We start from the raw sequence: 72,089 nt of genomic DNA, 5'->3' as shown, positions 1-72,089 counted from the left end.
TGATGCATGTTTTACAATTTACATACCCTGTTTTACTGCAAAATTTGTTTTGAGAGATAAAAAAGCACCAGTGGCACACAGCATGTAATGTCATATGTCCAGGACCTGATTCTTTGGAGTTTGAGGTCTTCCTGGCTTACAGTAGTAGTTCAATTAACTGTCTGTGGCTGTGCCGTGGTCCTGCACATATTGTGAATTCACCCCATCCCCACATCAACAGCACATCCCACTTTAAAGGAGAAGGTAAGGATACAGCCATAGATACATGACTCCAAATCCCCCCTTCGAGATCTCCTAGAGACAACATACTAACACAGACGCACTCTAAAATCTCTACCCCTATCCCCCAATGATCCCACCAACCAATCACCAGACCAAGTTTTTTTATTTTGAGGGCTTGTTTTCTGCATAACAAATTGTACACCGTAGTGGTGTTATAGAATATTCCATACCATGTACTGGGAAGTGGGAAAAATCCAAATGCAGTGAAATTGACAAAAAAATCATTAGCTATTATGTCACAGGGAGGGACAATCCCACCAAAATGGTGGCACAGATCACAGGCGTTTGCTACATAATGCAGCAAACACCCAATATGTTTGAAGAGGGCTCTGTCCCTCTTCAAACATCCTCAATGGCCCGTGACAAGTGCTTCACATGCCGTCAAGGTATATTTAAAAAAAAATAGAAGAAGAAAAGTCTGATCCCATAATAGGGAAAAATGTCTTCCCCACTCCAATATGGAAGTCAGAATAACTTCCTGGATCATTCATAACATATGGTATTCTTCATTTCTGGAAAGGCACCCATTCCACTCTTGAACTTGTCAAGTGGATCAACCACCACAACATCCTGTGACAGAGTTCCATATTTTTACTGCCCTTAAAGTAAAGAACCTGATGGTAGAACATCCTCTACTCTAGGTGTAAAGGATGCCCCCTTGTCTTGACCACAGGCCTAGATATTAAAGCATAAAAAGACAAGCACTACCCAAAGTACAAAATAATGTGAAATCCCTATATCCCATAAGACCTAGATATTAAATAAAATTATTAACATGACCTTTTCATTGCATATTCAAGCCTTATCTAAAAAGTAATAAAACAACCAATTTCCGTAAAAAAAACCCCATTTTCCCAATTTCAATGTTAAGTGAAAAGAAGGGACTGAAAAGATTGATAAAGTTTATATTTTGGAGGGGGGGTAACCTATGCAACTTCATTGTACCGGTTTCATTCAGGGTTCAGGATTGCATTTAGATATAGAACTATCAACTAGACTCTTAAAACTCCAGTGAGCTAGAACAGATAAATTAATAATCAACCATTTTATCTTACATCTTATCTCGCAAAATTGTATATACCCATCTGTTCTATAGCATAATGCCTGTAGATGCTAATACAGAAATTAAATCTATAAGGAAGCTCTATTGCTAATATAGTGTACTTATAAAGTTGCATATTAAAATTGCAAGATACATTTTTTTTCTCTTCATCTACTTTGCAATTTTGATCCAGGCATTATCATTTAAATAAAAACCAGCATAAAGAGGTTTGATGAAGTTAGCAGAAAACTTATACAGTAATTGGACTGAACCAGACAAGTCATAAAAGGATATCACTCCACCTTCATAGTCCAGGTATATTCCTATATTTGAACTTGATACAGATGAATCTACATCATATGTCTCATCATCATGATCTGCTGTTAGCTCCTCTTCACTCCAGTTCAAGCACCAGGACTTGGGGTTTGCCCCAATAATAGAACAATCTCCCTTTCTCTTCACATTGTTGTAGGTGACGCCAACAGACCAATCTCCACAATCACTGGTTTGGACTTCCCAATAGTGTTTCCCAGAAGTAAACCTTTTACTAGATAAAACTTGTTGGGTGCTGAATCTTTCAGGGTGATTAGGTCGGAGTTTTTCTTTGTCAGTGTCAGTGGCTTTTTTCAGGTCTTTTGAAAGGGCAATGTAGTTATTTGCCGTATTGACATTAAGGATCATATCAGTGGAGTCTCCTATATTGAAATATTTTTTGTTCACTTCAGGAATAAATTCATAAAGCTTGTATAAAGCCCTCATCAAGGTCACCATTATTAACTCCTCATTCAAAGATTCGGCATTATATGGAGTCACCGGCTCCAAATCAGTACTAATAGAGTCTTGCTTCAGGAACATTAGCGGATCTGTGATTTTGCAGACCTCTTCAATGTGACGCCTTTTTCTATACATTGCTTGGATGTGTTTGTCAAGTTTTTGACTTTGTTTAGAATAGGTGTCAGAAATACTTCTTTCCTGCCTACAGATTTCTTCAAGGACTTTACTTTCAAGATGATTTACTTCAGTTCTGATGTCTTCAAAAAGACTGGTTACACTTTCTTTTAAAGTTACAGATTTCTGCTGAAGGTTGTTCCTGTCTTCTTCTAGGTGCCAGAATATCTTTTCGGCTTCATCTGTTTTTGAAGACAACATATTCATAAACTGTCTCAGTCTTGTTTTCTTTTTCTCACTAGCCTCACTGAGCAGCTCTCTTCCGTGGCCTTTGTGCCTCCAGCTCATAGAACAACTGTTACATAACAATGAAGAATCCCGAACACAAAAATATTCTATGGGTTCATCATGAACCGGACATTTTCGGTTCTCTGGAGAACTCATGGGTTCAATCACAGTGTGGTTTGTAGACTTACTGTGGTTCTTCAGATGTAGTTCACAAAAAGAGGCTTCACAGCGCAAGCAGGTTTTAACAGCAGGAGCTAGTGGCGATATACAATATGTACAGTAGACTTTTCTTTCTTCTGGATTCTCATGAGTGGAGCGATAATGTTCAACGATATTGCACAACTTCAGGTTTTTCTGCAACACAGGACAAGTTTTAAACTCTGCTCTGCATTCAGGACAAGAGTAAAATCTCCTGCGTGTGGCCCATGTTTTTGTAATGCATTCCTCACAGAAGTTGTGACCACAGCTTAGCATTACAGGCTTGGTGTATATGCAGAGGCAAATAGAGCAGCTCAGCTCTCCACTTAGATCAGACGAGGCCATCTTTACCTGCACTGAGAAGAAACGAAACTTACAAACTTTACACAATGTGGGGTGGAGCAATATTCAGAATCAATAGTAAGTTTAACTCTTAGTTAACCTTGAACTAGTTTAATTACTGTAAAACAACATGAAGAACCTGTCAAGTCAAGTACCTATCAAGTGATCTGTCAAGTGTGGACATATTGTCAGAATAATCAGATGTTAGAGGTAATAACTAGAGATGAGCGAGCACTAAAATGCTCGGGTACTCGTTATTCGAGACGAACTTTTCCCGATGCTCGAGTGCTCGTTTCGAGTAACTAGCCCCATTGAAGTCAATGGGAGACTCGAGCATTTTTCAAGGGGACCAAGGCTCTGCACAGGGAAGCTTGGCCAAACACCTGGGAACCTCAGAAAAGGATGGAAACACCACGGAAATGGACAGGAAACAGCAGGGGCAGCATGCATGGATGCCTCTGAGGCTGCTTAAATGCACCATTATGCCAAAATTATGGGCAACAGCATGGCCATGACAGAGTGACAAAATGAAGCTAGATAGCATCTAAAACATCCAATAATTGACCCTGACACTATAGGGGACGGCATGCAGAGGCAGCGGCAGCAGCGGAAGGCTAGAGAGTGGCATGGCGACATACCCTAAATGGACTCAGGCTTCAAACCAATGGGTAGCAGAGAGGAACCAAAGGAGGTGAGCAAGAAGCGCTCAAATAATATTGGTACATGATAAAAGTTTGCCAGTATATTTTGTGGATTACACAGCAGGGTGGCGACAAAGTTAACATGGAAGCCATGAAAACAATCCAAAATTCTGCCTGACACAGCTCGTTTGATAAGGAGACGATGTATGGAGGCAGTGAACTAGTAGTAGATTAAAGGTGCTGCAGTTAAAACTATGTTAGTTGGTTCTTGGCATGGAGCTGGCGCTCCGCTGCCAGGCGAGCTTTCGCCAATCCAAGCCCCTGTCTCTAGGCTACTCCCCAAACAGCACTTCTAAGAACCTTTCGGATAAGATCAAGTGTAGTAGCGTTCTTATAAGTTTGGGATATGGCGGGTGAGGGGAATGTAAACATCTGCGCAAGAAGCGCTGAAATAATATCCGTAAATGAAAAAAGTTTTCCAGTATATTTTGTGGCTTACACAGCAGAGTGGCGACAAAGTTAACAAGTTTGATGTGGAATGCCCTGCAATAGCTCTTGGGCGGTGTGCCTTTTATCACCTAGGCTCAGCAGTTTGAGCACCGCCTGCTGTCGCTTAGCAACGGCACTGCTGCTGTGCCTAGAGCTACCGACTGATGGCGCCATGCCCACGGATGGTAATTCGGAGGAGGAGGAGGTGGAGGAGGGGTGGGAGGATTTGGAGGTATAGTAGGCCTTTGAGACCTGGACCGAGGTAGGCCCCGCAATCCTCTGCGTCGGCAGTATATGACCAGCCCCAGGGTCAGACTCGGTCCCAGCCTGCACCAAGTTAAGTGTAGTAGCGTTCTTATAAGTTTGGGATATGGCGGGTGAGGGGAATGTAAACAGATGCGCAAGAAGCGCATGATGCGCATGGAGCTGGCACTCCGCTGCTAGGCGAGCTTTCGCCAATCCAAGCCCCTGTCTCTAGGCTACTCCCCAAACAGCACTTCTAAGAACCTTTTGTATAAGATCAAGTGTAGTAGCGTTCTTATAAGTTTAGGATATGGCGGGTGAGGGGAATGTAAACAGATGCGCAAGAAGCGCTGAAATAATATCCGTAAATGGTAAAAGTTTGCCAGTGTATTTTGTGGATAACACAGCAGGGTGGCGACAAAGTTAACAACTTTGATGTGGAATCCATGAAAACAACCCAAATTTCGGCCTGACAAACCTTGTTTGATAAAGGGACGATGTATGGAGGCAGCTATATGGACGACTTTTGGAGGTAGCAATGGAGACAACGTGTGGAGGCTGCTATGGAGACAATTCAATTTGGATAGTGCCTGTATGTGGCAGTCCAAAAAAGTTTTCAAACCAGAGGAGCAGGTAGGTGGCCCTCCAGAAAAATGGAATAGATTGAGTGCCTGTATGTGGCAGTCCAAAAAATTTTTCAAACCAGAGGAGCAGGTAGGTGGCCCTCCAGAAAAATGGAATAGATTGAGTGCCTGTATGCGGCAGTCCAAAAAAGTTTTCAAACCAGAGGAGCAGGTAGGTGGCCCTCCAGAAAAATGGAATAGATTGAGTGCCTGTATGTGGCAGTCCAAAAAAGTTTTTAAACCAGAGGAGCAGGTAGGTGGCCCTCCAGAAAAATGGAATAGATTGAGTGCCTGTATGTGGCAGTCCAAAAAAGTTTTTAAACCAGAGGAGCAGGTAGGTGGCCCTCCAGAAAAATGGAATAGATTGAGTGCCTGTATGTGGCAGTCCCAAAAAATTGTTTAAAACAGAGGACCGGAAAGGTGGCCCTCCAGAAAAATTAAATAGATTGAGTGCCTGTATGTGGCACTCCCAAAAATTGTTTAAAACAGAGGACCGTGTCGGTGGCCCTCCAGAAAAATTAAATGCATAAAGTACTATACCTAGAGCCAGTGGGTCCTGTCAAAAAACAGCCAGTTTCCTCTGCTTTACTGTAGAAAGAGGAGGAGAAGGAGGAAAATGAGGAGGAGGAGGAGTGGATAAATTATTCAGGTTGAGCTTCCTTCACCTGCTGGAGATTTGAAATTAGGAGAAATCCATGCTTTATTCATCTTGATAAGCGTCAGCCTGTCAGCGCTGTCAGTCGACAGGCGTGTACGCTTATCGGTGATGATGCCACCAGCTGCACTGAAAACCCGCTCTGACAAGACGCTAGCGGCAGGGCAGGCAAGAACCTCCAAGGCGTAGAGCGCCAGTTCGTGCCACATGTCCAGCTTTGAAACCCAGTAGTTGTAGGGAGCTGTGTGATCATTTAGGACGATGGTATGGTCAGCTACGTACTCCCTCACCATCTTTCTGTAAAGATCAGCCCTACTCTGCCGAGACTGGGGACAGGTGACAGTGTCTTGCTGGGGTGACATAAAGCTGGCAAAAGCCTTGTAAAGCGTACCCTTGCCAGTGCTGGACAAGCTGCCTGCTCGCCTACTCTCCCTCGCTACTTGTCCCGCAGAACTACGCACTCTGCCGCTAGCGCTGTCAGAAGGGAAATACTGTTTCAGCTTGTGCACCAGGGCCTGCTGGTATTCATGCATTCTCACACTCCTTTCCTCTCCAGGGATGAGAGTGGAAAGATTTTGCTTGTACCGTGGGTCCAGGAGAGTGAACACCCAGTAATCGGTGCTGGAATAAATTCTTTGAACGCGAGGGTCACGGGATAGGCAGCCTAGCATGAAATCTGCCATATGCGCCAGAGTACCAACGCGTAAGAATTCACTCCCCTCACTGGCCTGACTGTCCATTTCCTCCTCCTCCAACTCCTCCAACTCCTCTTCTTCTGCCCATACACGCTCAACAGTGTAGGACTCAACAATGGTCCCCTCTTGTGTCTCGCCAACATTCTCCTCCTCTTCCTCCTCATCCTCCTCCACCTCCACCTCCTCCGATATGCGCTGAGAAACAGACCTAAGGGTGCTTTGGCTATCAACAAGGGAATCTTCTTCCCCTGTCTCTTGTGAGGAGCGCAAAGCTTCCGACTTCATGCTGACCAGAGAGTTTTTCAACAGGCCAAGCAGCGGGATGGTGAGGCTGATGATGGCGGCATCGCCACTGACCATCTGTGTTGACTCCTCAAAGTTACTCAGCACCTGACAGATATCAGACATCCACGTCCACTCCTCATTGTAGACTTGAGGAAGCTGACTGACCTGACTACCAGTTCTGGTGGAAGTTGACATCTGGCAGTCTACAATCCCTCGCGCTGCTGGTAAACTCTGGATAACATGGTCAGTGTTGAATTCCACCTCGTGGGCACGTCGCACAACAGTCGGTGAGCGGGCAGTTGGAGGCGGCGCTGCGCTGCCCTGAGAGTGGCAGCATCTGTGCTGGACTTCCTGAAATGCGCACAGATGCGGCGCACCTTCGTGAGCAAATCAGACAGATTGGGGTATGTCTTGAGGAAACGCTGAACTATCAGATTTAACACATGGGCCAGGCATGGCACATGTGTCAGTCTGCCGAGTTGCAGAGCCGCCACCAGGTTACGGCCGTTGTCACACACAACCATGCCTGGCTTCAGGTTCAGCGGTGCCAGCCACAGATCAGTCTGCGCCGTGATGCCCTGTAATAGTTCTTGGGCGGTGTGCCTTTTATCGCCTAGGCTCAGCAGTTTGAGCACCGCCTGCTTTCGCTTAGCGACGGCACTGCTGCTGTGCCTAGAGCTACCGACTGATGGCGCCATGCCCAAGGATGGTCGTTCGGAGGAGGAGGTGGAGGAGGGGTGGGAGGAGGAGGAGGCATAGTAGGCCTCAAACACCTGGACCGAGGTAGGCCCCGCAATCCTCGGCGTCGGCAGTATATGACCAGCCGCAGGGTCACACTCGGTCCCAGCCTCCACCAAGTTAACCCAATGTGCCGTCAGAGATATATAGTGGCCCTGCCCGGCAGCACTCGTCCACGTGTCCGTGGTCAGGTGGACCTTGTCAGAAACGGCGTTGGTCAGGGCACGGATTATGTTGTCTGACACGTGCTGGTGCAGGGCTGGGACGGCACATCGGGAAAAGTAGTGGCGGCTGGGGACCGAATACCGAGGGGCGGCCGCCGCCATGAGGCTGCGAAAGGCCTCGGTCTCTACTAGCCTATAGGGCAGCATCTCCAGGCTTAGCAATCTGGAGATGTGCACATTAAGGACTTGGGCGTGCGGGTGGGTTGCACTATATTTGCGTTTCCGCTCCAGCGTCTGGGGTATGGAGAGTTGAACGCTGGTGGATGCTGTGGAGGATCGTGGAGGTGACGATGGGGTTTTTGTGGCAGGGTCCTGGGCAGGGGGCTGACTATCAGCTGACACAGGGGAAGGAGCAGTGGTGTGCACGGCCGGAGGTGAACGCGCTTGTTGCCACTGAGTGGGGTGTTTAGCATTCATATGCCTGCGCATACTGGTGGTAGTTAAGCTAGTAGTGGTGGAACCCCTGCTGATCCTGGTTTGGCAAATGTGGCACACCACAGTCCGTCGGTCATCCGGTGTTTCCTTAAAGAACCTCCAGACTTCTGAAAATCTAGCCCTCGCCGCAGGAGCCCTCGCCACGGGAGCTTCACTAGTTGACACATTTGGCGCTGATGCACCAGCTCTGGCCCTGCCTCTCCGTCTGGCCCCACCACTGCCTCTTCCAACCTGTTCTGGTCGAGGACTCTCCTCCGTCTCAGAAGCACTGTGTTCACCCGGCCTCTCAACCCAGCTTGGGTCTGTCACCTCATCATCCTCCGATCCCTCAGTCTGCTCCCCCCTCGGACTTCCTGCCCTGACAACAACTTCCCCACTGTCTGACAACCGTGTCTCCTCATCGTCGGACACCTCTTTACACACTTCTTCCACTACGTCAACAAGGTCATCATCACCCACAGACTGCGACTGGTGGAAAACCTGGGCATCGGAAAATTGCTCATCAGCAACCGGACAAGTGGTTTGTGACTGTGGGAAGGGTCCAGAAAACAGTTCCTCAGAGTATGCCGGTTCAAATGGCAAATTTTGCTGGGAGGGGGCAGACTGGGGGGGAGGAGGTGAGGTGCAGGAGCTGGAGGAGTGCCGATTTCGGTGACATGGGTGGACTGCGTGGAAGACTGACTGGTGGACAAATTGCTCGAAGCATTGTCGGCAATCCACGACATCACCTGTTCGCACTGTTCTGGCCTCAACAGTGCTCTACCACGATTCCCAGTAACTTCAGACATGAACCTAGGGAGTGTAGCTCTGCGGCGTTCCCCTGCTCCCTCATAAGCAGGTGGTGTCTCACCCCGCCCAGGACCACGGCCTCTGACCCCTGCAGTAGTTGGACGCCCACGTCCCCGCCCTCGTCCTCTACCCCTAGCCCTCGGGTTAAACATTTTGAAAATGAGAGTTATAACTTGTATTTTTTTTTTAACTTTTTTTTTTTTGTTTGTTTTTTTTTTGTGTTTTTTAGTTTTTAAAACCAAACGATGCTATCCTATTGCTATGGCTATTTTCTAGCCAAGTATTACAGCACACTACTATGCCAGATGAGATGACGCTGAGTTATGAAAAAAATAAACGTAAAATAAAAAAGGAAATGGCAGACTGTGCCTAGTTGAAATACAACCCCGGGCCCTAATAAATTTTCCCACTTCGGTCTTTGCGATGGATATGTGCGTCACTAAAACACAGTGGTCGCAAGTCTGACTCCAAATTGCTCCCAATTTGATAGTAGATGCACTGCAGCAAGTACAGCCACCAGCAGATCAACCAGAAATCAAATATATATAACGCTACTGTAGGCGTAATTAAGACGTTTGTATTCTCCTATGGCTATTTTCTAGCCAAGTATTACAGCACACTACTATGCCAGATGAGATGACGCTGAGTTATGAAAAAAATAAACGTAAAATAAAAAGAAACTGGCAGACTGTGCCTAATTGAAATACAACCCCGGGCCCTAATAAATTTTCCCACTTCGGTCTTTGCGATGGATATGTGCGTCACTAAAACACAGTGGTCGCAAGTCTGACTCCAAATTGGGAGCAATTTGGAGTCAGACTTGCGACCACTGTGTTTTAGTGACGCACATATCCATCGCAAAGACCGAAGTGGGAAACTTCATGACAACGTACAAATACCTGATAGGGCAATATAAGGATCTCTCCAAAGATCTTTTCATGCCTATGCCTAAGCCCATGACCAGGACAAGGGGGCATCCTCTACGCCTAGAGGAGAGGCTATTCTACCATCAACATAGATAAAGGTTCTTTACTGTAAGAGCAGTGAGACTGTGGAACTCTCTGCCGCAGGAGGTTGTTATGGTGGATACTTTGTACACATTCAAGAGAGGTCTGGGTGCCTTTCTAAATATCACAGGAGAAAACATTTTGTTTAAAACTTAAAAATACTCTTTTTTCCAGCCTTGTATACACTATGGTACTATGATCGTTATCCAATCCAAGCACCACTAACAAGAGGTTTGCCTTGCGTTTCTATACACAAGTCAAACGCAGCCTACATAGAAAGTACTCCTCAACGTACTAGTAATACAAACTAACCTTTTGTAAATGCCATAAACAATATTTATAACTAGTATGTTCAGGAGGACTTTCTATGTAGCTCTATAAGGCCTCGTTTGCAGGTGGTGTTTGACTTGGATGAATCCATCCTTTGACCAGTAAGGATCAACTACAAGAACATAGTGAACTGAATGGAATGAATTGAAAGTTAGGTTAACAGTATATGAATAAATTCAGCATTTCATGCAGTAAAAAAAAATAATCTTTATTTTAACCTTAGAATTCTTAAATTTTATTTATCACATTATTTTAACAGCTCAGAAAACCATAGTTTAGTTTCTTTACCAAATTTAACCAGGCATAGAAATACATAATTTATCTACAGATTTTAATTCCAGCACAATCTTCTACAAAAATGGCAGCATAAAGAGGTTCTGTAAAAAAATGGCAGAATGTGTGTAAATGCTGAATTGGATCACATAGCTCATAAAAAGATATGAATCCACCTTTATAATCCAAGTATATACCAATTTCATGTGTCAAATTGTAGTCTAATACTTCTTCCTGTTCATTATCATGTTCTGCATGAAGTGTATCAAATGCATCATACCAACTAATGCACCAGGATTTGTGATTTGTACCAATCTGTGACATATTACCACTTCTCTTAACACTATTATATGTTACACCAACAGACCAGTTCCCACTCTCAAATGCTTTGACTTCCCAATAGTGTTTTCCTGAGCAAAATCTTTTGGTGCTTAATACTTGCTGAGTATAGAATCTCTCTGGAAGATGAGGACGAAATTTTTGCCTGGAGGACTCCATAACCTCTTTGAAGTCATAGGAGATAGCAAGATCATAGTGTGCAGTATTAACATTCAGGATCAAGTCAGTTGAATCCTCTACATCAAAGCCACACGTTTCCTTCATTTGGTAAATAAAATTCAGGAAATTACTTAAAGCATTGAGCAAGGTCACATTGATCATTTCCTCATCCATGTTTTCAGAATATACCGTGGGTCTATAATAAGGTTTAGTATCCCCATCAATATCAGATTGCTTGAGAAAAGTCACAGGGTCAGAGATTTTACATATTTCTTGAATCTGGAGCTTTTTCTTGTGCAGTTCTTTGATTTCTTTGTCCAGTTTCTGGAATTGTTGAGAATGCAAGCTAAAAATGTTCTTTTCCTGCTTGGCAATTTCATCAAGCACATTGTTTTCCAACATGTTCAGTTCTTCACGAAGGCCTCGGAAAAGAGCAGAAACTTTATCTTTTAAGTGAAGTGATCTTTCTTGAACCTTTCTTCTGTGCCCCTCTAGCTTCCAGAATAGATTCTCTCTCTCTTCGGTTTGTAAAGCAAGCTTCTTTGCAGCATCCCATAGGCCTTGTCTCTTTTTCTCACCTGCTTCACAGAGAATGTCTACTTTATGACCTTTGTGTTTATCATCAAGACTACACGAGGAACACAATAAGCATTTATCCTGAATGCAAAAATACTTTACCGGCTCATTGTGATCAGGACATTTTTGGTCCTCCAGAGAAGAAGTTGGATCAATTAGGATGTGGTTGGCAGACTTGCTGTGGTTCTTGAGATGAAGTTGGCAAAGTGCAGCTTCACAGTGTAGACATGTTTTTACAGCAGGTGCTAGAGAAGTCACACAATATGTACAGAAGATCTCTGCTCCTCCTGTATGTTCACAAGTAGAGCGATAATGTTCAACTATATTACTCAGTTTCAGGTTCTTCTGCAGGACAGGTTGGGTTTTAAACTCTGCTCTGCATTCAGGACATGAACAAATCCCAGTTCTCTGTTGTTTTTCCAATAAAACGGTAATGCAGATTTCACAGAAGTTATGGCCACAGCTTAGCATGACTGGATTTGTGTATATGCTAAGGCAAATTGAGCAACTCAACTCACAGCTTAATCCAGAAGCCATGTTCAGGTGCCTGAGGGGAAAAAAAAAATATATAAATTGGTTTGTGTTCAACCCTTTTAATATCACACCACTTTTGGAATTTTGACATGGCCACATATAAAGATACATAACTTTTTTTTCTATTTATCTAAATCACTGCATGATGGATTGTGTTTTGCAGAATTTACCGCTTTCACTAGCATAGAACGACTTGTATGTTAAATAAATTACATTAAAGTCGGTTGATTACTTCACTAGTAAAAACATGGTATTGCTTATCCCTCTTCCGAGGCCCCATAATTAACTTTTTTCCTGACAGCATAACTATGTGGAAAAACCTGTGCTATGTGTGACTAATTTAACTGTGTACAACATTTTTTGAGTGGAATGGGCAAAAGAAAAAAAAAAAAATTACAAGAGCAATTCTGTTTTTTTTTTTCCTACTGTGCAGGGTAAATAACATAACTATGTACTTGACTTTCAGTTTGTTATTGACAAAACCCATCTAGGAGGAGACATTTCTTTACCATATAAAGTCAGCAGTGCAAGACTCTGTGGTAGATTTATTATTAGCAAATTCTAGCCCTGCATTAAAATCCTGAGTACGCCACACGCAGTAGCTGGTGGAGGGGACAGGCAGCAGGAGTGCCCGCCCCGTGCCTGCATGCTTTTGAAAAACTAGTGAACTTGGCATAATTTTGCACGCTGGCTGCACCACTCGCCAGATACATCAAGCCTCTTGACGTATGTGGCGCGACAAAGTGTGGGGCATGGCCGCTTTCATAAGATAAATCTCTCCCTATGAGTGAACACTGCACAGGGAAAGCGTAAAATAATTTGTGTGCTGGTAAGGTTTGCCTAATCAAACACAATTATAAAATACCACCTGAATTACAGTGCATCAGATCACAGTGGACCACAGATAAAGATTTAAAGGAAACCTACCACTTCTGAAGGTAGGTATGAGATACAAACACCGGGCACCAGCTCAGGGTGAGCTGGTGCCGGTGCTTAGTCTCGTTAGTGTTAAAACCGCGGTATCGCGGTTTTAACACTTTTGAAACTTTCTAGCAGAAACTGCTTCGGCGCTGCGCGCGACCGTGCGCGCGCAACGCCTGCGGCGTTTCCAATGTAGGCGCGCGCACGATCGTGTGCACGAAGCGCCGAAGCAGTTTCTGCTAGAAAGTTTCAAAAGTGTTAAAACCGCGATACCGCGGTTTTAACACTAACGAGACTAAGCACCGGCACCAGCTCACCCTGAGCTGGTGCCCGGTGTTTGTATCTCATACCTACCTTCAGAAGTGGTAGGTTTCCTTTAAAGAGTTGTTGTGCGGCTGACTGGATCTGCTTCATTCAAGCCACTTCCACTCCAACCAAGGGACACAGGAAGTGAAGTTCCCTGGAAAGCTGAAGTAATGTCCGATGACCGAAAATGGCACTCATTGGATGAAGCAGGTCCTATGAAAAAGTCCCCAAAAGTATATGTAAAATAATTTTTTATTGCCCCAATAAAGGGAGCATTACCATTATTCAGCAGTCAGTTCATAAGTGGTCATCCAGATAGATAGATAGATATATATCTATATATATTTTAATACCCTCTCCCCTATCAATTCCACCTGAGAGCCAATCTCCTCTCCTTCTGCTAGATTACACAGGCAGAGGAAGTAGAGAGAAGGCAGGGGGCTGGATGAGACATATTCTGCTTATTGTAGCAGCGTGTGAATCTGCAGCACTGAGTGACTGAGTGAAAGAAAGGTGTCAGTTACTATAGCTCTATGGGAACGTGCCACTAGCTGCATTTGTGAAAAGTGTGACAGGTTTCCTTTACTGTTGCACATCTTCACTCTCCAACTTTTTTTTTCTCCTACAATCAAAATCAAGCACAATAGATACAAGCACCTTGACTGTGGTAATCTTTTATTTGTAATCCATGGCCTCCTTTTTTCCAAAATAAATGTAAAATTATGATAATAAATCTGTGGCATTTCCAGAGTCACTCTGTGCTGCAGATTCACAGGCTGCTACAATGAGCAGAAAATGTCACTGAATGGCTCTAAAAACACTCAGAGCCCTTCAGGCTCATTAGAAAAAAAAATGTTAATTTTAGAAGGAATGAGCCATGGATTGCAAATATAAGCTATGCACAGTCACTGTGCCTAGATTTATCATGCCAGATTTCCTTTAGGAGGAAAGTACAGCAAATGAACTTTGAAGCAATCCAGATCAATGGTAGTGTGCCCTATTGATGCAGTGTATAAGTGGAGAGACAGGTTTGTAAAGTTCATACATTTTCTACAATGTCAATTTTTTTATGCAATAAGTTATTATACAACACAAATTTTCTAAGACTCTGTTTGTCAGGGAAATAATCTACAGAAGAATAAAATGAAATACTAGGATTGTAATAAACCTTCCCATTGCTTACAAATCAATCCCTTCTTTTGCAGCAAACACCAACGCATGCGTTAACATTGCGTTTACAAAGGTAAACAGTAATGTAATTAGGCAAATCACCTCTCATCAGCTGTTGTATATGCGTTTCAAACGCAATGGAAACGCGACCAAAACGCAACGTGTGAACGCGCCCTCAGTGGGATTCCTGGATTGATGGACCCATCAATTGGATATAAAGCACCCATCTTAATAAATTAGTTTTTAGGACCTCTTTAAAAAATTGATAATCAAGAGCAGACGCAGGCAAAGGGTTGCTTAAACATTTGAGACAAAAGTCTCAAAAAATAAAAAAACAGACTCACATGCCTCATTTATCAACCACCAAGATAAATCAGAAAAGCCCAAAACCTTCAAAAACATCCCAAAAATTAGACTAAAGTTAAAATTGCTTTGCCCCGTGAACGTCACGGATCGGTGCCACACACATGGATTACACCGCGGGGCCGCCATTGCCATCTATGGGGACCTATATGCAGCCGAAAATTTACAGCCGCATATACATCCCCACAGACAGGCGTGTGAATAAGGCCTTACTAAAACTCCAGCATAAAAAGATTATAGCAACTAGTAAACAATGTCAGGAGCATATATCTAAATATTAAAATAATTTGAATAACAGCATTACCTGGAAATAAATATAAAAAGTTTTAGTGCTTCTGCAGAAACCCAGTACAAAATACTGTAAATACTAATGCTGTATTGCCCACAGACCTGAACTGCAGCTTTAGGTCTTGTCCTTTCTACTTATCTGCCAATTGCCAGCAGCTGCTGCAGCCTTGTGCTTAAGGGAAACCTACCATTAGAAACCTACCTATGAGGCTGCGTTCACACGTGGCCTTTTGGTTGTGTTGAAACACATGCGGTTTCAAATGTTGGTATGCGTTTGGCTACTTTGAGGCTGGTTTCCCACGTGGCGTGTTCGTCGCGTTTTTAAACGCATTAAAAACGCAAGTGGGAGGGGGTTTGGCTAAAAGGAATCAGCGTTTTTTAATGAAACGCATGTGCGTTTTGGCCAAACCCCCTCCAACTTGTGTTATGGATGCGTTTAAAAACGTGAGGGCGCGACGCTAGCACACAGTGGGCGGGGCTCGGGCCGATCGCATATGCGTTTCCCGGGAAACGCATGCGATTATTAACCCGATCGCATGCGTTTCTCTGGAAACACATATGCGATCGCCCCAAACGCGGCGCTAGCGGAGCGTGTGAACGCAGCCTGAGGAAAACAGCATGTGGGAAACCAGCCTGAGGCTGGCGCCACACGTAGCGCTTTGTCTGCGCTTGCAAACACAGACAAAGTCGTGCCCACCGGGGCGGGCCTCGGGCCGATCGCATTAGCGTTTCTATGGAAACGCCTGCGATCGGGAATGAGCCGCCGGTGTTTTGCGTTTGCAAGTGCAGACAAAGGGTGAAGACACACATGGCGTTTTTGGGCCGTTTTTACTGCGTTAGTGCGTTTTCAGATCGTTAAAAACGCATGCGTTAGGGCGCTGTCCCACGTTGCGTTTGCAGACGCAGACCAAACCACGCCCACTGTGGCGGTCCGCGGTCCGATCGCATCGGCGATTTCCATAGAAACATAGAGAAACGCCGATGCGATTGGACCGCGGACCGCCCCGGTGGGCGCGGTTTGGTCTGCGTCTGCGTTTGCAAACGCAACGTGTGACCGCCCTTAAAAAACACATGCGTTTTTGTCAGTTTTTCCGAAATTGCGCAATGAAAAACGGACAAAAACGCATGCGTTTTTAACGATCTGAAAACGCACTTAGTAAAAACGGCCCAAAAACGGCCCAAAAACGCCATGTGTGTCTTCACCCTTTGGTCACCCTTTGGTTAACGCATGCGTTAAAAAAACGCATCCGTTTTTTGAAAACGCATGCGTTTTTGTCCGTTTTTCCGAAATTGCGCAATGAAAAACGGACAAAAACGGATGCGTTTTTTAACGATCTGAAAACGCACTTAGTAAAAACGGCCCAAAAAAGGCCCCAAAACGTGAAGACACACATGGCGTTTTTGGGCCGTTTTTAGTTAGTGTGTTTTCAGATCCTTAAAAACGCATGCATTAAAAACCGCATGCGTTTTTCAAAACGCATGTGTTTTTGACCAGTTTGAATTAAGATAATTGCTCAAACCTGTCATGCGTTTTTTTTACGCATGCGTTTTTAACAATCTGAAAACGCACTAACTAAAAACGGCCCCAAAACGGCCTAAAAACGCCACGTGTGTCTTCACCCAAAGCGCTACGTGTGGCGCCAGCCTGAGGGTGAAGATACATGTGGCGTTTTTAGGCCGTTTTTGGGCCGTTTTTAGTTAGTGCGTTTTCAGATTGTTAAAAACGCATGCGTTTTTGTCCAGTTTTCCAAATTTGCGCAATCAAAAACGGATAAAAACGCATGCGTTTAATGCATACTTTTTTAACAATCTGAAAACGGCCCAAAACGGCCTAAAAACGGCACATGTGTCTTCACCCTGAGGGCACGTTCACACGTTCCACTAGCACTGTGTTCATAATGCGACGCTAGCGCACAGGGGGCGGAGTTTGGGGCAATCGCATATGCGTTTCCAGAGAAACGCATGCGATCGGGTTATTAATCGCATGCGTTTCCCGGGAAACGCATATGCGATCGGGCCGAGCCCTGCCCACTGTGCGCTAGCGTCGCGTTATGAACGCGACGATAGCAGAACGTGTGAACGCGCCCTGAGGGCACTTTCACACGTTGCGTTTTGGTCAGGTTTTCATTGCGTTTCAAACGCATTACAACAGCTGATGAGAGGTAATTTGCCTAATTACATTACCGTTTATGTTTGTTAACGCAATGCGTTAACATTTCGTTTACAATGTGTTTTGTAAATGGAAATGCTAACAGTGATATAATTAGGCAAATCACCTCTTCTCAGCTGTTGTATATGCGTTTCAAACGCGATGAAAACGCAGGTCAAAACGCAACGTCTGAACGCGCCCTGAGCGTGCGGTCACAGGTTGCGTTTTGTAAACACACGTGTTAACAGCTGTTTAATTAGGCAATTAAACTCATGCGCTAAACGCGACGTGTGACCGCACCATTTTGGCCTGCATTTTCATTGCGTTTGAAACGCATGTTGGATATTATAATGAACAAGCAATCGAACGAGTGATTGCTTGTTCGTGTCCCAAAGTTTTTTAAAAACTGTAAAATGTTTTAAAATAAAAATAAACTAATAAATGAATTGAAAGCTCTCAAAGCCCCAATACATATTACATTTACATATAACATTTTAAAAAAGGGAAAATCACCATACAAACCCCACATATGCATACCTCCCAACATTTGTGAAAAGGAAAGAGGGACAAAATGGCGGCACACTATGCGTGCCGCGGCGATCCCCCTAAGCCACACCCCCAATCACTCCCTGGCCACGCCCCAAATTTTAGCCATATTAAAATAATAAAAATCATCTCAATAAAAAAAATAAATAAATTATCCTCATTGGGATTTGAACCCAGAACCTGCATTGTCCATGTACAATAATAACACAGCGCCTCAACCAACTGAGCTAAAATCCCTGTGATTAATAAGGTGGAGAATTACTAAGATAACTAAGAACTATGACTATATACTGCCTTGGTATATAGGGAGGGATCTTCTCAGATTATTGTAATTATTGAGACTATTATTATTATTATGGAGATGATTATTATTATTTTTACTATTATTAACCCCTTAATGACCGCCCTATCGGGTTTTTACGGCGGTCATTAAGGGTACTTCTTCTGATGCGACGCCTTTCTACGGCGGCGCATCAGAAGAAGTTTTCGGGACACCGGGTCTCGCTGGTGCCGGTGTCGGGCTGTGATATCACAGCCCAGACCCGGAACTAACCCCCGGGATCGGAAAAACTCCGATCCCGGGTGGTTAACCCCTTGCACACCGCGGTCAAGCATGACCGCGGCGTGCAAGTGTGTCCCACGTGGATCGGACCCCCCCGGTGTGCTTACCGGGGATCCGATCCCTCCTGCCGCTGCCCCGGGTTCCGACGAGTGACCCGGGGCTGTCGGCTCCTCTTCTCACCGGGTCCTGCCTTCCTGGCAGGACCCGGCTGTAAGTAACTGAGCATGCGCAGCATGCTCAGTTACTTTCACTATACACTGCAATACAAGTGTATTGCAGTGTAAAGGCTTGAATAAGCGATCGGATGACCGTTTATTCAAGCCAAGAAGTAGAAAATGTAAAAAAGTAAAAAAAAAAAATTAAAACTTTTTATAATATAATTAACTAAATAAATAAAATAAAAGTCCCATAATCTCCCCAGTAACACATAAAATGCAAATAAAGTATATAAAACACAAAACACGTACATATTTGGTATCACCGCGTCCGTATTAATCTGTACAATAAATCTAAATCAATATTGAACCCGCTCGGTGAACTACGTAAAAAACTTGAAAAACTTCCCATAATATACAATTTTTTATCAAACACCATCACAAAAAATGTTCTAAAAAGTGATCAAAAAAAGTTACGGTACCTAATATGATACGACTGAAAAGAACAACTGTTTTCGCAAAAAATAAGCCCTCAACCAGATCTGACAACAGAAAAATACAGAAGTTATGGCCCTGAAAAGTTGTCAATAGTAAAAACAATGCGATTTTCTCCAATATTGGTTTTGCTCAGGAAAATTGAGCAAAATAAGAAAAACTATATAAATGAGGTATCACCGCAATCGTAGTGAGAATAAAGATAAAATATTATTTTTACGTTACGGTGAGCGGGGGGGGGGGGGGGGGGAAATGCTCACAATCCAAAATAAAAATTGATGATTTTGTTTGTGTCCCCCTTGAAATAGTTAATAAAATCTCATGAATAAGCTTTAGACTCCCAAAATAAATTATTTATACATTGTATCTCATCCCATAAAAAATAAGCCCTCATATGATCGCATTACCAAAAAAATAAAAATTTATAGGTCGTACAATGTGACAATACAAATCTGCTGTGGATGGCGCCTCCATTCATTCTATGCTCGGCCGTGCGCCCGTACAGCAGTCACCACCACATATGGGGTATCAGTACACTCGGGAGGAATTGGGCATCAAGCGTTGCAGTGCGTTTCATCATTTAATTTATTCTGAAAATGTCAGTTTTGGCCTAAATGAATGTATTTCCAAAAACATTCCATAGTATCTAAATCGCAGGTCCATATTTTTTAACCCATGTGAAACACTTAAAGGGTTAATGGACTTAATAGAAGTTGTTTTACATATGTTGAGGGGTGAACTTTCTATAGTGGGGTAATTTATGGGGTTTTACTATTATTTAGGCCTCTCAAAGTCACTTGAAAGCTGAGTTGTCCCTCAAAATGTGAGTTTTGGCAATTTTCATGAAAATAAGAAAAATCGCACCTAAAGTTCTGCACCTCATAACATCCTAGAAAAATGACCGGAAGCATAAAATATCATCCCAACATAAAGCAGATATTCTGTAAATGTTAATTATCAAACTTTTTGGGTAGTTTTACTTCCTGTCTGGAAACCAGAACATTTCAAACTTGGAAAATGAAGAATTTTTACAAACTTTTGCCAAATTTTCACTTTTTTTCAGAACGAAACGCAAAACTTATCACTTAAATTTTATAACTAACATGATGTACAATGTGTCACGAGAAAACATTCTCAAAATCACCAGGATATGTTAAAGTGTTCCGAAGTTATAACCAATTATCGTGAGACATGTCAGATTTGAAAAATCGAGTCTGGTCATTGAGCTGAAAACTAGTGTCGGTGATAAGGGGTTAATAATCATATCCATAATAATAAAAATAATAAAATTTATAATAATAATAATAATAGTCTCAATAATTACAATAATAATCTCTGAGAAGATCCCTCTCTATATATCAGTGCATTAGTCTGTATCACAGTGTAACAGTGGCAGATAACACTTCTTAGTTACCAGAAATCCTCAGCTCTGTATCACTGGGCTTATAACTCAGTTAGTTAAGCTCCTGTCTCTGGTGCAGAGGGTCCCAGGTTCAAATCTCAGCCTGGCCAAAACTTTATTTAATTTAATTATATAAAGAGTTTGTGTCTGGGGAAACCCTGGAGACCATACATGGACAGATGCTGATCTGACCTGATGACGTGGTCCCTGCTCTCTCCACTAAGCCGACACTTCTCTGAAAAGGATTCCCTCCTGATGTCTGCTCTGGGGAACCCTAGGAGATGCAGTGACCATATATGGACAGATGCTGATCTGAAGCTGATGACGTGGTCCCTGCTCTCCGCTAAGCCCGACACTTCTCTGAAAAGGATTCCCTGCCCGATGTCTGCTCTGGGGAACCCTAGGAGATGCAGTGACCATATATGGACAGATACTGATCTGAGCTGATGACGTGGTCCCTGCTCTCTCCGCTAAGCCCGACACTTCTCTGAAAAGGATTCCCTGCCCGATGTCTGCTCTGGGGAACCCTAGGAGATGCAGTGACCATATATGGACAGACACTGATCTGAGCTGATGACGTGGTCCCTGCTCTCTCCGCTAAGCCCGACACTTCTCTGAAAAGGATTCCCTGCCCGATGTCTGCTCTGGGGAACCCTAGGAGATGCAGTGACCATATATGGACAGATACTGATCTGAGCTGATGACGTGGTCCCTGCTCTCTCCGCTAAGCCCGACACTTCTCTGAAAAGGATTCCCTCCCGATGTCTGTACAAGCCATTCTGTACTGTGAGTTCAGACTTTCAAAGTATTTACTATGCGGACACAGCGCCGGGACACAGCGGGACCTGGGGGGAAAATCCTTGACAATCTCATAGCTGCCCGTGACGCGGGGCAGAGGTACAAAAAACGAGAAAGTCCCGTCAAAATCGGTACAGTTGGGAGCTATGCATATGTAGTATCCAAAATGACCCGTGCAATAAAACAAAATCATTATTTTAGATGAACAAAATTAACCGACCAAAACACCCACCAAAAATTGATTTGTACTTATTTCGTCCCACATAAAATGCTATAAAAAGTGAAAAAAATTGTTTCAATACAAAAAAGTAGTGTCTAATGTAAAGCACAACATGTCCTGCAAAATGCAAGCTCTCAACCAGCCACATAGATCAAAAATGAAAAGAGTTATGCTACTTGAAAAATGGAAATAGAAAAATTAATGATTTTTTTTTTTATTGTACAAAATTAGTAAAACGTAAGCAGAAATATAGAAATTTGGTATCACTGAAATCGTACTGACCTGTTGAATACACTTAAGGCCGCGGTCACACGTACCGCTAGGCGTCCCTTCACAACGCGACACTAGCGCACAGGGGGCGGTCCTCGGCCCGAACACACATGCGTTTCCAGAGAAAGGCATGCGATCGGCTTATCAATCGCATTTGTTTGCCTGGAAACGCATGTGCGTTATGGCCGAGGACCTCCCCCTGTGCGCTAGCTATGACGGACGCCTAGCGGTACGTGTGACCGCGGCCTAAGGGTGAAGACACACATGGCGTTTTTAGGCCGTTTTTGGGCCGTTTTTACTAAGTGCGTTTTCAGATCTTTAAAAACGCATGCGTTAAAAAACGCATCTGTTTTTTAAAAACGCATCCGTTTTTTGAAAACGAATGCGTTTTTGTCCGTTTTTCATTGCGCAATTTCGGGAAAACTGACAAAAACGCATGCGTTTTTAAAAAACGCATGCGTTTTTAACGATCTGAAAACGCACTTAGTAAAAACGGCCCAAAAACGGCCCAAAAACGGCCCAAAAACGCCATGTGTGTCTTCACCCTAACATGTTATCTAGGGTTTATGGAGAACACCAAAAAAAAAGTAAAAAATAATTTAGAAAAGTGGTGTTTTTTCTACAACCCAATAAAAAAGTTAATAAATGTTCAGAAATAGGGCATAGCCGCCCCAAAATAGTAACACTGAAAAATGCATCTCATCCTGCAAGTAATAAGCCCTTGCATGGCATTATTAACGAAAAAAATATATATTTTATAGCTCAAAAATGTGAGCCATGAACCACCTAAAAACCACAAAATTCCAATGGGCAAAACAGGCCAATGTGTGACCTCCTTCACTTTTGCGCCTTGGTGTACACCCATACAACAAATTTTAAGATGGGTTTTCTCCTTTTATTTTTTTGTGAATATGTAAAATTTAAGGCTAAATAAACATATTACCGACAAAATGCGACCATTCTACATTTCACCTCCATTTTGTTTTATTGCATATTTTGAGGTGCGTTTTCATTGCGTTTTTCAGGGCGTTTTGGCTGCGATCGGGAACGAGCCGCTGGTGTTTTGCATTATTTTAATCCCGTGTGACAGTGCCCTCAAAGCGGTTGCATTTTTGAAAATCCAAGCTTTTGCGGTCTATGTTTTGAAACGCATGGGATAACATGCACAGACAACAGGTAGAACTAGGTGTTTACAAATTCCAAGAGACACAACTGCATGCAATTAACGCATATCAATCACTGCATTTTTAAAAACTGAAACACAAGAAAACATATTTCACCGGAAATGCATATGCATTTGGGCAATCACGCCCAACAAGCACTAGTGATGCGCTGGGAATTTATCACGGCACCCTGAGGTCATGTATCCACGTGGTGTTTTTGTCACATTTTTAAACACATCCAAATGGGGGGGGGGCCTTAGCCAAAACTCATATACATATTTTTACGGCTGTGTACAATTCCAGAAATGAAGAAAAACAGATTCAAACCAGCCAAACGCATGGTAAAATGCAAAAACGCATGCGTTTTTCAGATGCTTTTAAAAATGGTAGAAAAGCGCTCCATGTGAACGCACCGTCAGGGCACGTTCACGCGTTCACACAGGGGACAGGGCTCGGGCCAATCGCACATGCGTTTCCAGAGAAACGAATGCGATCAGGTTATTAATTCTGGGTTCAGGAACAGGGATTGGTCTCTCTCTCATCCACACCCAATCCATAGGATCCTGAGCCATTATCAGGTGACAGGTGGACAGGTCTACCCAAGCTCTATATCCAATTTGCTGGAACAGCATTTTGCGTTCATGGAGCAGTTGTTCTCTGTTCAGGGTCCGGGAGCATCCTAAGGCCCAGGGGTAGATCTGTCTGCGAATTTCTAATTCTTACTCCAAAAACTGGTTGGCCAGGAAGAGTGCTGGGAAGAAGAGGCTTCTGTATTCATCAGTGGGTATTGCTGCTCTTCTGAAATACCATTGCCAGGAGATATTTATCTGATAACTTCCTGCGGCTGTCACTGGCAAGGAAAAGCCTGATGAGTCTATCCTCCAGGAGATGGAGGAAAGCTGCCATCTCCTTGTCCAGCTGGGTCAGGTCATCCTTCTTCCTCTTGTGGGCAGGCTCCTGCTGGGCAGATGATGCCCCTCACAATTAATTATTTCCTATACTGCCCCTCATAATTAATTATTTCCTATTCTGCCCCTCATAATTAATTATTTCCTAAGCTGCCCCTTATAATTAATTATTTCCTTTTATAATTAATTATTTCCTTTTATAATTAATTATTTCCTATACTGCCACTCATAATTAATTATTTCCTATGCTGCCCCTCATAATTAATTATTTCCTGTACTGCCACTCATAATTAATTATTTCCTAAGCTGCCCCTTATAATTAATTATTTCCTTTTATAATTAATTATTTCCTATGCTGCCCCTCATAATTAATTATTTCCTATACTGCCACTCATAATTAATTATTTCCTAAGCTGCCCCTCATAACTAACTATTGGCCCCCAGTCGCCACAATCTTTTTACTGCCCTTTTTAATAAAAAATAAAAACCCTGTACTCACCTAAGTCTCCTGCCACGTGTCTTCTTTCTTCATGCCGCGTCCGGACTTGAAGGGGTGAGCGGCCGGGTGATGACGTCATCGCACGGCCGCGCAGCCTAGTTCATGGAGCGATGTGCGCCGGGGTTGTATTCCAGCCACATTGCTCCACTAATAGTGCTCGAGCGGGCGATTCCGACCGCATCGAGCACTATACAGTGACGGGCAGGAGCTTCCTGTCCGGACAGACGGAGGCTCCTGTCCAACTGTTCCAGGCCGCGAGGGCCCAGCGCTGGCGCGCCAAGTGTCAGGGGCCGGATCGAAACGGTCGCAGTTTGGGGAACCCTGATCTACATGGTTAACTTCCCATTGGAAAAAAATTACATATGATGCAAAAATTTTACTTTCAAGAAGGCATGATCCAGACATAGGCTCCCACATCTATAACTTGCTTGGGTATGCAGATGTGTCAAGTTCCCTGGGACTTTTTATTCATATTATAATATATATATATATATATAGAGAGAGAGAGACAAGTAAAGCAGTGCTTGCACATGCTATTTAATGTTCTATATTTTTATAAATCATTATAGGGGGGTCTCAATTTATTATAGGGGTACTACATATAGGTACATAAAGAACAAAGAAAAAGAGGATGCGTACAAGTAATTATGTAATTTTATTGAGCAACAAAAAATGGAATATTAAAAACAATTAAAAACACTAATTGTGGTAAAAATACCCGCTGTGTATGGACGAGTATACATGATAGAAAAAGCCAATATAAAATGTGTGCTCCATGTACAAAAGCAAGGTAACAGGTATAAAAATTGAAATTGTTTGAGGGGAAAGACCTTGTAAGTGTATAAATGTTAAGTATTATATAGGGCAGTGGTGGCTAACCTATAGCACTGGTGCCAGAGGTAGCACCCAGAGCCCTATCTGTGGGCACTCAGGCGGCGCGCCTCCTGCTAGACTAGGGGGCGGCTTCGGGCTCCCGTCCGCTGGCAAATGTTCCAGCCGGCACATCTATCCGCCCCCCAGCGCCCGCCCCCCCCCCCCCTTCCCCCGACAATACCGCCGCCCATCACATTCACCCGCCGGCAGCCGGCACCTGTCCCAGCACGCAGGCCGACACTTACCCCAGCGGCCAGCCTATCAAATCCAAACACCCGCCACAGGTACCAACGCGCGGGCCGATACTTCCCCCAGCGGGCCGCCCATCCATTCAACACGCGCGCGGCCGGCACCTGTACCTATGCGCCAGCCGACACTTCCCGCCTATCACATCCGACTGCCCGGCACAGGTACCAGTCCCTGCCCGAGCCCAATGTCCGCGCTCCATTTTCGCCTCCCTCCCTCCCCCACCGCGTCTGCGATTCTTACGTCCCCGGCAAACGGCACCCCCCGACCCCCCCCAACACACGCACACCGGAGGACAAGGCCAACGAGAAAAGAAGAAAAGAGTGAAGGTAACTTCTATGTATGTATATATATGTGTGTGTGTTGTATGAATGTATAAATAGATGTGTCTGTGTGTGTGTTTGTATGTGTGTAATATATATACATATTCTGTATATATATATGTCTGTATATTTGCTGTATATACTGTTTATATATGTGTATGTATGTGTGTACATTCAGCATGCCACCATGTAAAATATACTATATGGCGCCACGCTGTATGTATTATATGGTATATGACGGCACGCTGTATGTATTATATGGTATATGGCTGCACGCTGTATGTATTATATGGTATATAGCTGCACGCTGTATGTATTGTATGATATATGGGGGCACGCTGTATGTAGTATATGGTATATGTCGGCACGCTGTATGTATTATATGGTATATGGGGGCACACTGTATGTATTATATGGTATATGTCAGCACGCTGTATGTATTATATGGTATATGGGGGCACGCTGTATGTAGTATATGGTATATGGCGGCACGCTGTATGTATTATATGGTATATGGCTGCACGCTGTATGTATTATATGGCATATGGCTGCACGCTGTATGTATTATATGGTATATGGCGGCACGCTGTATGTATTATATGGTATATGGCGGCACGCTGTATATATTATATGGTATATGGCGGCACGCTGTATGTATTATATGGTATATGGCGCCACGCTGTATGTATTATATGGTATATGGCGGCACGCTGTATGTATTATATGGTATATGGGGGCACCCTGTACGTATTATATGGTATGTGGCGGCACGCTGTATGTATTATATGGTATATGGCGGCACGCTGTATGTATTATATGGTATGTGGCAGCACACTGTATGTATTATATTGTATATGGGGGCACACTGTATGTATTATATGGTATATGGCGGCACGCTGTATGTATTATATGGTATATGGCGGCACGCTGTATGTATTATATGGTATATGGCGGCACGCTGTATGTATTATATGGTATATGGCGGCACGCTGTATATATGGTAAATGGCGGCACGCTGTATGTATTACATGGTATATGGCTGCACGCTGTATGTATTATATGGTATATGGGGGCAAACTGTATGTATTATATGGTATATGGCTGCACGCTGTAAGTATTATATGGTATGTGGCGGCACGCTGTATGTATTATATGATATATGGCGGCACGCTGTATGTAGTATATGGTATATGGCGGCACGCTGTATGTATTATATGGTATATGGCTGCACGCTGTATGTATTATATGGCATATGGCTGCACGCTGTATGTATTATATGGTATATGGCGGCACGCTGTATGTATTATATGGTATATGGCGGCACGCTGTATATATTATATGGTATATGGCGGCACGCTGTATGTATTATATGGTATATGGCGCCACGCTGTATGTATTATATGGTATATGGCGGCACGCTGTATGTATTATATGGTATATGGGGGCACCCTGTATGTATTATATGGTATGTGGCGGCACGCTGTATGTATTATATGGTATATGGCGGCACGCTGTATGTATTATATGGTATGTGGCAGCACACTGTATGTATTATATTGTATATGGGGGCACACTGTATGTATTACATGGTATATGGCGGCACGCTGTATGTATTATATGGTATATGGCGGCACGCTGTATGTATTATATGGTATATGGCGGCACACTGTATGTATTATATGGTATATGGCGGCACGCTGTATATATGGTAAATGGCGGCACGCTGTATGTATTACATGGTATATGGCTGCACGCTGTATGTATTATATGGTATATGGGGGCAAACTGTATGTATTATATGGTATATGGCTGCACGCTGTAAGTATTATATGGTATGTGGCGGCACGCTGTATGTATTATATGATATATGGCGGCACGCTGTATGTATTATATGATATATGGCGGCACGTTGTATGTATTATATGGTATTGATTTGATATTATATGGCGGATTGTTGTATGTATCTGTGCTTTGTAGTAGCTCGCTGTGTTTATTCTATGGTACACGGTGGGATGCTCTATGTATTTTGCATTGCTTTATTTTCACATTAAACCAATATGATTGGGTCTGGTCCTGACACTCCTTGATATATTACATATATGGAGTGGGGGGGGCGTCTAATATTGCTCGCCTCAGGCAGCAGAAAGGCTAGGTGCACCCCTGCTCAGGCCATCACCAGAGATGACTCCAGGTATCTTCCTGCAGTCCCAGACAGCCCAGAACTTGCTGTGCACAGAGCTATTTTAAAGTGACAGCTCTACCTGGAGGAGTGGGAAGGTGTGGACAGATCTGGATTATCATTGTAGCTCCTGCCCCGGCCCTGACAATTCTTCCTGTTTAGGAAAGCTACAATGATCATCCAAATATCTTCTATTTTCAGCTTTATTGGTGTCCTCAGGGTGCCGGTATCAATGAAAGCTGGGAGAGAAGGGAGTATAAATCAATAATTAAATTTTTGTGTTGGCACTTTGCAACAAATAAGTGGGTCTTGGTTGTAGTTTGGGCACTCGGTCTCTAAAAGGTTCGCCATCACTGATAAAGGGATAAATGCCAAACAGTACATTAGAGGTGACCCCACACAATTTCATGCGGAGACCATAATTGGTCCGCGGCTCCACATCATGGCCGCCGCACGCATTTAAGGTGAGCACATTTACTCTGTTGGATACCCCTGATGAAGCCTACGAGTTAGGCGATATGCGTGGGGCAGTTTTCTCTGTGCTGGACGATCACTGGTAACATCTTTATGTACTAAGCTTTATAGCAAAGTTTTATTGCCTATGTGTTGTTTCCATCCATAAGTGTGTTACTGAAGTTGTGTGGGGTCACCTCTAATGTACTGTTTGGCATTTATCCCTATATAATACTTACCATTTATACGCTTACAAGGTCTTTCCCCTCACACAATTTCAATTTTTATACCTGTTACCTTGCTTTTGTACATGGAGCACACATTTTATATTGGCTTTTTCTATCATGTACACTCGTCCATGCACAGTGGGTATTTTTACCACGATTTGTGTTTTTAATTGTTTTTAATATTCCAATTTTTGTTCCTCAATAAAATTACTTGATTACTTGCACGCATCCTCTATTTCTTTGTTCTTTATGTACCTATTTGCTTGAGATGCGGTTTTGAGTTATCTCTTCACCCATTTTTTGTATACAGGGGTACTACATATATTATAATTCTCAATGAGAGATTAGATACATTTATAATAATTATGGCAATATATTTAATTCATCATCAGCGAATGATATAATATATTAATAATTGTAAGAATGGAATATGTATTGTCAATATGGGGGCATGAATATATAATTTTGTTATGGTGGCACTGCATAAAATCTAAAGATCTATTAATGGGGAGAGAGGACAAGCACACAAGAGTGCATTTCTCCATTACACCTTTTTTCTGTGTAGTCTCTACTATAGGATGTGGCTCAAATACACAGGTTAAAATTATCCATGAACTCTCGAGCCATGTGAATGGCAATGCTAAGCAGGTGCCAGTAGAGGGCGCAGTTACCATAGATTTACTAATGCTGCACGGTCTGAACAAACGAGAGGGAACTTTGTTTCCTGTTCTGTGTTGTGAGGGGTACGGTATAGCCGTGCATTCGCGACTTCCTGTTCGGGCCTGCTGAAGATGGAGACTATGCTGGAGCAACAACGCCGCTACCATGAGGAAAAAGAGCGGCTCATGGACGTAATGACCAAGGAGATGATGGCGAAGAAAGCCACGGTAAGTGGATCCCGGACTGTCCGCGTTGGTCGACCTTTTACCGTGTCGTCCATTGCTTGAGAGCTAGTGCCGCGTCCTGCTCCTGCACTTGTGCGCGCACGCTTATGGCTTGCTGCAGGGACACACACCGCTGTGATAGTGTTACCTGATTGTATTATGGTATGTGAAGGGGAAATGGAGAGGGGTCTTAAGCTGTTTTTTTTAATAGGACACGCTCTCATATATCTGAGATATTTGTAGCTAAAGTTCTCAGGACCAGAGATTCCCTTATACTAACGCATCTCCCCTCCAGATCGAGTGGGCTCATTGTTTTGTTTTTTTTAATGATGACTATTATGGGGTTAGTATGGAGCAAAGCTGGCGTGGTGTATCGCCTTTCATTCCCACAAATTTGTGATGACCCCCACCATTCTCATCCCAGTATTCGTGTGTATTGTGGGTAGTTTGAATGGAAAAAAAAATCTGCTGCCACCACATTCTGCAGTGCTTTAGGCTGTGTTCTAATGTGGCATTTACATTGCAATACAACACCTGAGCAGGGGACATTTTGCCTTTGTAAACATTTACTTTGTAAACACTGTGAACTTGTTAACGGCATTGTAACAAGAACTTCAGGATGCCTGGCATGCCCCTACCGCCACTTGTAGAGGGCACAGGTGGGCTGGCAGGTGGCAGGAAGTTGACAGAGCTAAGGTGCCGTGCCCCCGTAAACAAACTGGGGGAGAAGGGGTGCACAAGAGAGGTGAGTAGAGGTTTATTTTTATGTAACCAGCAAAACAAGTAGGTGTTTTGAGTGGTTCTTGACAGGGTTTTTCTGTAACTACAGTCGAAGCCTAGTTACTCCTAGAGCTACATGTTATACTTTACATGTTGTACATACTTTGTATGTACTTTATAACTCTCTGCATTTTTATAACTCTTTCCTCTCATTACAGTTACGTGAACAAATAAATTCAGATCACAGAGAAAGAGCATTGCTTGATGTAAGTAACAGTCAGTAGTTGAGTGAAGCTAAAATGTACCAAGCAAAGTTAATACTTTAATTTGTTTATTTACAATATTTTTCCTTATTTGTAGAGATACATGGAAGTGAGCGGTAACATAAGAGATCTGTATGAAGACAAAGACGGGTAAGAATTAAATATGTAATAGTACTAAAATACAAAGGCCTAGTTCACACATTAAAATTTCATACCAAACTTAAGCTGTATAGTGCAATACTTAAAGGGGTTCTCCGTTTTCAGCAAATATTTGATATGGTTTGTGTAAGGAAAAGTTATATTATTTTTCAATATACCTTCTGTATCAATCCCTCACAGTTTTCTAGATCTCTGCTTGCTGTCCTGTTATAGAAAGCTTCAATGTTTACTTCCTGCGTATAGAAATCTGTTCATGATCGTCATGAACACACAGGAGCATGAGCTGTTAGTATTGCATGGTTCTGATTACGCTCTGATAATAACGGTTCTTGCACCTTCCTGGACAGATTTCTATCCAATGCAGTAAACATAGAAGCTTTCTATAGAAGTACATCAAGCAGAGATCTAGAAAATAGGAAGGAATTGATACAGAACGTATATTGGAATATTGGATAACTTTTCATTACAAAAACTATTAATTATTTTCTCTAAATAGTGTGTCACAAACTTACATTTTAAAGAGAAATTATTATTTACTGTTTTTAACAATAAGGACTATAGAGCAACGGTGGTTCCTTGGCTCTGCTAAACTTGGCACTTTTGACTAAAATAAGGCTCTAACAATTTTAAAAGCCATCTACCACCTGATTTAGCGTGGTAGACTGTCCCCACTCACATGCTCGTTACACAAGGGGTACTGGGCAATATTTTTCTTATTCATTTTAAGCTTCTTTTAGATGAGAAAATGACTTCATAAAAATATGTTAATCAACCAGAGTAGGCGTAGGCCGCTCATCAATTTTTCACACATCCATATTTAGTATTCACTGCTAATCCCTCCTGCTTGTGCAGTAGACAAACGGTGATGCCATCGGCTGTCTGCTGCGTGAGTGAAGAGCAGTGAATAAGTACACCGGTACCCAGCACACCCGAAGGTAACGAGCATGTAAGTGGGGACAGTCTTCCACGCTAAATCTGGTGGTAGATGTCCTTTAAGATGATAAATTACTTACTAGTTTGCAATAACCCCTTCTCCACCCATCACTTCTACATATATTTGTTTATCGGAGTATGGAGACAGATGCTATTGGAGAAAAATGATAGCATAATTCCTAACAAATCTTAGAAGCTATTCCAACTAATGTGTCCCAGGCCTAAATAGATTCCCCATTACCTAGCCTCAATTAAAATTTGGTGTTTTGTGGTTTATATTTTAGATTAAGAAAAGAAGAACTTAATGCAATTTCTGGACCCAATGAATTTGGTGAATTCTACAACAGACTCAAATTAATAAAAGAATTTCATCGAAAGCATCCAAATGAGGTTTGTTTTGGGTTTCCTTAGTGATGTTATCCTGTCAGGACATGAGAAAATTACTTTGTTTTTTGTTGTGTTGACTTCATTTGTGACTCCTTATTTTATAAAATGGCATTAGTGTGAAGTCACTCACCAGTTAGGTTGTTTAGAATGTGTACAGTCCCCTGCATGCAATGTCATTGCTGTAATGCTCCAACTTCAAATTCCTTTCATCTCATGTGTTCCTGCCACTTCATAGGAGTATTTTGGAAGAATTTTTTTTTAATAGAGAAGACTGATATGCTATATCCTATGCGTGAGTTGAGCGCAGGAATGGGGGCTGCTAAGATAATTATCTCAATGTCAGAGATTGATGGTGTCAGAACCATCTTACTCTATATTTTGTTTGCCATCCAGAGCTCCTTGTGCTTTGCTCTATTAGGACCTAGTGGTTGGTCCCTACCCATCCTGGACAAATCTTTTTAATTTTCTTATCACTTGTATTTTGTATAATGATTGTGGTAACCTGATATAAATTTTTTTTTTTTTTTTTTTTTTTATTCCGACAGATCTGTGTTCCCATGTCAGTTGAGTTTGATGAACTGCTCAAGTCCAGAGAGAATCCAAGTGAAGAAGCTCAGAGTAAGTATTTGGTCCACACATTGCAATAATGATTTGAGCACTAAATATGGTTCAAGTTCCTTATAATTTTATATATTTAACCTAGATGGCTATATATTTGTATAGCTTCTTCCACATGAACATATGGTACACTGGCACTGCATATGTACGGGTGGGGGGGGGGATTGGGTTGAGAGCTGCTTACTCTCTTCTCTCCATAGGGAGGCGGGCTGTTGATGAGAAAAATATACTTTTTTTTTTTTTTTTCTCTTCTCCTGGATACTGTACGTTACAGTGACGCACGTATGTGTGTTCACTGTGCCGTGCACAATGCACTCCTGTGGCATACCGTCGTGTGCAAGGGACACGTGCACTTTATTGCTGGAAATTGTGCCAGAAGTTGATTTATTTGAAGGACAGAATAAATGTAGAACACAGAATTACTTGATTTCTAGATGATTTTGTTTTGGCTAAAAAATGTTTAATCAAAACGTTTTTTTTGGGCTTTGTTCCAACAATGGAAATTCACTTGGATTTTTCCATGTTCTATCACCAAATCCAAGTGCAATCCCATTCTGTTGGAGTTTTCATCCCTACGTCCAAGTATTTTTTTCATCCACTTCAAGTGGGTAAGATATGCAAGTAATAGCCCCTTTTGATGACCGTTTGGTAAATACTTGTAAAGATTCATATCTGTGCAGTGCAAGATCTGAGAATCCACTTCAGATTTGTGCTGAGAAAATGTATTTTTAAACTTACTGGCTCACATTTACTAAGGTGCTTGCACCAGTTTTCTGTCCAGCTTTGCACATTTTTTTTGGTGCAAAGTGCTTTCACATGTATTTACGTGTATTTACGGTGCTGTGGCAATATTCTTCACGCATCACATGTTTCTGCACTGAAATTGGTGTTTTGGTGCACAATCTGGTACGGTCCGACAGAAGTGTGTTGCACCCCCTGTGTTAAAGGTGCACCAAAAAGAAGTTGGCAAACTGCATACATACTACACAGGCAAACTGCACATAGTGCACTGTTTTTAGTTAATGTGCCCCGGTTTTTAAGTACTCTTTAAAGTTTGATTAAAAAAAGTAATGTTTTGAGTGCTATACTTTTAATGCTTTTTGTAATGGTGTTTTTTTTTTGTTAAGGTTGCTTTTTTCTGTTTTAACTCGTGTCATGTTTTCTTTTTACAGATCTGGTGGAATTTACAGATGAGGAAGGGTATGGACGATACCTGGATCTCCATGACTGTTACTTGAAATACATAAATCTAAAATCATTAGAGGTAAGGAAATGTTATGCTCAATTCACAGTTTAAATAACTGTTTGTTACTTCTAAAATTAAAAAAATTGTAAAGAATGGAGGTTGAGCCCTCTCCATAGCCGGTAAGTCTTTGCTGCATATTGCAGCAAAGACTTAGGCCCCTTCTACACTAGCGAGTGTGATGCGATGAACTCGCATCACACTCGCAACGCAAGCTGCGGGGAACGCACGGCCCGAACCCTGCACCGCGGGAGTGAACTGACATGCTGAGTTCACTCCCGCGGTGCAGCGTTCGGGCCGTGCGTTCCCGGCAGCTTGCGTTGCGAGTGTGATGCGAGTTCATCGCATCACACTCGCTAGTGTAGAAGGGGCCTTACCGGTAACACCGTTTGCGGGTGTTATCACAGCGATCGCTGCAGGCATCTTGCCTAGGATCGCTGCTCCACCTGACGTCATCAGGGAGCGACGATCCGTCTCCATGGTAGCCTCGGGTAGCCTTGTTTTAACCCCTTCATTACAATGTGCTGATAGCACATTGTAATGAATGAGGAAAATCCCCAATATACTACCATACTGGAGTATGGCAATATATGATAGGATTGATCAGACAAACTAGGGTTAAAGAACCCTAGGGAGTCTGAAAAATAAAAAGTTTAAAAAAAAAATTATAATAAAAAGACCTAAAAATTCAAATCGCCCCCCTTTTCCCTAGAACTGACATAAATATAAATAGTAAAAATCATACACGTTAAGGAATCGACGTGTCCAAAAATGCCCGATCTATCAAAATATATTAACTGTTTTTCAACACGTTTAACCCCTTAACGGAAAATAGCGCCCAAAGTCGAAAATGGCACTTTTTTTGGCCATATTGAAAAATATAAAAAAAAATCTATAAAAAGTGATCAAAAGGTCGTACAGTCCTAAAAATGATATCATTGAAAGTATTATCAAATGTCGCAAAAAAATGACACCACCCACAGCTCCGTACAACAAAGTATAAAAAGTTATTAGCGCCAGAAGATGGCAAAATCAAACAAAAAAATAAATTTGTACAGGAGGTTTTAATTTTTGTAAATGTATGAAAACATTATAAAACCTATACAAATTTGGTATCCCCGTAATCGTACCAACCCAAAGAATAAAGTAGATGTGTCATTTGGGGCGCTCAGTGAAAGCCCACAAGAAAATGGCACAAATGCATTTTTTTTTCACCATTTTCACCGCATTTGGAATTTTTTTTCCCAGTACATGGCATGGAATATTCAATACCATCACTATGAAGTGCAATTTGTTACGCAGAAAACAAGCCATCACACAGCTCTTTACGTGTAAAAATAAAAAAGTTATAGATTTTTGAAGGTGGGGAGTGAAAAATGGAAATGAAAAAACAGGAAAGGGTCCGGTCCTTAACCGGTTAAATGAATGAGTTGAAAATCCTGTTGACATAAATGTAAATTTCATGCCATTCCTTTTGTTACTTATATTAACTGAAAGCAAATTATTTTAACTTTAACATTCTGGTGTACAAGTCCATAAATAAATATCCCCTCTGTTATGTTCAGTTTGTTTATTACCTTTTTTCTTAATGTGGTCGGCAGTATGAACTAAACCTAGGGTGGGCTTCAATTTGTTCTTCTTTTCACTCTGGCCTAATTGTCTGCCTGTTCCGAATGTAAAAGGCAGTATGTGAAACTCTAATGTTAACAAGGCCCTCATGGTCAAAAACCATAAAACATGTACAAATAATGTTTCCTCCTTTTTTTCAGAAACTGGATTACATTACATATTTGGCAACATTTGACCAACTATTTGACATTCCCAAAGAGAGGAAAAATGCTGAATACAAAAGGTAAGTATATATTGTATTGCATATATTTTTACATTTTGTCATATATATACATCCTTTTTAGTAACAGAGCATTACCTTATATTAGAATATATTTTCCAGTAAATATTTTACATTCCTTCTACTCAGTATTTAACTATGTTCTTGCAGGTATCTGGAAGTGCTTTTAGAATATCTTCAAGACTACACAGATAGAGTAAAGCCTTTGCTTGATCAGAATGAACTGTATGGGAAGATAATGATTGATTTTGAGAAGAAGTGGGATTCTGGTAGTTTCCCTGGATGGCCGGTATGTAAAGAATCTTTCATCAGTAGGACAGAAAAGTATTAACGTCTTTGCATGCATCACTGGAACAAGATTTTGATTGCTATATACAGGATAGTATACCATATACAGCCGTGATGGCAAACCTTTTGCAGACCGAGTTCCCAAACTACGACCAGAATCCACTAATTTACCATGAAGTGCCAGCATGGCATTTCAAGTAGTAACATGTTGCTACCTGTTCTTCAACATTATTCAATTGTATTGCCCCCCCTGAGGCAACCAATACAGTTGAAAGAAGGACACATTCAGACTCTCATTGTAGCTTCTCTCCAGGAAGAATGGTGGGTCCAGCAGGATGACCTCCAAGACAATGCAGTTCTGTCAACACCTTCTCACTTTTCCTGCAGTTCCAAACAGCCAATGAAGTTTCACTTTAAAATAGCGCTGAGAGCAGCATCTTTTAAGTTGCTTGGGACTGCAGGAAGATTTGGTGGACTTGGTCCTATTTGGTGAAATTGGGGCAATGGCCTGAGTACCCACAGAGAGGACCCTGAGTGCAACATCTGGCACCCGTGCCATAGGTTCGCCACCACTGATATACAGGATAGTATACCATATACCACCATACAGAACCCAGATATTTTATTTGTTTGTGAGAATTCTCTGGCTCTGGACTGATTATCAGACAAGGGTTAGTTAACTACTATAGAGAGGATGCAGAAGTGATTACTTCAATGCTCACATCCCTTGTCTGCTACTGTAATTCTGAATTATAATTTAAACTTTTTCTTAGTTCAATATGCACATAAACACATAGATGGCTTGTTTACAGAACAATATAAAATCTAAAAATCCTATTGTAATTACATTAATTTCTTCTAAGGTTCTTATGAGCCCAAAGTGTAATTCTGGACTATTAAAAGAATTATGGAACTTGTAGTTTCCAGTGGCGGACATCTTTTTGATAACAGCATACTTTAGAGAGGCCATAAATTTTGTAAATCATAACATCAGACTATTTAACTCCATTTTGTGACTAATGACATTGAGTTTTGTTTTATTTATTTATTTATAGCATCATGGGTTTTTATATCAGATGTTCATATTCCCGGAATACCCCTTTAACTATTATAAAGGATATCTATCAGGGCTGGTTTAGTTTGCTATTGTCAGATATTGATAAAGTTGATTGCTTTTAAATAACAGTAACTGTACAACACAGACAGTATGACTAGTGTTGGTAACACAAAGGCATTAGAATTATGCAAAACGTGTATAGTTACATTCACCTCTCAATTCGAACCTATTTAAAATATATCTGTTAATATGGGCATGGTGATACTACTGCAAGGATTGTGTTATGTAATTATGGAAAACATGCATGGGAAATCTGTTTCTGTATGGTGAAAGATTATTGTATTATATACTATCATCTGTCTGTTTTATTTAAAACCACTAAAAAGTTAAAATATGGTAAATAAAATGTCTGGCCAATAAAAAGAACTTTAGAAGACCCCATATTGTGCTAACCCCAGTAAAGTTTGTTTGTACCAGCGGTGCTGGTATGTCATTTGACTTGCCATCGCCTGCCGCTTTTCAGTCAGTAGAGTGATCCCTGTAGTCATTACTCTATTTTAATTCCAATATCGGTGATTGGAAGCGTGTGCCAAGGATAACACATGACCCACCACTCCCTGCAGCTATAGACAAATTTTGTCAGGGTAGGCACAATATGAGTGACCCTTTTGAGGAGTTTTCAAATTAAAGAAATGTTCCCCTATCCACAGGATAAAGAGAAAATGTCTAGTTGTGGGGTATATAAAATGCTATTACAGGATGGCTGATCTGAAGTTCTCATCATCTGCATATATATATGTATATATATATATATATGACCTTGGGTATAGAAAGTATTCAAACCCCCTTAAATGTTTCACTCTTTCTTGCAGCCAATTGGTAAGATCAAAAAGGAACTTTTTTTTGCTCATTAATATACACTCTGGACCCCATCTTGACATAAAAGATTTTTGCTAATCAAACATGAAAAACTGATATCATAAGTATCATGACCCTTTGCTCAGTATTGAGTAGAAACACCTTTGAGTCGTCTCGGAATGAAGCAACAAGTTTTTCAAACCTTTCTTGTGGATCCTCTCCAGTTCCCTCAGGTTGGATGGTGAAAGTTGGTGGACAACCATTTCCAAGTCTCTCTAGAGATGCCCAATTGTGTTTAGGTCAGGTCTGATGAGCAGTGCTTGGTTTTCTCCACATATACCACTTTGAACTTTTCAGTGTCAATTCTATCTTCCTCTCATCAAAACAGATAATCTTATTTCTCATAGTCTGGGAGTCAGCATATGAGTTAAATGAGTGTCGTAATAAAGGGTCCGTGTTGTTATGACCATGTTATTTCAGTTTTTCTTGATTAAGTTAGAAAAAATATCTCATTTATGTATATTTCGGTATCTCTAGATTTAGATGTGGTATAAATTAAAACATTATGTCTTGCAGAAAGAAACCAGCAGTGCGCTAACACATGCAGGAGCTCATCTGGATCTTTCAGCTTTTTCATCATGGGAGGTATGGTTTAAGAAACGATATTGTTTTAGGGCCATTATGTATATATAATTTGGCATGTTTGGAATCTGTCTTGAAAGTGTGTTTTTTTAATTTTGAGATCATGTTATACTGAGGAGCCTGTCACACTGAACATATATAGTCTGATCTGAAGGCAATACATAAAGCAGATTGCTTATCTAGAGAAAAGTTTTACAATTTGGTTTATCTTATGGCAGCTTCAAAACACACCTCTTTACATCTACATTTACACCTAAGGCCACAGTCACACGTACCACTAGGCGTCTGTCATAACGCGACTCTAGCGCACAGGGGGAGGTCCTCGGCCCGAATGCACATGCGTTTCCAGGGAAACACATGCGATTGATAAGCCGGACGCATGCGTTTCTCTGGAAACTGTACGTTCGGGCCGAGGACCGCCCCCTGTGCGCTAGCGTCGAGTTATGAATGGACGCCTAGCGGTACGTGTGACCGCGGCCTAATTCAGATATATTCATGTATATTTGTAAGGCTTGTCTAACCAATCCCTGGAATAATAATATTCAGTGCTTTCACATTTTATAATTTTCTCAGGAATTGGCTTCTCTTGGATTAGACAGATTGAAATCTGCATTGCTTGCTTTGGGCCTTAAATGTGGAGGGTAAGTATTAAAACTTTTATGTATCTTTTTGCCATTTCTGTGAATTCCATGAAAGTTCACCAGATCATTAAAGGGGTTTTCCCATGAAAGAAAATTTGCAAATTTCAATCCCCTAGTGATGTTGACACAACAAAGATCATTTTTAACCCCTTACAATTTTACTCCATTTTATTGCTGTTTTAGCTCTTATCAATCAGTGATGGGCAGTGTAAGATTCCAGGGTGTGGGCGGGGAATCTCTAAGAAGACACAAATTGATCCATCTTGTTAGATTATCAGGGTACAGATTTATATACTTTTACTGAAAGAAACTGGCTCCACAGCCGTCACACAGAAATCCAAGATGGCGCCCGACCCCAAGTCAGAAGTTACAGGATTGTGTCTAGGGGCCAATGAAGTTGGGCTCACCAGGACTGATGGACAGGCTGGGCCTAAATCTGTGATATGCTGTATTTTTGTTAATAACAGTGCATAAGAGAATGTTTTATTTTGTTATGCTGAGTACATGTAAGAAACTTGTCTTCGTGGGAATACCCTTTAAAGTTTCTACTATGTAACAAAGAGAAAATGGGGCAGTTATCAAAATTTGTCATAAGATAAGACCTTGTAGAGTTAGACTAGACAATGTTATGCTGCACAAGAGTCTTATTAGAGTCTGATGCTGAATAATACAATGGTCGTAGTTTAAGACAATCTGGTCATACTTTGAACCTCCTATGGCAGAAAACTGGGACAGTTGTGTCGAGTTAGCACTATTTTTGTTGCACAGACTTTTTTTTGTGTAAGGCAAGGTCCCGGTTGTCGTACTAGTCATAAAAGTGTCTGGAAACTGTCTAAAATTATTCATAAGTATGACTTGTGCACAAATTACAAAGGGATTGTTGTAAACAAATTACTAAATCTGTCCTTTTTTATTTGTATGTAACTCCATAGCACAACATGTTCTGTAAAAAAAAGTATATTAAATAGTATTTCCATTTCTTTTTAGAACTTTAGAAGAAAGGGCACAAAGACTTTTTAGCACAAAAGGAAAATCTTTGGAATCTCTAGACCCTTCATTATTTGCCAAAAATCCAAAGGCAAAAGGTGTCAGAAGGTGAGTTTGTAAATGATTTGAAGTTTCCATGACTGCACTTATTCAACTCCCTGCTTTCTATTTAATCAGTGACATCTAACAGGTTTGTGGGAATGTCTTTGTGTTCCACTGATGCCCTATATCCATAGGATTAGAGCCACCATTTTTTTACCTATATCCTCTGTTCCAGTTATGGAGGTAGGAAGCTGCAGTATACAGTCAAGCTACCCTGTCCTCACTGACACTGCTCCTAGTGGAGGGGGGAGGAGCAAAGCTGCCTTCTCATTCATACAGCTAGGGTCACTCTCAGTTGTCGCCCTCCTATTGGGAAGTAAATGATGTAGCAGAGATGAGTAATAGAAAGTTTGTCTCTTTCAACTTTCCAGCAAGGCATTGTATAGTATTTCCTTTCCTGGACAATAACTAAATGGAGCTGTATATGTCTGTAGGTGAATATTGGCAGACAGTCCCAAAGTACTAGTTCCATTCCAGGAGTATGTTGGTAGCTGTGAGACTTGTCATTTAGGATGGGGTAGGCAAGGCAGTAAGATGAACAATGAATATGCAGGATTTACTTGTTGTGACTGGGCTCGCCTCAGGTGAGTCGCATATAAGTTTACAAACAATATATATTTTTTTTTAAATATAACAGTTGTAGAAAGGAACTAGTAAGAATAAGGGCAATGCTTTTTTAATCAGTTTTTAAAAGGAAGTACTTAATTTGAGTGGGTTGATTAAAGTGGCAGGTTCTCTTTTAAAGGAGTGGCATACACCTTACCCAATGCTAGAATAAATGGGCCTCACCTTTGTACGAAGTACTCCCTCTAAATGTTGCCCAGCATTTTGCAACATTCATAAGAAAAGATGTCTTTGCTTGCCATAACGAATACCTCATTCATTGACTTTCTAGATAGTCCTCTTTATCTAAAGGCACGTGTTTTTATTTGTACAGGGACACAGAAAAGAATAAGGACATTGCTTTTCTTGAAGCACAAATATATGAATATGTTGAAATCCTGGGGGTAAGTTTTATATTTTGGTAAAGAAAGACCACCTTTTAATTTTGTTTGTTATTGTAAAACACATCTATATGCAGAAACTGCAACAGTCAGTTCTTGACTATAGTAACTGGAAAGGAAGAACGCAATGGAACTGTAGCGATTAAGCATTGAGCTTCTTATACTACAGCAATAATTGTACTTCTTGTACAATAAGCTCAAGACCGGTAACAAGGGCAGGGAGGCAAGGGCAGACATTGAGCTGTAATCACTACTGCTTTGTTCTCTTCTGTATTCCTGAGAACTTGCAGGTAAACTGTTATGTCCGGGCAAAGAGAGTTTGAGCTGTAAGCATTGACAAGATGCCTTGTCTCCTTATTGGCTTACCTTTATGGTTATTGTATAAAAAAACTAGTTGTTTTATTCCTTTTGCATAACTCTGATTTAACATGACTGTTATTACTTTGTAATGTTCTATGTCATTTGTATATGTTCCCCAGAATCTCTAAAGTGCTTCGGAATTTGATGGTGCTTTATAAATAATGATCATCTGCTAGTGCCAGTCGCTACATCTCCATTGTGCTCTGCGTTCCTGGCACATAACCATTCATAGTAGCAGGGCTGTGGAGTTGGAGTCTTCAAAAAAAATTCCTCTTCCATGTGCCATTCTGCTCTGTATTCCGCAATGATTGATGCGCCAGCATCAGGACCCTGAGCTGAACTGTGCCAGGAGGAGTACAGTACAGCTGTCAAGTACTTGCCTTTCCTGGGTTCTTTCCTGCAGGCACTCTGCTCTGGGTCCTCAACCAATGTCAGGAGTCCGTACACAGAGCGGAGAACTAGACTCAGCAGCAGTGAGAACTTCTCAGCTGAACTAACCGCTACCCAGCCTCCTGCACCAATGAACACTTCCATCAGTTATGTTATATCAGTTATGGAAGTGCTCATTGAACGCAGACTGTCAGTAGGGTGTGGACCGCTACTTGTGCCGTGGCTGATGGACTTCTGAGCCCCCTTTTATAATGTGACTTTACTTCATGTACACCCTCAGTATTAAAGCTTCTCAGCTATAGATTAGAGGACTAAGGCACTGGGAAGGAACGCCCACATTTACATCGGCACTGCTAGAGTGACCTGGAAAATAGGACTCTAGAGTCAGTTCGTAGCATCTTCGTGGAGTTTTAAGTTTGGCTTACTGACTTCACAGCCCTGCAGAGTAGCTGCTGACATAAGAATACAGTAGGTAGTCTAGTGTACAATAAGCCCCATAGATGTGACTAAATAGAGGAGGCTGGCTGATATATTTTCCTTTACAATACATGTAACAAGCAGTTATGACTGTGCTTGACTTTTCAGGAACAGAGACATCTGACACATGAAAATGTGCAGCGTAAGCAGGCTCGGACTGGTGAAGAGCGGGAGGAAGAGGAGGAAGAACAGATTAGTGAGAGTGAAAGTGATGATGAGGAAAATGAAATAATTTATAACCCCAAAAACCTTCCTCTTGGATGGGACGGCAAGGTAAGTTATTGATTGGAGCTAGATATTAGTAGCATGGTTTTGGTGTATGTAGCACATGTGGATCTTTATATGCTATATAAGAGACTGTGGGCTGTATTCTCCTTATGTCATTCTTCACCTTCTCTATTGCAGCCCATTCCTTACTGGCTTTATAAGCTGCATGGACTGAACATTAACTATAACTGTGAGATATGTGGAAATTACACCTACCGAGGGCCCAAGGCTTTTCAGCGGCACTTTGCGGTAAGAATTCTTGGTTTGTTTGTTTTTTCTTAATCTATTTTGGGGCTAAATAGATAATTAAGGTAATACCCACATAGTTCAGAATAGTTTAAATGCCCATATGATGTTCAATATTGCAGTTTAGCTCAATTTATGTCAACAGAAAATATCAACATGCTAGACACAACCATGGTTTTTCTAATGCTGGATAACCTCTTAAAGGGATTTCAGATCCTGAAAAGGGGTTGTCTGATATTATACTATTATATAGTTCAATCTGGTTATATAATTTGATTAAATACTGGAAAAAGTTTAAATCATTCTTTGTCTGAAGAAGCAAGATTGGGCATGCATATCCACCTATTCATATTAACTAGATACAGAAAAGCTGTTCTACAAAAACAGGGGGCTTTGGCATCATTATAGACTTCTTGCCATATGGGCTATATCTTGTGAAGTGAGGTACCTAGAAATACAGAAGTGAGTCTCTCTTAATATAACACAAGGCTTGTTTGGGAGATTTATCATAAGGCAGGCTCCTTGGGACAGTTCTCTCTGTGTCTTGGCTTTGCTGCCCGTCAGATTCATTACAGTGGCTTTAGCCCTTTAATAAAGGTTCTTTTCTCTAGTTGTGTTTAGGATTTGTCTTTCAAAAAGGTGCAAAATGCATCAAAAATCGCAGCTCATGCAACCATCAGGGGAGTGGAGTGACTAAGCAACTTTAAAAAAAAAAAAGTCACAAGTCATAAATCTGGCCTTGCACAGCATTGCACTACCAGTAGTTCTATGTTTATACCAGTATAGTGTGGTGGCGGTAATAATCCTGTGCAACTTTTTAGCAATGAAAAGTCGCAAAAACGCTCCATGCGCCTTTTGTACACCAAAGAAGCCCAGCAAAACCAATCATAAACCAATAACCATTCTAAGTGCTACAGAGCCAGATGTATCCACAGCTAGTCACAGCCTTAAGTGGGACTTTTGTTTTTTGTAATACAGCTTCCATTCCCAAATGTATCTTTTAGTTGTGGATATCTCCTGTTCTGTGACACCTAAACGGGAAGGAGATTCTCTTTAAAATTACTCCTGAACTGTGCTTCTAGCTGACAAGACTCTGAAAATTCAGCAGCCTGGACTTTGCTCCCCCTCCAACCTGTCCGCTGCAGGCAGAATGGAGGAGGGTGATGCAGCAGCGGAGATGGAGCAAACGGTTTGCACTCTCTGCATCTGTAGCTGAACCTGGGGAAGAGTTTGTATCTTTACCATACTTTTGTAAAGGTTTAATCGACTCTACTTCTCATTTTAAAAAAATGACCAAAAAGCATATTCTTGCCCATTTGCTAATTCTATGTACATTCCACTAGCATCTGACACATAGAAAAAGAGGAATGAGACCAATCAGATGAGATGAGATCCTTAAGATGACTATAACACACAATGACACTCTCACAGCTGCTAACTCACCTAATCAATAAAGACACTGTCGGCTAACTCGTCTGTACAACACAGTCAACCCTGCTATACCTTATCTGTCTGTAGCTAGTAAAGTAATTCTCTGGGCAAGCAGCAGTGTAAGCAGTAAGTGCCTTTTGTCTGAGCTGATCTTATAAGGGGGGCAGGGCAGGAGGCAGAGAGCATTGCAGTGTGCAGACAAGAGAAGTTATTCATGAGCAGAATCCGGACCATAGTCAGAAGATTTAGGGTCTTATGCAAAGACAACCAAAATTGTAAACACCAGGACTCATGGAAGACAGGTTGGAATTATATCCCTGAAATACTGTAGTTTTGTAATAACATTAAATTAGAGAGTGTTATTTTGTTATCCTGAGTATATTTAACCCCTTAATAACCGCCGTATCGGGTTTCTACGGCGGTCATTAACCCCTTAACGACTTGGCCTTTTTTAGTTTTTTCACTTACCACCTTCAAAAATCCTATAACTTTTTTATTTTTCCATATAAAGAGCTGTGTTATGGCTTATTTTTTGCGAAACAAATTGCACTTCAGTGACAGTATTTAATATTCCATGGCGTGTACTGGGAAGCAGGGAAAAAAAATTCCAAATGCAGTGAAAATGGTGAAATACCACATTTGTGTCGTATTCTTGTGGGCTTGGATTTTACAGCTTTCAATCTGTGTCCCAAATGACATGTCTACTTTATTCTTTGGGTCGATACGATCACGTGGATACCACATTTCTATAGGTTTTATAATGTTTTCATACATTTAAAAAAATTAAAACCTCCTGTACAAAATATATTTTTTATTTTGCCATCTTCTGGCGCCAATAACTTTTTCATACTTTGGTGTACGGAGCTGTGGATAGTGTCAAATTTTTTGTGAATTTTGATGCCGTTTTCATTGCTATTATTTTTGGGACTGCGACCTTTTGATCACTTTTTTTATGAATTTTTTTATATTTTTCAAAATTGCAAAAAAACTGCCATTTTCGACTTTGGATGCTATTTTCCGTTACGGGGTTAAGCGCAGTGAAAAACTGTTATTATATTTTGATCGGGCATTTTCGGACGCGGCGATACCTAATGTGTTTATTTTTACTGTTTATTCATATTTATATCAGTTCTATTTACTATTTTTCAGACTCCCTGAGCAAAGCTAAAAAAACTATATAAATGAGGTATCACTGTAATTGTAGTGAATGTGAGATTAAAGATATATTATTTTTACATTATGATCAACAGGGTGGGGGTCGGGAAGTGCTAAAAATCCAAAATACAAATTTATGATCTTGTTTGTGTCCCCCTTTAAATAGTTAATAAAATCTCATGAATAAGCTATAGGACCCCCCCCCCCCCAATGAATTGTTTCTCCCCTTTACTGTATTAAGTGTTTTCTATGCTTTTGTGACTAGTGTTTGACTTTATTTTATCTCTATCATTTTTTCCAGGAATGGAGACATGCACACGGCATGAGATGTCTGGGAATTCCAAATACAGCTCATTTTGCCAATGTGACACAGATTGAGGATGCGGTTTCATGTGAGTTTTGTTTATGCACGTTTTCTGGAGGATGTCAGTTGAGGAAAGGCTAGGCTATGCCTATTCAAAGAGTCTAAACATTTGAAGTAGAAACTACTTCATTACACTCTGCATAGCGGTTTCATGAATATTATATTGTATGTTGTTTTCACCTACCTGTAGAAATGTCTCAGTAATTTTGTTATGAAAATAAATTGTTGTTTTATTTTTTGTAGTGTGGTCTAAACTGAAGCTTCAGAAGGCATCAGAGAGGTGGCAACCTGACACAGAGGTAGGAAAATATCTAGACCCATGTAAACAACCATTGTTACCTTGCACGTAATGACAGGACACAAACGTTATTCTTGTATCTACCCATCTTCACTTCAGTAGTTTAATCATTTATAGGAAAAACCTCTTCTGGGACCAGGCAATAGCCTCCCAGGTATACAGTCTGCTGTCCTCCAACACAGGCCCTAATGTGCAGATGAGCCTGCTTTGCTCGGCTCTAACTTGGTAACCCAACAACTGATGTCAAAACAGAGCATTGCTGGGGAACAAAATCCATGTACACACAGGGATTGAATCAGCAATCTGGTGAAAACTTCTTCCCTGTGTATGTCATGACTCTATGTGAGAAATATGGATGAAATGCTACAAGAAAGGGCATAAAGGAAAGTTGGAATAGAGACAAAGGCATTGATTTGTGTATATTACATGATCCAAAGTAATCTGCATAGTTTAATTCATCTCATGGAGTCTCTTTTATGGCGCATGTAAACGGAATGAAGAGTTTTGGTGCCTTCCATCGTGCAATGCCACTATTGTTGCCCTCACAATCTCTACTCAATCTCCAATCTACCAATGATTTATGTGATTGAACTTCCTTGCCTTACCCACAAGGATTTGACCTTGTGGAAGAAAAATATTATCACAGTATTCCTTGTGAAGACTACTTAGCCCAAATAGTTCTGTGTGTAGTTTTAGTATAGGCCAATTGTTGGGGTACAAAAGTTTATATGTATAAATTTATATCTAGTGACTAATCTTTTATCTCAAATTAACAGGAGGAATATGAAGACTCCAGTGGGAATGTCGTCAATAAGAAGACGTATGAAGATTTGAAACGCCAAGGACTTCTTTAATACAACATTCCTATCTGTTTTTCTTAGCAGTTTAACAATTCTCTATTCCATTGCTTCTTGGTTTAGTAGAAGCCACTTATCATTGTGGTCTGTACTTGTAAAATTGTCTTTTTTAATTAAAATTTAATCAACATTTTCATTAGGTTCTGCTTTGTATACTTCGTGTCCAGGCAAGGCTTCTCTTAAGCATGTGGTGGTTTTATTCCCATTGTAGTAACCTCTTCTCAAATGCACTTCTTTGCCAGATTTGCATATTGTCACTTATGTCCTGAAGCTGTTACTATAGTGGACTGTTTTCCTTATTTAGAAGTGTAAGCCATTCATTCTAAGTGTTTGTAGCTGCAATAATTTTATGTCTTTAGTTTTGCCAAATCTGCTACAATATTTTAGGGCAATGTTTTTTCTAGAATTTGAGGTTTATGTGAATTGAAAAATTTTGCCAAACTGGGAAAGAAGTTTTATCAATATTAACACCTTTAATATCCTGTATGCTGGCTTCCCATTTCCTTATGTAAGGGGGCTACTTTCAAGGTAGAGAAAAGAGGCATTGTTTTCCTTTTTTCTCCTTGGAAAACATATTTGGATATTTCCCATAATCCCCTAGTGGAGCATTTATGGCTATAAGTCTCCACATGTTTATCAGGCGGTCTTAATTGGTAAACTCTACATAAGGAGAACACTTCCTGACCTATATGTAATTGAAGCATCCAATGCTTCCTTGGAGACTGCTTCTATGTCACTTTAGGCTGGTAGCCAGAGAACATTGAGAAAATCTACTGGGTTTTGAGTCGCAGATGCTGGGGCAAGATGCTGCACAATTTTTTTTTTTTCTTCTTCTTCCAGCACCAATAACCTCTTGGGATAAAATCCCCAAAACTTAGTTAAAAGTAAATAACTGTGGTGAATGCTAAAGCTACTTTATCTACGTCTACATTATGCTGTTTACATGCCTTCTTTGGTTTATGGTGAACAAATTATAGAACAGGTACTCTTCCTGCCCAAGTCTGCAGCTTAGACAATTTTTTTTTTTAACTTTTTTTTTTTTTTTTGGTTAACATTCCACAAATGGCGTGTGTATATATGGACTAAGGTGATGGATTTTCTGCAACAGTCCTCGAGCTTATATCGTAACTGTCAAGTTAGAATGATTTTACCAAGTTATTATATATGATTCCTCCTTTAAAAACAAACAGAACAATGCCTAATTTGTGGTGCTTACCCTTTTCTTCCCAAAGTTCTTGCATTGTCTGTTCTGAAAGTGTTTGACAAAAATCTTTCTCACCAGAGGTGAAGTGGCTGTAGACAAATGTCTGCCTGCCTGTGCTCGCAAGCTGAGGCCAGTTAGCTTGTCCAGAGATCCCATGATGCCTTGTGTTCTCTCTCAAAGTAATTTAGCATTAAATTAATTTACTTTCCAACAAGTAAATCCACTGAACACTGCACAGTGCACATACCTAATGTATATAGTGATGGCTTCCAATAGGTGGAAGAAATCAAAAGTAAAGTTACATGAAGTCTATTTCCTGTGCTGTGTGAGCACTAAGGGTTAATAGCTTATCTGCATAGTGCACATTGTGCTGAATACAAGGTGGGGAGGAGAGAATCATACATTGGGATGTAGGGACTTATAGGAACAGGGAAGTAGTGATGTGATGTTCACGAACGTGCCCGCTCTTTTACGAGAACGCCAATGGCTCACTAAACTCCCACACTTTAGTTACTCTTTAAAGGACACCTGTCATCAGATCTATGTAACTAATTCTGTCACCACTACCTGTTAGAGCAGCTCACAAAGATTTCATCCCAGCCTTTATGTAGTTAAATCATACATTAATCATTTTTAGTCATGTTTTCTTTATAATGTAGAGAGAAAGTGATGGCATTCCTGTTCCCCCTATAACAGCTGTCAGTCATGTGTATAAGATGCCTCATTCACACACAGGCTGTAGGGAAGCACCAGAACCAGGAATTAGAGAGGAGCCAGCACCAGGAGTGTCACATCATTATACAGGCTGTCAGTCTGATACTCATGAATAAGATGGACTCCTGAATATGATAATGACTCATTAGACCCATCTCAGGTCACTTGCATACAACTTTAGGACCGGATTGTTTAAGTTTACAGGCATGTAGAGAGACTATAATTGGATAGGGGCAATGCTTTCTAATGGCACTTTATGAAAATATATTTAGTTTTGGGTATTTAATTTGGCCATCAGGTAATGAGAATTTAGGCCCACAAGCCAGCACCAACCAGCAATCCAGGTCTATGCAGTGTCTCTCAAAATATAAAAGGACATCATTGTGATCGTGTCACTGTCCCGTACAATAGGTTGATGGTACTGAAGTTAGTGAGCCTTAATCCTTACAAGCTCACTTTTAAAGACTTACATTTTTTTTGGCTACTTATTCAGATATAGAGATGTGGCACTGCTGTAACTGCATTCACACGAACATCAAAGTGCATAGCAGAAGACTTCCTTTCTTGTTTTTTTTGTTTTTACTGTTTTTCACTGACTTTTGCTATTGACCGACTGACCAAACATCCTTTTCCTCGAAAACAAAAGAGGGTGCGTCACCATCAAATATTAATTTTACCGTGGAATGAGAAATGCAGAAAACAAAATACACATTGAGCTACAATTCTAGGCAGTCAGGCTATAAATAGAAATGCTTCCTATATGATTACATTATTGACTGCATTCGGTAATATAGTGTGGTTAGAACAAAATGGCTGTCAAACTGAGAATGCATCACTCTAATTATACTGATCATCTATGCTGATTACTGTAGCATAAAGAATACATTGAAGTAGATCTCTTGGGGCCCTGTGGCTCATTTGCCTCATTATATGTGTGACAATTACCAGGTGATCTTGTCTTTCTAGCTCTAGGTTTAGTTGTCTGTGGTTAATCATTAAACCAGTTCACCCGTGTACTGCTTGCTTGGTGAACTTCTGTGTGGGTATTGTATGAAAAATACAGCACCACACTAGTTTTATTCATGCAACGCAATGACAAATTCTTATTAAATGGAAAAATGTCCCTTGTTTCTAGCATATACCTCCCTGATTCCCAAACCTGGGAAAGCTCATCCTGCTCACTTTCACTCATCAACATAGATGGGAAATTTTCTATGGTGGCAAGTGTGCCGAATCTTTTGTCCTTCTTCCTGTTCGAAATGTTGGGAGGTATTTTGGCCAACAACTATTTTTCCAGACACGTGCATGCTTGACCTGCTTGTAAGTAGTTTCAATAATAAAAGACAAATTGGCATGAGTTCCTGATGTTAGTGCCATGGACATCCCTATCTACAGGAGTTCCTGTACATGTACAAATTTCTTTATTAAATGGTAAGTGCCAAGAGCCTAAGCCTTTAGAAAGGCTCTAGGCCAGTGATGGTGAACCTTTTAGGGAGCGAGTGCCCAAACTACAACAAAAACTCACTTATTTTAAAGTGCCAACATGGTAATTGTAGAAATAATTAATTGCTCAGTGCTTTGTCAAAGCTTTCAATCACATTGGCATCCTGAGGAAATCAATACAGTAGAAAGAGGAAAAATTATTATTCTAGCTACCCTCAAGGTTCCCCTGTACAGGAAGAATTGCAGGGCCCATGGCAGGAGCTCAAATTATAATCCAGCTCTGTCCAGATCTTCTCACTCCTCCTGCAGTCCCAGGCAGCCAAGGAAGTTTTGATTTAAAATAGTACGGAGTGCACAACGGCCATGGGACCTATCATGAACTCTATTCTGAGGACCTGAGAGGACATTGAGTGCCACCTCTGGCACCCGTGCCATAGGCTTGCCACCACTGCTCTAGGCTGTAGGAGCTGAAATGTTGCTTGGGAATAAAAATACTTTTCTTTGGACTCTTTGCTGCTTTTTTTTGGTGGAATATATATATATATATATATATATATATATATATATATATATATATATATATTATATACACACACACACATATACTGTTTTCTATATTGTGTTGCAGAACTTTGCACACAGGTTATATGTTAATCCAGGATACTGTCACTGGCATTGTTTCATCTACAAGTGGTAGGGAATGGAGAATCCCAGGAGGGTGGGGCGTGAAATAAGACTTTGAAAGGAGAGGATGGATGTGATTTGTCATTATTGCACAGTGTGGATCCAGCGGGGCTACAGCTGCTTCTTCTTATACAGCATCTCCTACGTAAGTGTAACTGCATGCATACCCTTCACAGGGGATGATAATTACAGGTTATTATGAGAGCAAACCTACTCTCATTTAGTATGGGATACAATTTTCTATCCACATCTGTAATCCTAAAAATTGTTGTATCTCCCTAATGTATTTATTATCTCCTAGAATGATTTGTGATACTAACCGTGTATATAAAGAATACTGTTTAATAAGACAGAGATATAGAAACCTTCAAATAGATACTGAAGCTTATCATTTCCATTGAAATAGAAACCGGCTTCAATGCATTAGGTCAAGTTAAATTTAGCTTGGTCTGTACATAATCATAAAACAAGTACAGGCAGTCCCCAGGTTACATACAAGATAGGGACTGTAGGTTTGTTCTTAAGTTGAATTTGTATGTAAGTCGGAACTGTATATTTTATCATTGTAACCCCAGCCAGAACTTTTTTGGTCTCTTTGACAATTGGATTTTAAAAATGTTGGGTTGTCATAAGAACCAGGATAAACACTAAAGCTTCATTACAGACACCAGTGATAACTGTTACAGCTGATTATTGTAGCCTAGGACTAAAGTACAATAAATTACCAATATCCAGTGGTCCGTTTGTAACTAGGGGTCGTATGTAAGTTGAGTGTTCTTAAGTAGGGGACCGTTATTGTAATTGTTACTTTTAATAAAAAGGGCAATAAATCAAAGTAAGAATTTGCTGTCTATTGTTTCTCTTTTGCTGTTACCCCTGTGCTCTGACTGTCTGAGTGAGGTTAGCTTATTATCCACTGAAATATTCTTAACATGGTATCTTTCTTATAAATGCTGATATGCAGATATCCGGAGAAGCTTTATTCTACATCTTTTGGATTTATTTCTTACTCGTGACTGAAGCCATGTGTAAGGAATATATCTGAAACAAGTAGGGAAAATCCATTAGCATCCTCTCTTAAATCTTTGGATTTAATGTGTTTTTAAGAAAAAGCGAAAGTTTTAACTAATTATTTTATATTCTGTATCAAAGTAGTTTTTTCAATCAATAATATGTATGCTGGAAATGAATCTTTTATGCTTTTCATGCATTGCAATGACATATGTACAGTACATTGGCCCACATTTATCAAAACTAGTTCAAATGCTGCTATGTGCAGTTTGTGGAGTGTGAAGAGTGCAGCAGATTAATCAAAACTGGCGGACATTAATCTTCGTTAATCTGGCACCCCCGGCGCTGCTTGGAAGTGTGCACCATTTTTTTGGTGTACTTTGTTTATGGTGCAGAATTGTGGGGTGCGGTCTGCCTAAGCACTAATGTGCCGCTTTAGGTGCACATTTGTTCTGTATTGCCAGACACAGTGCAGCCGCGACACAAAACTGGCGCAGACACTTTATAAATACATATACAAGCAGATTACACATTCTTTCTAGTGCAAAGTCAGACAGAAAACTGGCGCAAACACTTTCATAAATGTGGGCCGTTATGTTACATTTTACATTAATAAATCACCAAAAACAGATTTCATTTTAGTTTTGGATGTATGGGACCTGAGGATAGCTCTTTTTAGAGCTAATCCTCAAATCCCTGCTATCTTTTAAAAACTTTAATACCCTAATATGTAAATTTTCTTAAGTGGCTACTGGGACGTGGCGTAGCATGACATGAGGCTACACGTCGCAGCTACTCCACGCCCCAGTAGCCTCTTTTCTCCTCCTGACATCTTCGGCGTGCAGGGTACACAGCTGTGCGGCCACTGCTGCAAAGCCGGAGCTACCGGAGTATCCTCACGTCCCATACATCCACCTACCACCCGTTCTACCTTTATAGGTAGAATCGTGGTGGTAGGTTCCCTTTAAATTAACCAAGGAAGTTCCAGGTAGAACATTGGATTGATGCAGAGTAGCATCATACTGCTATTGCCTTTCTACTAGGTATTTTATATAATATCAGCACAATATGTACCAATCACAACACAAAAAAAGAAGTGCAGCTACATTGCCTAAAAGTCCATGTCACGCCCAAAATATAGAGATTAGTCACTTCATGGCCAAATCTTTTAAAAGTTGGCAAGTGTTAGGCTACATTCACATCTCGTTTTTACCCTCTGTTGAAAGAATTCGAAAGGCTGACACATATTCCGCTGTATACTTATACAATGGAATACATCCTGTACATACATACATACTGTTCGGCCCCTCCCCCAAGAAAGATGGTGGAATAGCAAACTTCAGCAGCAGCCAGTTATTTGCTGCTGTCTATGTTCAGGGAGTCTTCCTAGTGATATAGCAGTCCATAAACACTGATCTGTCTTAGGCTGCTTTCACAGAATCTTATTTTTTTCATTCAAAGGGAGAATCTGCCAAAATAAAAGGCCCAATGAACAGCCGAGTAAAATGCCGAGCTTAGTTCAGGGCAGTTATTTCAGCAGGTACACACAGCAAGTCTGCCTGAACAAAGCCAACCATGTGAAACTGACCTTAGGTTTGCAGAGGACCAATAGTTTATCAAAGAATGTAAAATGGACTTTATTTGCTCTGCTACATTAAATATTCAGGTTTGTTTAGCCTTTTGTTCGATAGCGTGGTTGTAGACCTAAAGTAAAGACAAATAAATGTAGTCGCTCAAATTTAAGATTATTGACCTGCAGCAATTCCCTGAGTACACAATCTGATGGTAACTACTATGTGGAACATGCTAATTATCAGGCTGTATTACCTAATGATGAGCCTCTGTGGTTTTGAAATTATATACATAAACCAGACAAATGTCAATTGGTCCACATTGTACAATTCTAACCTAATGTGACCTCATAACCTCATTGCACTGCACTCAACTTGCAACTTTTAAATTGGAGTGAGCTGAATCCCTCCACTATTCATGCATGCTCGACCTGCCATTTCATCAATTAGTCTCAGCAGTTGGACCCTGAGCAATCAGATTGTTATTCCCTATCCTGTGGATAGAGGATAACAATGAACTTGGAACAACCGTTTTATTGATTATTCTGGCCTAAATTATATATGGAGACAGCCTCTTCCCCCGTGTTCCTCTTAACCTTCTAATAGAGTCTTGTGACTTTGTGAGCAATTTTGATGGCTTTTATGTATCATAGGATGTTTTTCAGTGGTTGGAGAGATTCTGAAAAAGGAAAAGATGTATTTTAACCAGCAAGTTATAATGTACTGCACAGATTATTAGCTTTGAGTGCATCATTGATGTGTAAAAAACCTAATATAACTTTGGGACTTTCCACTACTAAAAACTATTTTGACCACTTTACTAATCTGGCGTAAACATAGAACTACCGCAAGTGCAACACCGTGCAAAGCCAGATTCCTGACTTCCAACACTCCAGTTCCCCGTAGGTGTATGTACTGGGACTTTGCATTTTGCATCTTTTTCTGCGACATCATGTAGAGCATAAGTACACTTAATAAAGGGCCAAAGTAACTTGAATTAATCTGATGGGCAGTGGAAAACCAAAAACAGACATAAAAAGGAGCTGGTCTAATGATAAATAACCTTCTATGTGTTAACATTGCCTTAATTTGTAAACACAATGGGCCACATTTATTAAAAGGGTATTCCCACAAAGACAAATTTCTTAAATGTCCTCAGGATAACAAAATAACACATTCTCTAATTCACTTTATTAACAAAAATACAGCATCTCACAGATATAAGTCCAACCTGTCTCTTTCAGTCCTGTTGTACACAATTTCCGTTCAACACGACCCTGTAACTTCTGACTTTAGGGTCAGCAGCCATCTTGGATTTCTGTGTGATAGCAGTGGAGCTGAGTTTCTCTCTTTATGCTCCCTGCACTCTAGCCCCGCCCCCTGCAGTCCAGGATGGAGCTCACACTGGCACATGCACTGCACTGAGTTCCTGCCATTAGCAGCCTGAGGAGAACTACAAGATACACACAGATAAGTTATTTATCTGGGGAGGCACCATAGGAAGGCACAGCAGATCTAGTGTGTTGTGCAATAGCAATGATGTAGCAAAGCTGACTGTCATTGTATGCAATAGGCATCTCATGGACCTCATTATTTCTGAACGGTCTCATCTCTCTTTCTATGTGTCTGATACTAGTGCAATGTTCAGAATCTAAATAAAAGTGTATACAAACTTGTACCCTGAAACTCTAACCACACCAAATGCGCCGAATTGCCCCGAGATTTTGGTGCACGCGATCGGATTGTGTCGCAACGGCCCCGGCTTTCACATGACAGAAAACGGGGGGCGAGGCCGTCGGACAACCCGATGGATTCGGAAAAACCGCGGAATTAAAAAAAGAATTTGTGTCATAAGATCAGCACTTACATGCACCGGGATGAAGAAGGTGAACTCCGGCAGACACCTGGTGGATATCAGGCGCACAGAGCTTAGTGAATCCCGGCAGACCCGAATCCTCATCGGAGAACGCGCCGCTGGATCGTGACTGGAATGGGTAAGTAAATGTGCCCCAATGTGTCTGCTTAGAGAGTCACCGCCCACACCCTTGAATTTTGCACTGATCAGCCTAGGGAGTGATAGAAGCTAATACAGCAATAAAACGGAGTAAAAAGGTGAAGTAATGGGTTAAAATTATCTTTATTGTGTTAACATCACTAGGGGATTGAAATTTGAGAATTTTATTTCATGGAAAACCCCCTTTAACCCCTTAAGGACCAGGCCCTTTTTCGTTTTTGCGTCTTTATTTTTCACACCCCACCTTCAAAAATCCATGACTTTTTTATTTTTCCATGTAGAGAGCTGTGTCATGGCTTTTTTCTGCGTAACAAATTGCACTTCATAGTGATGGCATTTAATTGTCTATGCCATATACTGGGAAGCGGGAAAAAAATTCTGAATGCAGTGAAAATGGTGAAAAAACGCATTTGCACCGTTTTCTTGTGGGCGTGGATTTTACGTCTTTCACTGTGCGCTCCAAATGACATGTCTAATTTCTTCATTGGGTCAATACGATCACATGGATACCAAATTTGTATAGGTTTTATAATGTTTTCATACATTTACAAAAATTAAAACCTCCTGTACAAAAAAAAAATTCTTCATTTTGCCGTCTTCTTGCGCTAATAACTTTTTCATACTTTGGTGTATGGAGCTGTGGGTGGTGTAATTTTTTGCGGCTTTTGATGACGTTTTCAATGCTTTTATTTTTAGAATTGTACGACCTTTTGATCACTTTTTATTGAATTTTTTCTATTTTTCAAAATGGCAAAAAAATGCCATTTGCGACTTTGGGCACTATTTTCCGTTACGGGGTTAAACGCAGTAAAAAAAACCCATTCTTATATTTTGATAGATCGGGCATTTTCGGACGCGGCGATACCTAATGTGTTTATGATTTTTACTGTTTATTTATATTTATATCAGTTCTAGGGAAAGGGGGGTGATTTGAATTTTTAGGGTTTTTTTATATAATTTTTTATTTTTTATTTTTTTTTATTAAAATTTTTTACTATTTTTCAGACTCCCTAGGGTACTTTAACCCTAGGTTGTCTGATTGATCCTACCATATACTGCCATACTACAGTATGGCAGTATATGGGGATTTTGCACACCATCTATTACAATGTGCAGATCGCACATTGTAATAGATGGTCTAAAACATGGTCATGGCAACGGATCGCCGCTCCCCGATGACGTCACGGGGAGCGGCGATCGGAGCCAAGATGGCGGCGCCCACGCGCCGCAGGCTCGTTAATGCCGCCGGCAGCTTTGCCGGCGGCGATTAAAGGGTTAACACCCGCGATCGGTACAAGCACCGATCGCGGGTGTCAGCGACGGGTGCTTGCGTCATTGTGAAGCAAGCACCCGGCGTGTATGAAGAGGGCTCAGCCCGTGAACCCTCTTCATACTACCCCATGCGCAATAAAAAGTACTTATTGCGCTATGGGGTTAAAGTGCTCGTGTCAGTTTTCGGACTGAACATGCAAACTGCCTGCACGTGTAGTTATGAATTGTTTGCTCTTCTATTATGTCGCAGCTGCATTATGCCCGACGCCCCAAAAAAATTTTGCAGCTAAAGGGACATTCCGGTGCAGAGTCCAACCGTGCACCACATTTATTATAGTGAATTGTGTTGCATGCTCTATGTTAAAGGTGCAGCAGAAAAAGACACAAGAATGTGCACCACTTTTGGTTAAGGCTGGGTTCACACGTTATATGCCATATGTTGTAAGGACACGTCCGGAGGAGTCCGATGTGCCCTTAGAACGTACGGCACAGATGTATTCCACGGTATAGGCATAAGTAACCCAGGGAACTCCGCCCTGAATGTGAGGGGAGGAGTGTACAACGGCAGCAGCTGGTAATTGGCTACTGTCGATGAACGGGGTGCTCCCCCAGTCAGTGACATCACTGGGTCCTCTCTCCTACCGAGCGACATATGCACTCGGTAGGGTTGTGGGGAGAGATGCAATATGCAGCATCCACTCTCCATAGCTGTCCATTGCCTCTGCTGAGTGCAAACGTAGCTTAGGCAGAGGCTGATGAAGATGAAAAGACGGAGCTTGCCACATCTTTCCATCCTGCATTTATGGAAATACAGGATGTTTAGTGGCCAGACGGAGGAAACAACTGTGCCTCTGTCTGCCACTATTTCTCACTGTATACGCTAAGCGTATATGTCGGGTGCCTTCCAGATGTATATGCTTAGCGTATACATTAAATGTGATGTGAACCCAACCTAATCTGGGGCATTGTGCACACTCCACAGGAAAACTGCACCTAATGCAGTTTGCATTACTTTTGATAAATGTGTCCCAGTGTAAGTAGGGAAATTTCATCTCCACAGCTACTGAAAGGGTTTAGGACATCCAGAAAAAAATGGTTTATGCATGTACAGTAGTTTTACACAATGCAAGTTGATCTCTTGGTGAGCAGCCCTGATGGCTTTCATTCATTAGCCTGTAAAAAAAAATTGATGCAAACGAGTATGAAACAACATATTTCTCATGGATCGGTCTTCATCCTGGCCATAGATTCATGTGTATGATGGAAGCGAAAGATATGTGTCCCAAACAGTTTAGCTTGTTCCCATAGCTGGATGTATGATTTATCAGGGACTAATATAAATTGCAGTTATAGGTATAATAATGAAAATGGTTATGATAAACTGTATTACATAATAAGTTCAGAGCTACAAGCAGTTAATTCTTTAATACTGGCTCCTACCATGAATCACCTGAGCTTTGTCCCTCTGACATTATGATCCCCATGGAACTGTGAACCTGAACATCATGTAGGAAAATTGTAAACATAGCAACAAAGAAACATAGAAGTCATCTAATACTTACACTGTGCTGTGAAATGGAATCTATTATGTGGTGATATTACATTTTTGGGTGGGGGGAAGGAAAAAAAACAACATATGAAATACAGGTAGTCCCCGGGATACATACAAGATAGGTTCTGTAGGTGCTGGCAGCCAAATAGCTCTCAGTATGGCACGTCCTAGGCTGTATTGGATCACAGGAGAAAGCCTTGAGTCCTAGCTGGCAAACTCTGTGTTGGAGTGAAGGCCTGAGTGCCCACAGAAAGGGCTCCGAGTGCCACCTCTGGCACCAGTGCCATAGGTTCGCCACCACTGTTCTATAGCATCCAAACTGTGGTTTCAGGACCTTTTGGAGGCCATTCGAAGGGTCCTGAAAACACAGTTTGGAGGATGCGCCTCTTCTTCCTGCCTTCAATCTCCAGGAAGCTTGATTCGAGTACTATATGTAGTGAAATCCAGACTAATAAGGTCTATAATATTCAGGGCCAGGGCCCATAGCAGTCTTAATTCGACCCTGATAAGCAACCAATCTGTGGCACCAAATCTCTATCTGATATAAGGGATCTAGCTGATACATAGGTTAAGTCCTAAGCAGCATTAACAATTTCTTCTTAAAGGGGTTGTCCAACAGTTATGAAAAACAAAAAGTTGTCCAGGAGGGGTCTGCTTAAAAAAAATTAAGATGTAATTACCTTCCGATGCCCTTTGGGTGTCGCTGCTTTCGGTCCGGTCCGCGCGCCATGTAAACAAACATGGCCCCCGGAGTAGTGCTGGAACTAGCCGGCCACGCCTACCCGTTCCTAATCACAACATTGTCTATGCAGGACGGATGGTTGTCGGGTCCGGAAACAGAAACAGCATGTTTCTTTACATGGCGCGCGGACCAGTGTGATAGCAGAATGGGACACGAAGAGGGCATCGGAAGGAAAGTATATCTTTATTTTTTTGAGCAGCCCCCTCCTGGGCACCTTTTGTTTTTTTCATAACTCTCGGACAACCCCTTTAAATAAGGTACAAAGCAAACCTTTTGTTTTCCTGGATCAAATAACTCTTAGAAACTCAAGAGGAATGTAGCTCATGGCGGCTGTCAGTTCCCTCTTCCCTGCAGCTTCATCCTCCTTCAGCTGACAGGCTGGAGGGGCCACATTTCAAACAGATATCATTTCTGTACCATGGCATTTCTAGGTGCAAAAGATACAATTGTTCCTAGGTGCAACATATACAGAGATGTCCACAGATATTGTTAACAAGTGGAAGCCGCATATGAAAATCACACTTCCAGCAGTAAATTCAACAGTGAATATCTCGAATGCACCTAGAAATACAATCCTTGTGTGAAATTCAAGGGAACATTTAAAATGAAACCCGAACTGTGCTTCTAGGTAGCACGGTTCAGAAGATATAGCCAGTGTTACTAGGATAATTTTCAAAGTAGGCCTTATATTCCAGCTGTACTCTGAAAGTGCCTAAAAATTATGTTAGCGCATATTTTGGGGATGGGTTATATTTTTGGAGAAAAAGGATTTCATTGCAGTGTAGACCAACTGAAGGCTTAGCTATTGCTTACTATTTATATGTTGTATTGTACTTTTATTATGCAAAATAGTTAATTTAATATCTGTAAATATAATAAAGAATATGTTGGCGCTATAAATAAAGAGATATTATTATGTCATGAATATTAGGCTCCAGTCCATAAAGGTTCCATTTGGTTCCATATGAACATATTGGGGCACATTTACTTACCCGGTCCTGTCGCGATCCAGCGGCGCGTTCTCAGTTGAGGATTCTGGTCTTCTGGCGATGCACTAAGGTCGTGCACATGATGTATACCAGGTGTCGCTGCTGCGTCGAGGTCCGCCGAGGTTCGCCGGAGTTCACCAACCTATTCCTGGTGCATGTAAGCATTTTTTTAAAAAATACCGTGGTTTTTCCGAATCCGTCGGGTTTTCCAATGGCCACGACCTCTGATTTCCGTTGCATGCATGCCGGCGCCGATGCGCCACAATCCGATCGCATGAGCCAAAAACCTGGGGCAATTTGGCGCAAAACGGTAATTTTCGGGAAAAATCCGGCGAAAAAGAGCGATTCGGACCCTTAGTAAATGTGCCCCATTATTTACTAAGGGTCCCTCGGCCGCATTTTTGTTGGGTTTCCCGACTTTTTTGGGGATCGGGCCAGGGATCGTGCACACAATCAGATTTTGGTGCATCGGCGCTGGCTGTCATGAGACAGAAATTGGGGGTGGGGGGTCAGCCCGTCGGATGATCTGACAGATTAGGACTAAGCACAGGATTTAACATTTAAATTTGTGTTGCATCCGATGCCCCATTAAGTATCTTCTACATCCTTATGCTCCTAGGATGTACGTGTGCATTTATCAATTCCCTAGGAATAGCACAGAAGCAAGATGCCTTAGAGGATCATAGACTACAAACAAAACTATGTCCTCATATAAACCCTTATATGAATCCCTAAATTATTAACTACATATAACCTTTCACAGAACTGAAGATAGTACATGTCCTACATTTTTTTACTGAAGTTTTCTTCAGCTGTAAAGACTAAACTTACAAGTAAAAGTTTGGCTCAACCCTATGCAGTTAGCGCATGCCAGCACCGAATGTGGATGGTAAAGTTGACAGCAGCATTGAAATTGCTGTGGTCATAATCCCCCTGTCCCTAGAACTGATATAAAAAAGCAAATAAACAAATAAAACAATAAACATATTAGGTATTGTTACGTCCCAAAAGTCCCTATCAAAATATAATAACGGTTATTTCTACAGTTAAACCCCACAATGGAAAATAGAGCCTGAATATCTGAAACGCCACTTTTTGCCATTTTGTAACATATAAAAAGTGATCAAAAAGTCATACAATCCCTAGGAGAAAAAAAACATCAGTAGGCCCACAAAAAATGAGACCTCACGCAGTTCCGTACACCAAAGTTTAAAAAACATATTAGTGCCAGAAGATGACGAAACAAAGCATTTTTTTTTTGTACAGAAGGTTTTATTGAAACAATGAAATCTATACAAATTTGGTATCCCTGTAATAACACCAACCCAAAGAATCGTGGAGATGTATAATTTGAAGTGCACAGTAAAAGGCATAAAAAACAGAGTCTGCAAGAAAATGGTGCAAATGCGGTTTTTCACCAGTTTTACCGCATTTGAAATTTTGTTACACATATAAAATACTGTCCCTTTGAAGTACAATTTGTTACAGAGAAATCAAGCCCTCACACAGAGCTGTACATGTAAAAATAAAAAAGGTATAGATTTTTGAAGGTGGGGAGTGAAAAATAAAAACACAAAAATAAAAAAGGGCCAAGTTGTAGAGGAGTTAAATTAACACGTATCTAATACACATATACATAATACATTCTCACATACACATACATAGGATAGGCCCATTCACGCAAACAGAATTGGGATCATTTGGGGCCAGATATCAGTCCCCATTGATGCCTGTGGTGCGCAGTTACTTTGCGGGAAGCACACATGAAAGCAAGGGGAAGACAGCTAGAGGTAAGTATGTGTCATTTAATTTTACTAAAATATAATGGTAGATTTCCTTTAAGTCAAGGTGCAAAAGTGAACTAAGATGGTGCAAAGTAAGACAAATCTGGCACAGCAAAAGATGGTGTAGTCGTGCTGGTCTAATGCGCAAAACATTGCTAAATCTCCGCCAATGTGTTTAGTAGAAGTGATTCTAGGCTCCATGACTTGGCTGCCTACTATTTCTATAGGTCTATATAAAAAAAAACAAAGCAGACCTGTAGGGAAAATCCTCACCCTGTGTCATTGTGATGTGTTTTTAATTTACAAACAAGGTAAGCATGCCTTGCTCCAACTGAGCATCCTTTTTATTCCCCCAGGTATCATTATTACTGTGTGCTTTGCCAACCTGCTGTTACCATGACAATGTCACTAGGATCATAGGCTGCTTCTGGAAAAACAAGGGATGGCATCCGCTGGGAAATGTCCCCATAGTGATTAAAAAGATCACTTTGAAATTCATGTATCCTAATATCTACAACATATCTACAATATTTATTCTGAGATGTATTAAAGTATCACAGTAGATACACTAAAAAGGGGAAAAAGCATGTCTATCAAGTCCAATCTATAAGATTAAACAAACATAATCCGTGATATTTGTTCTCTCCAGAAAGGCATCCAGGACCCTCTTGAACATGTACATAGAGTCCGCCATAACAACCTCCTGCGGCAGAGAGTTCCATAGTCTCACTGCTCTTACAGTAAAGAATCCCCGTCTATGGTAGAACCTCCTCTCCTCTAGGTGTAGAGGATGCCCCTTTGTCTTGGTCACAGGCCTAGGTATAAAAATCTATTTGGATAGATCCTTGTACTGCTATGGCAGTACTGCTGTCTATGGGACTGCTGGGGCTAGGCAAGTCTTCTAATTTGTACAAATTAGGGACTCGGCCTCCTGTTGGTGCAGCAGTTTTTATAAAATCGCAAAACTGTAAAAATCTGTCCATAAATATGGGGGACATGTATCAATCTTTATATGCCAGAAAACTGGAGTAATTTGCACCTGAAATGCCGTGCTCCACATGTACTGAAGGTTTTGGACCCTTTTAAGGCAATTTTGAATTTTTCTGAAAAGAGGCATGTCCTCCTTAACAAGGAGATGTGACTGGACAGAAAGAAGCCTGTGCGCCAGAAATTGTGGTGCAGCAAAATAGACCACCTAATAGAAGATGGAAAGTAGAACTCGCTGATTGTCTGAAGCTGGATAACTAATCTGACGCAGCAGAGAACTGTCTAGTTGTACTCTGCACTGGACTACAGACCAACACATTAATACATCTCCCCCAATGATATTTTGACTTGTAGGGTTATTCAAAAGCTGGTTTACTTCCTTGGGTTTCTTATGACGGTATAGTGAAAGGATATGCCATCACTTACTGATCAACAGCTTCAGAGTGTCAAGACTCCCACTTGAGTTTTACAGTTTCCTTCATAGTAGTTGGATATGAACTCTGAAATCTGGCTGTTACATATACAACAAAGAGACCCCTCTATTTAACTTCCTCCCTCTTGAATGCCTAGAGGAAGGAAAATACATTCCCTTTATATTTATTTTTTTGTTTGCTTTAAAGGTTTTCTATGAATACATCAAGTATCCTGTACAGCATCCTGAGGATGAGGACAGGAATTCAATATCATACATATTACTAATAAATAGCTGTTCCCATCAACATAGGGAGAACTATAAATAGTTGTAGTGTACAGGAACATAACCCATAGTGTGTGAGCATCATAATTACCAACCTGCTATCTTACCATCACATATACATAATCACCATACATATTTGTCATTAAGGCAATTTATTGGTGATCCCCTTAGCTACAGGATGTACTCCTTCTCCACATCATAACTGGGGTTGTTCGTCAAATTGACTATGGACTGGATTCAAACACATCATTGTGTGGTCTTTTTCACAATGGAATTTGTTTATTTTTTTCCCATTCAATAAAAAAAACTTTATTAGACATCAGACATAGGTATATCATCAATGCCATGACATATACATGGTAACAGTGTAGCGCCTTGTAGGGCATTATGAAACCAAAGCCAAACATAAGTAATAAGATAGGCATATCACAAGAATGTTGCAGAACATGACGTCAACTTGCATAGTCATATGCATAACTTAGAGTAACTGAGAAAGAGAGGGGTAGGAGGGTGATTGGGGGGAGGTAGGAGAGGGGATGGTGTCAGAGGGGGGGAGGCAGCCGGAGGGATGGGAGTGGATACAAACACTCCATCCGGTCCTTAGTCTTGGAGGGCTCGGTACTCAGGGGAGGATAGGAATGCTTGCCATTGTAGCCAGGTATTAGAGAATCAGGTACGGTCTGTGGGGGATTGTGCTAAGAGTTCCTCCATTATGTGTATAGAGGCCCTATTCCGCTAGCCATTCAGATATGGGAGGTGGGGGAATTCTGAGCGCCATCTTCTTGGGATAACTGTCTTGGCCGCTTGAATTAGGTGGCGTGTGAGGGATTTCTTATATTTATGTGTCGGCATATCAAACAAAAATCGGAGGGTAGCTTCCGGGGTGTTTGGAATTGTGGTTCCAGTAATGTTTGAGATACAGGTGATAACCATAGACCAAAAGTGAGTTTCGGACAGGACCACCAGATGTGGGACATGGTGCCACCAGTGGATCCGCACCTCCAGCAGACATCAGGAACCTCCGGGTACCATAGGTGCAGTTGAGCGGGTACTCTGTACCATCTGGAGAGGATTTTGTAACCGGTCTCCTGGTGTCTGGTGACAATCGCAGACCTCTGAGTGAGGCAGAAACATTTTAACTATTGTGGTTGGAAGAAATGCTTTCCCAGTTCATTCTCCCAGGCAGCGCAGAATGGGGGGAGTGAGGATGAGCGTGTGGCTGTTAGTAGTTTGTAAAAAAGGATATGGCGTGAGGTGTAGGGTAAGGGTTTAGGCATGCTTGCTCAAAATCAAAGAGGGTGCACGATAGGTTGTTGTGGTTCTTAACGGAGTCATAGAAGTGTTTGAGTTGGTTGTATTGGAGGTAGTGTGTGGGAGTGAGTGTCTCCTGGGGAAGTAAGAAGTAAGTAAGAAGTATAAGGGTTGCAGTGTGGAACCCACCAGCACTTGCGGGAATCTGATCGGTCTGTTGCAAGGGCGACCTAGGAAAGGGCCCTTGGATTGCCCCGGTGGGTAGGAATTTGTTTATTTTATGAGAACACATTTCTTCTTATTTTTGAATTAGCTGAAAATTCCTCTACTGTCAAATCTTGAAGCTTATGAGCCTATTGCATATTTTGTAAAAAGCCACCTCTTACCCAGAGCTGCTATGGGAGTTTACAGCAGAGGTGAAGAGGGTGACAGTTCATACTTCTGAGGTCTACCAGGCACCTGCCAGCAGCCAGACACTTATTTGCAGGTATTACTAGCTGCACAATCAGCCTCTGTAGGGATCATTTCCCAAGCTGTGCTGAGGTTTCCTGCACACTGCCAGCCCCCCTCCACACAGCAACTTCCTGTGAAATTCGTGTATGAGTTTAAAGGGGTTTTCCCACAAAAGAAAATTGTCAAATTTCAATCCCCTATTGATGTTTTAGTTCCTACCACTGGAGGTGGCTGATGGTCAGCGCAAAATTCCAGAGCATGTGGGCAGACACATTGGGGCAGATTTACTTACCAGGTCCTGACGCAATCCAGCGGCGCGTTCTCTGTGAAGCATCCCCTTTAGCATGGTATGTTAAACAGGTTGGCCACTTTCAGTAAATAATTTACATTATCTGTATAAAGTTATACAATTTTCCAATATACTTTTTGTGGCAATTCCGTACTGTTTTCTATATCTCTGCTTGCTTTGCTGCTATAGAAAGCTTCTCTACTTACTTCCAGTGGATAGAATCTGTTCATGTGGTGTGATGGACATGCAGGTGCACAAGTCCGTTATCATTAAAACAACTACTTTGAGGGTGCAGTCACACATCGCGGTTAACACATGCATTTAAAAACGCATTGCAACAGTTGAAGAGAGATTTGTCTATTTAACCCCTTCACGCTCCGTGACGGATATATCCGCCACGGAGCTGTGAAGGTTGTATGAAGAAGGCTCACGGGCTGAGCCTTCTTCATACAGTGATGGGCTTTGCTGCATATCGCAGCAAAGACCCATCGCTATCACCCGCGGTCGGTGATTGCACCGATCGCGGGTGTTAACCTCTTCTTTGCCGCCGGCAAAGTCGCCGGCGGCACTTTAAATTTGGCGGCGCGTGGGCGCCGCCATCTTACCTCCGATCGCCGCTCCCCCGAACGTCATCTGGGGGCGGCGATCGGTTGCCATGGTAGCCTCGGGTCTTCGTTTGACCCGAGGATACATGGCTTCTGCACATGCATTACAATGAGCCTGTGGCTCATTGTAATGTATAGTGTGCAGAAATGCCATATACTGCGATACAGTAGTATTGCAGTATATGGCAGGAGCGATCAGACCATCTAGGGTTAATGTACCCTAGAGGGTCTAAGAAACAGTGGAAAAAAAAGAGAAAAAAAAAGTTTAAAAAATGTAAAAAAATAATAAAATATTAAAAGTTCAAATCACCCCCCTTTCCCTAGAACTGATATAAAATATAATAAATAGTAAAAATCACAGACACATTAGGTATCGCCGCGTCCCAAAATGCCCGATCTATCAAAATATAAAAACGGTTACGGGCGGCGGTGACCTCCGGAACGGCAAATGGCGCCCAAATGTCCAAAATGCGACTTTTACACCTTTTTAGATGACATAAAAAATGTAATAAAAAATGATCCAAATGTCGCACAGTCCTCAAAATGGTAGCAATGAGAACGTCGGCTCATTTCGCAAAAAATGACCCCTCACACATCTCCATGCGCCAAAGTATTAAAAAGTTATTAGCGTCAGAAGATGGCAAAAAATTTTTTTTCTTTTTTGTACACATTCGTTTAATTTTTGAAAATTTATTAAAACGCAATAAAACCTATATAAATTTGGTATCACCGCGATCGTACCGAACCAAAGAATAAAGTAGGCATGTTATTTGGAGCGCAGAGTGAAAGTCGTAAAAACTGAGCCCACAAGAACATGACGCACATGCAGTTTTTTTCAATTTTTCCACATTTGGAATTTTTTTGCGGCTTCCCACTACATGGCATGGAATAATAAATAACATCATGGGAAAGTAAAATTTGTTACGCACAAAATAAGCCCTCACACAGCTCTGTACACGGAAAAATGAAAAAGTTATGGATTTTTGAAGATGGAGAGCGAGAAATCAGCGAAAATACCCTGCGTCCTTAAGGGGTTAAACAGCTGTTAACACTTGCGTTTACAAAATGCACATGTTAATACCGCGTTAATGCATGCATGTGTTAACACATTGTTAACACAATTGTTAACATTTGCTTTTTGTAAACACGTGTTAACAACTGTTTAATTAGGCAAATCTCTCCTCAGCTGTTGCCATGCGTTTTTAAACGCATGCGTTAAACACGATGTGTGACTGCACCCTAACTCTTAGTGATACCATCTCAGTGATACCATCACATCAGTTTGGACAGATTCTATCCACTGGAAGTAAATGGAGAAGATTTCTATAGCAGTATAGCAAGCAGAGATCTAGAAAACCATGAGAAATTGATACAGAAAGCATATTGAAACATTGTATAACTTTTCATTACACAAATAATATCAATTCACTGCGGGAGGTGTTGAAAGGTCTTCTTTGAAGAGAACCTATCAATGTGATTTGGTACACTAAAACAGTGTTCCCCAACCACCGGTCCGCGGCCCTAGACCGGGCCCTGGAACACCTGGTACTGGGCCGCGCCTGACCTCTGTAAAACAAAAAAAACACTAAATAATGCACTGCTCTATTGACGACAAGCGTCATGATGTTATAACATCATGCTATTAGTGAAGGGAAGGAAGGAAGGTAATGAGGAAGGTAAGTATTTTTGTTTTTGACAGAGTTCGGCTGGGGAAGGGGACATTGGAAGCATATGGTGAGGGAAGCAAAGGAAAGGAGACATGAAGGGAAGACATAATGCAGTAAAGGGGACATGGGAGGGGAGCATGCTACAGGAAAAAGGACAATACAAGTTGGGGTGCTTCTTCAGGAAATGGAACAATGTAAGCTAAGCACACAGGGAGTTATGGTGGAGCATTCAAATATACATTTTTAGCTATGAAACTATGACACCAGACCGCAACCCCCCACCGAACTGGTCCCTGAAGAAAATGTATGTTTACAGCTGGTCCCTGGGCAGAAAAAAGTTGGGGATCACTGCACTAAAACACCCATAGGTCCACCGGTGTTATGGTGTCCTAAATTGCCATTTATCCGGGGTATTGTATACCAGATTCACTGTGTGACTGCGCGGCATGGAGAGCACTGGAACAAAGTAAATATAAAGATTTTTTTTTTAATTTAACACATTAAATTTGCTAAAGGGCAATTTGGGCCACTAAATTGGGTTTATTACCTATCTAGCCATACCTTCCCTGTTCCACAGATCTGTTCAGATCAAAATCAGGCTCTCTGTGTACCAGGGATGAGACCATGCCTCTCTCTCTGAGAGAGATATCAATCATTGGGGCACATTTACTTACCTGTCTGAGGAGTTCACCCAAAGTGCATTGATCGTCCGACAATCCGCCCCCCCCCCCCATTTTTTTGTCACATGAAAGCCGTGCCACAATCTGATCACATGCAACACAATCCCCAGTTAAATACCTGTCCCAGCACCGCAAATCCCGAAAACGTTGGGAAACCCGGCAAAAGTGGGATCCGCGGAACCTTCGTAAATAAGCCCCATTGTGTTATATGCAGGGACCAGTTTTTATCTGCAGGAAGTAAACATTGAACTTTCATATAGAACGACAACAAGCAGATATCTTTTTCTTCTTCTTGCTTATCAAAGAATGCTCCTTTGCTGCAATTACAGCATTGCAGACCCTTGGTATTCTAGCTGTTAATTTGCTGACTTAACCTGGAGAAATTTAACCCCATGCTTCCAGAAGCCCCTCCCACAAGTTTGATTGGCTTGATGGGCACTTTTTGCATACTTTACGGTCAAGCTCCTCCCACAACAGCTCAACGGGGTGGATAACTGGTGGTTGGAGTGTCCACTCCATTACAGATAGAATACCAGCTGCCTGACTCTTACCTAAGTAGTTCATGTATAATTAGGAGGTGTGTTTTGGGTCATTGTCCTGTTGTAGGATGAAACAGGCTCCAATCAAGTGCTGTCCACAGGGTATGGCATGGCGTTATGAAATGGAGTGATAACCTTTCTTATTCAAAATACCTGTGACCTGGTGCAAATCTCCCACTTTACCAGCACCAATGCAACCCAAAACCATCACATTACCTCCACCACGCTTTACAGGCATATTTTCAGTTGTTCTGCGTCTATGTAGATATTATATTAAAAACCAGACATTGCAGTTAGAATAGCTGTTTTATTTATTTTATAACAGTTTTATTTTCTTTTTGTTTTTTTTCAGTCTTCTTCTACAGCAATGGAACATAAAAAAAGCATGATTCGTCTGCTGCAAGGTAAGCTTTCACATTACATTTATTGACTAGACAATAACTGTGTGGCAAACAAATACAAATGAAGGCCCGCTCATCCAAGGCACCGAGGTGTTGTCTTAACAATGCTACAAAGCTCATCTTCACAAGGTAGGTGATAAGTTACAGATCATTCTGACCTCTAGGATCTCCAGCAATTGGTAAAATGGAATAGAATTAAGACTTAACACTTAAACATTGTATTTCTTTTATCTTTGCATTTATTTGATCATGCATAACAGTTCTGACAATATAGCAATATAGCACAAACATTTTCACATCACACTTTTGGGCATAAAAGACCCTTTTGAATGTGTGCCTCAGTGGGAAGTGTGCAGTGTTCAGCATCCTACCATGCCATTGTTGAACAGTATACTGAATAATCCATCATCTAGCTGCAGTTCACATGCATGATGGGTACTACTTTTACTTCTATAAGAGTGTCAGTTATACACGTGTCCTATTTGCAGAATGACATTTGGTCCCCAAAGTGTTAGGACATCAGCACTTTCCACAGCATCCTACAGCCTTTGTTAAGAGGACAATTACATTGGTCGTCTTATATGCAAATTAATGTGGCTATTGGGCAAAACAAGTCGCCCTCAGTTGTGTGTAGCTGGAGCGATGTCTTTACTTAAAGGGCTTGGCCACTTATACCAAACTTCAAGAGGGAACATAACAAGGTCTACTATACTATACTATACATACTCTGTTAAAGGTGGTATAATAAGTAGGTTGTTGTTCGCCGTCAGGATCCAAGGGTCAAGTGACTGCCATGTTTAATTTTATGGAGAAGCTATTATAAGAAGTGTCTTATCTGCTTGCTACTTACTGCAAAATCAAACTTAACTTTGGTTCAATGAGGTTTTCTATAAACAATGAAAAGTATTTTTGGAAAAAGTGACCTCAGGCAATTTCAGTAATATCCCCAGGAGTCTAGGCTGTATGTGAACATTTAGTTAAGGTACATAACTGAAGTATTCCCTGTGAGATATTGATGCGTGTTATAGACTATTCCACTGAGAGATGACACGTGAACTTTGATTTCATCATTTGGTATCATATGTGCATCGGCTAAAAAGAAGAATGGAGTCTTCTAGTGGTAAAAGTATCAATTATCGAAAATTTACCATATACAAGTTAGGGCCAGAAATATTTGGACAGTGACACAAGTTTTGTTATTTTAGCTGTTTACAAAAACATGTTCAGAAATACAATTATATATATAATATGCGCTTAAAGTGCACACTCCCAGCTGCAATATGAGAGTTTCCACATCTAAATCAGAGAAAGGGTTTAGGAATCATAGCTCTGTAATGCATAGCCTCCTCTTTTTCGAGGGACCAAAAGTAATTGGACAATGGACTCTAAGGGCTGCAATTAACTCTGAAAGCGTCTCCCTCGTTAACCTGTAATCAATGAAGTAGTTAAAAGGTCTGGGGTTGATTCCAGGTGTGTGGTTTTGCATTTGGAAGCTGTTGCTGTGACCAGACAACATGCGGTCAAAGGAACTCTCAATTGAGGTGAAGCAGAACATCCTGAGGCTGAAAAAAAAGAAAAAATCCATGAGAGAGATAGCAGACATGCTTGGAGTAGCAAAATCAACAGTCGGGTACATTCAGAGAAAAAAGGAATTGACTGGTGAGCTTGGAAACTCAAAAAGGCCTGGGCGTCCACGGATGACAACAGTGGTGGATGATCTCCGCATACTTTCTTTGGTGAAGAAGAACCCATTCACAATATCAACTGAAGTCCAGAACACTCTCAGTGAAGTAGGTGTATCTGTCTCTAAGTCAACAGTAAAGAGAAGACTTCATGAAAGTAAATACAAAGGGTTCACATTTAGATGCAAACCATTCATCAATTCCAAAAATAGATAGGCCAGAGTTAAATTTGCCGAAAAACACCTCAAGAAGCCAGCTCAGTTCTGGAAAAGTATTCTATGGACAGATGAGACAAAGATCAACCTGTACCAGAATGATGGGAAGAAAAAAGTTTGGAGAAGAAAGGGAACGGCACATGATCCAAGGCACACCACATCCTCTGTAAAACATGGTGATGGCATGGGCATGCATAGCTTTCAATGGCACTGGGTCACTTGTGTTTATTGATGACATAACAGCAGACAAGAGTAGCCGGATGAATTCTGAAGTGTACCGGGATATACTTTCAGCCCAGATTCAGCCAAATGCTGCAAAGTTGATCGGACGGCGCTTCATAGTACAGATGGACAATGACCCCAAGCATATAGCCAAAGCTACCCAGGAGTTCATGAGTGCAAACAAGTGGAACATTCTGCAATGGCCAAGTCAATCACCAGATCTTAACCCAATTGAGCATGCATTTCACTTGCTCAAATCCAGACTTAAGACGGAACGACCCACAAACAAGCAAGACCTGAAGGCTGCGGCTGCGGCTGTAAAGGCCTGGCAAAGCATTAAGGAGGAAACC

At 41.3% G+C, this 72,089-nt stretch overlaps 3 protein-coding genes across 4 annotated transcripts in view; 1 reads left to right on the top strand and 2 right to left on the bottom strand.

Moving 5' to 3' along the window:
- The window catches only part of LOC140118624 (E3 ubiquitin/ISG15 ligase TRIM25-like), a 5,362-nt gene extending 2,304 nt beyond the window's left edge, over positions 1-3,058 (bottom strand). Inside the window, exon 1 of the mRNA XM_072136752.1 lies at positions 1-3,058. This exon is cut by the window's left edge and continues 2,304 nt beyond it. Within this exon, the coding sequence (XP_071992853.1) occupies positions 1,496-3,043 (1,548 nt within the window). The 5' untranslated portion in view covers positions 3,044-3,058 and the 3' untranslated portion in view covers positions 1-1,495.
- Positions 3,059-10,376: 7,318 nt separating this feature from the next.
- Positions 10,377-15,312, bottom strand: LOC140118623 (E3 ubiquitin/ISG15 ligase TRIM25-like). Of its 2 annotated transcripts, none has more exons than XM_072136751.1 (2): positions 15,226-15,312; positions 10,377-12,088 (listed from the first exon to the last, which is right to left on the bottom strand). In XM_072136751.1, the coding sequence occupies exon 2, from the start codon at positions 12,076-12,078 to the stop codon at positions 10,513-10,515; it is 1,566 nt and encodes a 521-aa protein (XP_071992852.1). In that variant the 5' UTR covers positions 12,079-12,088; positions 15,226-15,312; the 3' UTR covers positions 10,377-10,512. The 2 variants fall into 2 exon arrangements, with proteins under 2 accessions (XP_071992852.1, XP_071992851.1); XM_072136750.1 differs by having other exon boundaries at positions 15,140-15,255.
- Positions 15,313-29,287: 13,975 nt separating this feature from the next.
- Positions 29,288-47,207, top strand: SF3A3 (splicing factor 3a subunit 3). The gene is made up of 17 exons (XM_072136748.1): positions 29,288-29,478; positions 30,414-30,461; positions 30,556-30,608; positions 31,835-31,940; positions 32,483-32,555; positions 33,728-33,819; positions 35,568-35,650; positions 35,798-35,936; positions 38,427-38,495; positions 39,066-39,133; positions 40,121-40,228; positions 41,160-41,229; positions 42,562-42,726; positions 42,859-42,969; positions 45,854-45,944; positions 46,160-46,215; positions 46,991-47,207. The coding sequence occupies exons 1-17, from the start codon at positions 29,383-29,385 to the stop codon at positions 47,066-47,068; spliced, it is 1,506 nt and encodes a 501-aa protein (XP_071992849.1). The 5' UTR covers positions 29,288-29,382; the 3' UTR covers positions 47,069-47,207.
- The last annotated feature ends 24,882 nt before the right edge of the window (positions 47,208-72,089 follow it).

Source organism: Engystomops pustulosus, chromosome 2, assembly GCF_040894005.1.
Source record: "Engystomops pustulosus chromosome 2, aEngPut4.maternal, whole genome shotgun sequence".
NCBI classification, from domain to species: Eukaryota; Metazoa; Chordata; class Amphibia; order Anura; family Leptodactylidae; genus Engystomops; species Engystomops pustulosus.
The sequence above is the reverse complement of the archived record's forward strand: the minus strand, read 5'-3'. Positions and strand labels throughout refer to the sequence as shown.

Coding starts and splice junctions, on each gene's coding strand:
- LOC140118623 (XM_072136751.1), bottom strand. CDS start 12,078: ATGGCTTCTGGATTAAGCTGTGAGTTGAGTTGCTCAATTTGCCTTAGC.
- SF3A3 (XM_072136748.1), top strand. CDS start 29,383: ATGGAGACTATGCTGGAGCAACAACGCCGCTACCATGAGGAAAAAGAG. Junction 32,556..33,727: donor TCCAAGTGAAGAAGCTCAGA/GTAAGTATTTGG, acceptor TTCTTTTTACAG/ATCTGGTGGAATTTACAGAT. Junction 35,937..38,426: donor GTAGTTTCCCTGGATGGCCG/GTATGTAAAGAA, acceptor TATGTCTTGCAG/AAAGAAACCAGCAGTGCGCT.